Source organism: Lactuca virosa, chromosome 6 (assembly GCF_052849685.1).
Source record: "Lactuca virosa cultivar CGN04683 chromosome 6, Lactuca_virosa_CGN04683_v6, whole genome shotgun sequence".
NCBI lineage: Eukaryota > Viridiplantae > Streptophyta > Magnoliopsida > Asterales > Asteraceae > Lactuca > Lactuca virosa.
Genome location: NC_136431.1, coordinates 141,653,561 through 141,725,649, shown reverse-complemented (window position 1 = coordinate 141,725,649; position 72,089 = coordinate 141,653,561). Strand labels below are relative to the sequence as shown.

Below are 72,089 nucleotides of genomic sequence, written 5' to 3'. Positions count from 1 at the left end.
GAAGACTTTAAACTAATTAATAAAAAAAATAACTTTTTTTTATTGTAACTTATGGAACTAATTTAGGTTACACTTTTTTTTTTTAAATTTAATGAAGAGACTCTTGAACCTCCATAACTTGAGGACAAGTTATGGAGTCATAAAACCATTTAATTAGAACTAGACTCTTCATTTTGTAACCTTTGCCAACTTTTATGAGTTTTATGATTCTTAAATGTGACTTTTCATATAACTTGAGGACAAGTTACAAAAACACACTTTGGAATCAACTCTTAGATTAAAATGGATTGAAAACAACTATTTCACACAACTTTTCTATTAATCTAAGAACCTCATAAGAACAAGATAATTCAAATTATCAATCTTCAAGAAATTAGCATGAACATACAAACTAATACAAATCTTGAAATTATGACAATTATCTTAGAAATTGGATTAACATGAATATTACCACATCAAAAACAAGTTTATAAGTCCAAAAACATCTTAGGGTAATGTTCCTAGTCCAATTCCAGCGAAAACAATCGAATATATGCATCCAACTCGATTTTTCAGCTACTTTTGCAAGTATAACAAGAAAACAAGCCTAGGCTCTGATACCACTGTTGGGTTATGAGCATTCTAACACTCCTAAGTGTACATGCAACCCTAAATACCTTGGATCTATGTTTTCTCTATTATACATACAATTATGAACATCCAAGGTATTATCCTAATCTAGCATACAAAATAATAAATATAACAAGATAGAATACATACCTCTTTGATGTAGAATGTCTTCATGAAGCTTGAGTGCCTAGTGCCCCAAGTGTGACACCTCAAATGGTTCACACAACACCAAATACACTTGGAATAACTTGAGAGAAACTTGAACACACTCCTTGAAATCGTCTAGCCCTCACACTCACACATTAGTGCACGATTTCTTGAGCCATGGGATTCTTTTATATGGTGGCTATTAGGGTTACACCATGTAACTCATAACTTTACCCATTCCTTATGCTCCATGGATTTTAACCTCCATGGAGTATCCATGGGTCACCCCATGGACTTAGTCCAACATAAGGAATCTTGGATCACAAGCCCACATATATAAGAATGAATGATTTACACAATCAACCCATATATTTAATTAGTCTCCTTTTGATCACTTAATTAATTCCAAATTAATTCTTGATCAATACTAATTAAATAACATTATTAATATATTAGAACTTATAATATATTAACCAACCTTAAGTGTTATTTCTCTCATTATAGTCTATCCAAATGCATGATGCCATGCAACCCAAATGGACCATGCCGGGTCGGGTCAAGTCTTACCAATTATAGTTAGGACTTAGACATTAATCCAACAGTTCCTGCACAATCAAAGCATTTGTAGAAACGTTAGTTGCTTTCTTCTTCTTTATCTCTTCCAACTTTCTCATGTAGTACGCTTCGTCATCTTCACCATCCCTTTTCTCAGCCATCTTCGTCAGCATGCAATCCTTGGCAAAGTGATTCTTGCCATGACAATAGTTGCAATCGTACCCAGAGTCCCCCACAAGCTTGCTTTCCTTCTTTTCATCATCCTTTTGAGTGGTGTTCTTCGGTTCTTCATTCACCTTTTCAGAACTATAGCTTCCCTGCCAGTTTCGGTTCTTGTTGACCGGAAACTTTCTGCGAGCAAACTTCTTTGGGTTTGTGACCATCATAGAATACTCTTCGTTGGATAGATCACACTCTGACATATCAGATTCCTCATCTTCGTCTGCTACATTCTTGCTTTTAGAAACAAGGGCCAATGAACCCACACCCGAAACTACCTTCGCTTCTTTTGTCACCTCTCTTTCGTGAGATTTGAGTATGCCCATTAGTTTCGCCAGTGAATATGATTTAAATTGTTCATGAACCTTCACGGTCGAGACCACTGCCATCAATTCGGGCCTTAATCCATTCATGAATGTCACTTTTTGTTTGATAACTTTCCTTTCAATACCATACTTCATCATCTTGCTGAGCAAATGGTTGAACCGATCGAAAGTCTGAATCAATTTCTCTTTTGGTTTTTGTACGAAAGCACCGAACTCAGAGAGCAGTAGGGTTTGGATCGAGTGCTCTAGCTCCTCATAAGTTGAGTATAGTTCTTTCAACCTATCCCATATTTCTTTAGCTGTTGTACACGAACTCACCAGACGAAAAGTATCGGATTGTAAAGCGAATCTGATCATCCTCATCGCTTTGACGTTGCATTACACCTTGTCTTTTTCATCTTGAGGGATCTTTTCTACGTCAGCCAAGAGTTGATTGTACTCTTTTTGTGTCTTGACCGTTCTGTTCGTTCTAGAGTGAACAAACGGACCCAATGTGATTGCTTCCCAGATGAGATAGCCATTGTCTTCATATCCAACGACGTAGTCTTCAAAGTGATGAGCCCATACTTCATAGTCTTATGTATAGAGAATAGACACCCTCGTAGTGGATCCTATACTGTTGGAGATGTTAATCGGATTGATTTGAAAGTCATCGTGAGACATGATGAACATTTTCTTTGAATCCGCTAGAATCAGACTTGTAATGTTGAGACTAGGGTTTTATCGAACAACAGATACACCGTCGACAAGAAGAAGACAACTTCTATATATTCGACAAAAGCGGAAACCCTAATTGATTCTTCAAACAAAAGAGATGCTTATGTATTACACAGTCTCCTGCTCTGATACCAATTGAGGAGAATATTATTCTATAGATCGACAGATTCTAAGTAGAAAAACAATATCAATCAAGAGAAGAACACAAGAATGGATCAAACAGTGCCGAATGATTAATATCTCACACCTCAGAAGAGCTCGATGAAGAACATCGACTGTAGAGGTGTGATAGGGTTACAAAAACAATTAATGAGAGCGACACCTTTAACGCTATACATGCATGCAATATATATACACGCTAACCCTAATAATAAACCTCGGTTGGACAGGCCCAAACCGGGTAAACAAAATGGACTAATTAACAGAGCCCAAAGATGCAACACTTAGACCCAACATAAATCTAGAAACATCATCAACAATTACAAGTATATATTTATTACCGCAAATGCTTTCAATTACTAAAGGACCACAAAGGTCTATATGCAAAAGTTCAAGTGGTTCTATGAATTTCATATTCACAACTGTTGGATGACTCTTCCTGCTCTGCTTCCCCATTTCGCTGGCTGCACAAAGATTTTCTTTATCAAACTTCAAGAGTGGAAGTCCTCGCACATGATCAATAATGATGAGTTTATTGATGTCCTTGAAATTGAGGTGCGAGAGTCTACGGTGCCATAACCAACTATCATCTGAAGAAGCATTCGCAAGTAGGGAGTTGGCAGGTTTCCCTTTGACTGGGTTCAGATTTAGAGGATACATTTCGGCTTTTCTCTTTGACTTTAGAAGGACTGATTTAGTCTTCTTTTCAATAATCTCCGATCCCTCGTCATCAAACGAAACTTTCAATCCAGTACCTACAACCAACTGTGAAACACTTATGAGGTTGTGTTGTAGGCCTTCCACGTACGCTACCTTGCGAATGAAAAATTCTCCATTCGTGATTATTCCATAACCCTTGATTTCTCCAAGTGAATTGTTGTCGTACTTCACTCCTCCTCCATCCTTTAGTGCTCTAAACTCTCTCAGCTCTTCCTTCCTTCCTGTCATGTGACGCGAGCAACCACTGTCAATGTACCATTCGGAGTCAAACTGCTCGTCACAAATCACCTACAAAAATCAAAGAGATTTAGGAACCCAAAGTTTTTTGGGTCCACGTGAGGTTTTCACAGGAAAAGTAATTGCAACATCAACTAAATAAGATCTTTTGATTAAGGTGGAGTTATCTTTCTTTGTGATCTTAAAAACAGTGATCCTATTATCCTTTGAGTTTTTATCCTTGGTGGATATTTTCTACTCAACTCTCTTTAGGTTAGTTTTGGACCTCTTGAAAGGAATTTTGGGCTCCGAACTATCTTTCCTTTGCCCTTAACATCTTTCAATGTCTTAGCAGAATGTGAAGCATTATTGTTAGGAGAGAAATGAGATTTTGACTTCTCTGAAGGTTTCGCTTGATTTGGAAAATAGGGTTTTTGAAAAACTTTTTGTTTTGAAACCTTTGGAAACTGAGATTGAGTTCGTGAAAAACTCCTAGGGTTCGCATGTGAAGAGACTTTCGCATTTGGATTGAATGATTTTTGTTGATAAACGAAGTTCGGATTTTTGGATCTCCAGAAATGCTTTCTTTCCTTCAGATTTTTGTTATATCTCGCATATCTTTGACGTTTTTGAGCTGCGAACTGCTCATAGGATTTACGAACATTAGCCCTAGATTTTGGCTTTCTGATGGGAGTTTCGGTCTATACGGATGATGTATCACTTGAAATGTTCTTGGTTCCACTTAGACTTCCTTTTTTCGTAGCTTGAGTTGACATTGTTCAGCGGTTCTGCTACATATATGCCCTTCGTCTTCCAAGAGGTCATTTCAGAGAGACCTCTGGTTTCATCAGCATTGTCGATAGGAGCTGACCAAAAAATTCATCACGGCCATCTTTATTGTCTTCTTCGACCAGGGACGTTAGTTCTACAGTCTGATTTTTATTCAGTCCCATGGTTGCCAAAACTCGATTAGGAACAGTTTGAACCTTTGGGAAAACAGTTGCTTTATCTTTAAAAACTTTTGTTTTATTTTCATAAACATGTGCAAACTCAACTGAATTTTTAGAAATTAAGACTTTCGCAGGTTCAGGTTCGCTTTTAAAAAATTCTTAGCAATCAACCTCATCCTCCATATAGATTTCACTCATATTACTATCATCATCGACTTTAGATGTATTTTCAACATTAAGTTTATTTTCTAAACTCAACTTAGTGTTTAATGAGTCAAACTTCCGTACAGTATCAGATTTAATTTTCTCTTTGTCATTTTCATCCAAAAGTTGTTTCATCATATTTTTGTGATCTTTGGACTGTATGTAAGATTCAATTTTGTCCAGCCCAATTCTGTAAGTATCCGAGACTTCGTCAGATGAGACGATGGATTCGCACCTGTAACAATCTGCATCGATTTCGTCCTCTTTCAATTCAAGAAAGGGCAAAATCATCTTATGAATTTTCTTTCCAATTTCACAATCAAGATGTAACTAGGTAAAAATAAAATAAAGTCTTTTAGCAATTAAACAAAAAAATGTTTCGCTGTTTTAAAAGCACCAAATTATCTCTTTGCAAATAAATCAACTCATCCCTAGAGCTAGCCAAATCAGACTCTAACTTCTCAATCCATATGTGCCGCTCTTCACTTTTGTTTGAAAACCTGTTGAGTTGATCGGTTAAGTTAAAATTATTCAAACGGTTTCTTTTTAAACTTTCGTTGAAACTAGAGACAGTATATCTTAAATAATCTAATTCAGTTTCATACCGAGACAGAGGAATATTTAGAAATTCAAGAATAGTGTGTACCTTATTAATCACCTTCTCACACTCACTGATCTGCTTAGGGACTGGTTTCGCAGCGAAACAGATGTAGGAGACACGACCGCCATCTGTAGCATATCCTCTTAGCTCGAAAGCTTCATTGCTCACCATTAAGCATCTTCCACTGAACTGCGAACCATCATCTTTCGCTACGAAGCTTCTCTCGTGAGTTGGTCTACGAACTTCTTCATCCTCAGAGTCAGTCGACCATACTTCAACTCTGCCAAACTTATCTTCATCTTCCTGCACAATTAATGCAGGCATAGCATTATCAGTATTTTTCTTCTTCTTGATCTCCTCCATCTTTCTGAGAAAGTAGGTCTCATCATCCTCCTCCTCTTTCTTCTCAGTCATTCTCCTTAGCATGCCCTCATTAGCCAAATGATTTTTACTATGAGAATAATTGCAGTCATATCCGGAGTCGCCCATTAGCTTCTTTTCCTTCTTCACTTCTTCCTTTTGAGAGTTGTTAGAACTCTCATCTGTCACCTTCTTAGAACTGTAGCTTCCCTTCCAGTTTCGGTTCTTATTGCGTCCAAAATTCTTCTTTGCGAAACTTTTAGGATTGGACACCATCATAGCATACTCTTCCTTTGAGAGTTCACAGTCGGAGAGATCAGACTCCGAAGTTTCTTCTTCTGCAACCTTCTTGCCCTTCGCAACTAGGGCCAATGATCCCATCCCAGACATGACATTTCCTTCCTTTGTCACTTCATCCTTGTGTGACCTAAGAATACCAACAAGCTTTTCCAGAGAGTAGTTTTTGAACTGCTCATGTGCTTTAACCGTCGACACTACAACTTTCCATTCAGATCTCAACCCATTCATGAACATCACTTTCTGTTCTATCAATTCACGTCCAATTGTGTTTTTCATCATCTTACTTGAAAGATGATTGTAGCGGTTGAACGTTTGATCGAGACTCTCCTCTGGCTTCTGAACAAAGGCTCCAAGCTCTGAAAGTAAGAGTGTTTCAGTAGAGTGCTCAAGATCTGCATCACTTGAGTTGAGTTCTTTGAGCCTATCCAAAATTGCTTTTGTTGTATCAAGGGAACTCACCAGAAGAAACGTGTCTGGAGGTAGAGCAAACCTAATAATCCTCATCGCCTTGACATTACTGATTAGCTTGTCTTTCTCATCCTGTGGAACGTCTTTAACCTGGAGACGAAGATTATTATAATCAACTTGAGTTTTTATTTACTTTCTTGTTTCATTATGAGAGAACGCCTGCACAGTCATGGCATCCCATATCAAAGAGCCATTGTCTTTACGACAAAGGACATAATCTTCAAAGTGTAGTTCCCACACTTCATAATCATTTGGAAAGAGTATAGGGATCCTTGTTGTAGATCCAATGCTGCACGAGAGATTGATGGAGTTAACGTGAGAGTCATCAGGCTGCATGTTTGTCGATTCTATAAAACCTATAAGAACCAGATGTGTAAACCTAATATCGAGTTTAGGGTAAAACAAAGATCAAGATTCAGCATCTGTAAATGATTAAAACGATGAAGACGACAAACCCAGATGCTATTAAAGTGGAAACCCTAATAGCTCTTTAACAGAATAGATGCATATGGATTACACAGTCTCCTACTCTGATACCAATTGTTAGAAATAAACCTTATATAATCGATTATGTTTGGATTAAAACCCTAACTGAGATTTGATGAACAAGATGCGGAAAATAAGAACAAACACAAATATGAAGATATGTCGAATGATCACTCGATTTATTCAATTATAAGGAACAGATTACACTTTAAGAGTAAGAATCTAACTCTACAAGAAACCTCACAACGTGGCGGCTACATTTTGCCTCACTCTTAACCCTAATAATGAATAATACATGACTATTTATAGGGAAAAGACAAGTATTGGGCTTTTAACCTACACTTCATCAAGGGGGCCCATTGCCATCATCCATGGAGTACTTTGAAACCCTACAATCTCCCCCTCAAAGTATGGAATGGATGACAATGCTTCAACTTCCAAAACAAGCATCTAGCAAATAAGAAATGATCTTGCAATGAGGAATATTTAAAGCAATCCACGAATCTTGATTCTTCAATAGTCTTCAACCACGGTTTCTAGGATATATAAACCAAGCACTGAAGTAATATCTTTAAACTTCATTTTCGAATGTAATCCCAAAAATCTTCAAGAAAGCCAAACCCGCCATAAAAACCCATTTCAGAACAAAGAAACCGAATCACTTATTGTCTTTGAAGAGCTCCCCCTCCAAGTCACAATGATCTTCAAATAAGCTAATGATATAAGCCACCAAAAATTATCATGTAACAACCCAAAATTTAAGATTCGTAACGCCACTTGATCGAGAAAATACTAGAAGTCGGAGATATAACAAGTCCTTAGAAGAGCTCGATGAAGAACTGCTACTATAAAGGATACTTCTCTGCAAAAGCTTTAGAAGAGCTCGATGAAGAACTGCTACTGTAAAAGCTACCTTCATAATTCTACCACAAGCTTTATCAAAAATATTCAAATTTGAAAAGTCACAAATCCAATTTCGAATGACCATACCAAATTCTCCCCCGGTCTATAATCAAAAACGTGATTATAAAGCCTTCAAATGGTCAAGAGGATGATCTTGAATGGATAAATAATTACTGTGCTCCCCATTGAAAAAATGATATACACAATGAAGTATAAAATCCGAAAAAGTCGTGAAAATTTGACGTTATCATGAAAAACGACTTTCCGAACCGCCAAGACTTGATGGAATGCATAATTTTCTGTTCACGAAAAAATATGTGTGTTAAAAAATCCAAAACTGTTCACCGGCCCTCAAATTTGTAAACTTTTCTGAATATTGGCCAGAAACTGTCACTTGCTGAAAGACAGGGGCTGGAATGGAAATTCTGCATCAATACACCCCTTTTTTGTAACAAAAACTTGAAATGGTCCAAAAATACCAAACTGTGAAAACAACAGGGACCAAAAGTGCCAATTCGCTGGAGTTGCAGGGACCAAAAATATAGCATTAGTCATCTTCCCCATTTAGATGAGATTGAACGAACACGACTGCAATAGGTTCGCTCCGAGTCCAATATCAGCCACCGTTCGTTCCAAGTACACCCAAAGCGAATCTCCCTCCTTTCGTTCCAAGTGCTTTCGATCCAAATACTAACAAACGAACCCAAGTTCGTTTCATGTTCGTTTTGAGCACAAGCAATCGAATCCAAGTTCGTTCCAAGTTCATTGATACAAAAACGAAACCATATTCATTCCGAGCATCACGATGTGAATCCGATTTCATGAACCTTCGCTTCAAATCAATAGATCATAGAACAAAAGTGAAACCTTAGCCAAGCCAAATCCAATCACAGGTTCGCTTTCTGTCCTTCCGTCTTTCGTTCCAAGCATAATCACGCGAACCCAAGTTTGTTCCAGGTTCGTTCCAAGGCCGTCGATTATACCCCAAACCCAAGCACAGGTTCGCTTGTGAATCACAGTTAACGAATGTTCGTGGGTGAAGAACGAGCCTAGTTTCGTTCGTTCGCAGTTTGGCATTCGCAAATCATCAATTTTGACTTTTCGATTTTAACCAATGTTCATCCAGATGAGATCGATTCGTTCTTCATTCGTTCACAAGTAAGAACTTTTCATAGCAATTTTGTTCTTGAAGTTTGACCACACTTCCGATTTAAGCCCCAACAAACCAAACACATGCTCGTTTCCGAGACCTCATTCAATAAATTCTGATTGTTCTAAGCACTGATTGCAAGACCCACTTGGCGATGCGAATAGAACTTCAAAGAAATTTTGAATGCACTGAACTTCCGATCTTAACATCCGATCTTAACATAAATTCTGACTATGGTTCAAGTGTCGAACACATCCACATCAATTCCATCAACCCGATTCCAAGACCCATTACAGTTCCAATTGCGAGACCACTCAATTATTTGTCTGATTCCCTTCGCAATCGTGACCAACGTTTTTATGCAGGAAGATGCTTCTAGTTCCAAACGAGTTCCAAACAACCCAATCACTATTGAATCGATTTCATCTTTCATTTATAACTTTCGTTTCCACACACATGCCTGGAATTGATTTTCGAAATTGAATTTTGATTTCTGTTCCGATTGAAGCACATCGACATTAGAGAAACCAACTAGAATTTTGATTTTTGATTCAAATCGAAAATCGATCATGATAATTTCAACAATTATGAGAATAACTTGAATCGGAAAATAAACTCGATGTCAAACCACATGAAGATGTGAATCACAATTGACGAAAGAACAGAAAAAGGCAGAAAACGACATTGATTTGAATTTGGGCTTAAAATTGGATATGAACAGTAATAGATTACTCGTTTTGGGTCAAAACAGATTGAATCAAAATGAATATGGACTTGATGACTGGGCTCAAATCATATTAGATCCAACGAAAAATAATTAAATGAAAGAGAATTGGATCAAATTACCACAACGAACAGTAGAAAACTTCATAAATCTTCATGAACAGAACTTTGAACAAGAACCTTGATTATAATCCGCCAAAACACCAACGATCTTCAATAACTTGTGCAGAAAATCATCAAATCAAGAACCGATACTTTAAAAATCAATAGATCTTCAAAGACCCGCTCTAATACCACTTGTTAGGATTAAAACCCTAATTGAGATTTGATGAACAAGATGCGGAAAATAAGAACAAACACAAATATGAACATATGTCGAATGATCACTCGATTTATTCAATTATGAGGAACAGATTACACTTTAAGAATAAGAATCTAACTCTACAAGAAACCTCACAACGTGGCGGCTACATTTTGCCTCACTCTTAACCCTAATAATGAATAATACATGACTATTTATAGGGAAAAGACAAGTCTTGGGCTTTTAACCTACACTTCATCAAGGGGGCCCATTGCCATCATCCATGGAGTACTTTGAAACCCTACAGATTAGACTCAAACAAGTAAGAAAATCAAAACATGGAATGAAGATCAAAGTTGTGTCGAATGATTAACAAGCACAGCCTTAGAAGAGCTCGATGAAGAACTGCTATTGTAAAGGCTGTGTAGGGTTTACAAGATAGATGATTACTAGATATGGTGTATGCATGCACTTTAAATAGTAAAACCCTAATAATAAATAACCGGGTGGACGGGCCTAACCCTCTAAACAAAATGACTAAGTAATAAATAGACAATGACACAACACATATGACCCAACAAAAATCTAAAACCCAAACTGATTAATTCATTAAGACATCATAATTCTTGCATGGAAGGAATAGAAGGAGCAAGATCACATTTTTATAGTTCCTAATAGCTACATAATGGATAAAGTTTCCAACTTTATCCATTAGGATGGTCCAAACAACCAAGATCTAGTCTTTAAGTCTCAAAGGGACCAGAAGTGCATCTCTCTCAACTTAATCCATTAAGTACAAGTCCCCAACCTTCAGATCTGAATCAATATGTTATACAAGAAAGTGACCCTCGGCAGCTAAGAAGGACCCGAAGACCAAAAGCTTTTGTGACCGGAGAGGGGAATGCCGAAGACTGTTAACCATCTGTGGAACCCGAAGACGAGAAGAAATGACCAGCAGATATATGTTTGAACATGAAGACTGAAACAAGTTACTTTACCTGACTCTGCGTGTAAACTTTATATTATCTGGTGTACCTTTTAGAGTCACCGAAATCAGTAGCTTTGTAATTTTTTTATATCTTTGTACCATTTGGACCTCTATAAATAGAGTGTTCCTGTTTATGTTTATGTACCAATTCAGATCTTATCAATAAAAAATATCTTCATCTCAATACTATCTAAAGTTATCTGATTAATACTTTATCCGAGTCCTTTTTCAATTAAGTTGTTCATCATTTACTAACTTGTGTTTGAATGCAAACTATGTTATGATTCAACTAAGTGTCTACTTGTTTATACTTATTTCTATAACTTGTTGCTATTAACATTCCTTACTTTTTAGCAATCTAACTTTTATTGTTGAGCTAACTAAGATCCATTGATATTAAATTATATTTTCACAATATATTATCTCGTTATTAAGTTATTCTCTCAACAACTGGTATCAGAGCTCGAGTGGTTTCCTTTTAACTCCTTTCAGAAAATTGAAGCTTTTCCTTAAAGAAAAAAAATCCGATTACCACTAAAGCTCATTAAAACAAGCAAAAATGTAACAAGATTATTCTTTATAAATTTCAAACAGTGTTGGAGGTTCTAATAGAGCTCCAATACTTTTTGTAAGTGAGTATCATCATTAGTCCCAAAGAATGGAAAGATATTTAAAGAGACTAGGAAGAGATGTTTAGAGATCTGTAGAGGAAGGACCTCATGTTCCCATTCTCACTCCCATTGCTGCTGATGCTGCTCAGGCAAGACTCGGAGGTGGTCTGGAGGCCATGAACAGACCCACCAACGATGATCTCGAGAAGATGGGGAAAGATGCAATTGCCTTCTATGAATTTTCATGTGGTGTTGCTCCAGACAACTTTGATATCATCATCAACTTTACATATGCCAAAGAAATTTGGGAGGTACTAAAAAATCTCTACCAAGGTTCTGAACAAGCACAAGACAAGAAGCTCACCGCTTCTCTCAACGAGTTCACCAACTTCAAAGCACTACCTAAAGAAAGTCTTGATGACTCCTTTAAGAGATTTAACCTCATAATCACTAAACTCTCAAATGTTGTTATCGTTAGAAGCAACCATGATACCAGTATGCAGTTTCTGAATGGGTTTGGAAGACATTGGATGACTGCAAAAATGATACTTCAAAGAGATAGGTTGATCCAGGTTCTTTCTTTGTTCAAACTCAATGGTGAACTTCATGATCACGAATCCACAGTCTTGAAAGAATCTGTAGATATGGGTGGATCACTTGCTTTAATAGCTTAAGGTCCTCAACATGCCATTAAAGCATCGCAGTATCCCTGTCTCGGAGAGTCATCATATCAACATCCATATTACAATTTACTGCAGTCATATGAGGCAGATGTAGAACTAGATGATGAGGAACAATTCCAAAATGCCGTAGTCCTCATCAGTTAACAGTTCAATCGCCTCCCACCACCCACTTTTCACAAAAATCAAAAGTTCACTAAACCACCTTTCAATAAAAATTACAACCCGTAGAACAATCATCAACGATATCAAAAAAATCCTCATCACCAACCTTATCCTCAAAACACACCTCATATGATTTCTAATTACAAAGAAATTTTGCAGACAACTAAAACACCAGACTTCGATACTAATACCGAAGACAACAAAGATGGAGTCCTGGTCTGCCACAAATGTCACAAGGAAAATCACTTTGGAACAGACTGCAAAGAAATTGTGGTGAAAAACAAAGCATTCTATCTTATAATGGCTCAGGAGATGGAAGATAAGGAGAAAGAAAAAGCGAAAGCATGTGTGATAACCCGAAATTTTCATTCGTACAAACCCTACAGTCAAGCACTTCAAATAAAAGTCAGATACATTTCTGCTAAATTTTAGCTGGTTTAAAATCCGTTTGAGTGTTTTAAAGCTTAGTACTTCAGGAGATAACTGGAAAGAGGATACCCTAGGGTTTATTGTGCATCGATAAAGTCTCAAAACTCCAAGAGTTTGGAGTTTACGGCCCAAACATAGTGTTTACGGCCGTAAACTCTAAGGAGTATAAATATGACACTTAGTCATTTTTATCACTTTTTCACATTTTCAAGACTAGAATTGGAAATCCTCTCAAGTATCATCCGATTTTCCTTCTTGATCTTCAACTTTGTAAGTGTTTCTTGCCTTAATTAGTTGATATCCTTCATCATCTAGTGATCTTACATGATTTCATCCATGAAATCATTCCATTTGTGTAGATCTTCAAGTGTTCTTCATTTCACCAAGAACACCAAGAACACACACTAGTGTTCTTGGACTTTAAACACTCTTACAAGCTTCCTATAAGTAAGTACACTCCTCCTAACTAGTTATGTGCTTAGATTACTTGTTAAACCATGGAGAAACACCAAGAATCCCCAAGAACACATCGGTCTACGGTTAAGGCATCTCCTTGAACCGTAAACACCAACAAGTGGTGCATAAGTGCCACCATTACCTTCTAGGGCTTGGATATTAGACTAGAACCTTGCATGCATGAGCTAAAGACCTTAAACCACGAAATTGTAGGAGTTACCATGGGTTTACGGCTGTAAACTCATGGGTTTACGACCGTAAACTCCATGGGAGTTGGTCCCAAAACCGTAAACTCCAAAATGTTATCCATGTATTAGGGTGTCTTTACTTGATAAATTGGTTGTTAAATGACTAATTGGATACATATATGTATCATTACATGTTAAATAGGATCTGTGTGTGTGTTCAAGTCCTCACTTGACACTTAGCATCCTATCCGGCACTTCCATCCAAATCACTCACTGCAGGTAAGTTCATACCCCTTAATTAACCTTTTAAATGTTTTTAAATGCTTTTATGGGGGGGGGGATACAAGTTGAATCATGATAGTTATTATATCAATCACATGTGATTAATAACTATCAAACTATGGATTTACTACACTTTTAGCTGTTTTACCAAGCAAACTACTTCAAAATGATTTCTCGAACGCTTTTACATGTTAAACTCTTTATCAAAATTGTTTCCTAAACTAGATCTTTCCTTTCAAATTTTGTTATAACTATGTTTCAAAGAAAGGTTTTCATGTACTTCAAACTATGTTCCAAATAAGGGATTTCTTATACTTTAAACTGTTTATATCAAACAAACTGCTTTTAAATCGTTTTATAAATTGACATCAAGTCATCAAGTCCTATTATTAAACTTTTCAAATGTTTTACAAAACTTCTTTTAAAGTTTTATATTGTCAATTGCATGCCTATATATATGTATAATTATATAAGTAATGTTTAAAGGACTTAGGACTGCTAATCCTCTTTAATTCCTTTTCCTTGTTTGGATGTGGCCTTAGGGTATCGGTTATTTGTCCGAATGTCGTCTAATTATTAGTTATATACTATGTATACATATATAGACATAAAAGTTCTATCAGTCAGTTCAGTACCTTTGGGCAGCAAAGGCATACTTTCATTTATTCATATACATACATTACTAGTAACTATAATGGGTATAGTTTAGGAGATACTATTTACTATTCCTAGTGCAAGGAATCACACAAGCGTCAGTTCATTCATGAGTCTATACAAATATACTACACACTACATGAAGAGACACTATTACATACTATATGAAGAGACACTATTACATACTATATGAAGAGACACTATTGTATACTATATGAAGATGCACTAGTACATACACTACTCCCCACGGGACTGACCTTCCTACACCTGGAGTCTGCATTTCATTCATTTAGACTCTCCGAGGCGTATTGTTCATTTAATACCACTTGGAGTCTGCATTTCATTCATTTAGACTCTCTGAGGCATATTGTTCATTTAATACCACCTGGAGTCTGCATTTCATTCATTTAGACTCTCTGAGGCGTATTGTTCAGTTAATACCACATGGAGTCTGTGTTTTAATCACTTTATAGCCAGCAGTGTCACTGCTGAGGTAAAATATTATTTTCCCTATTACAGTTACTTTGTGATTTTATCACATTCACATTTATGTATAACTATATTTAGATAATAATAGTTATACAGGGGAAAAACCTTCATTTTTGCAGAGGTGCAAACCTTCAAAACAGTCGGGTCTTGACAGAAGACTGCTTTTTATACTAGTAGGAGATATGGGATTTTCTAGGGTTTTCATACTTATACAAATTTTTCATGAAACATTTACAAGTCTTTTCTTTACAGTTTTACAAATCAATGACACTAAAATACTTATGAATTCACCAGCTTAAATGTTGATCTACACTTTCAAAATAACTTGTATTCTCAGGTCACCAGTAGACAGGTACGATGACCAGGTTTTGAGAAGACGGAGCAGTCAAGACTCGTCTTTTATTCTGATTTCTTATTATCATGTCTTATACTATGAAAGAACACACACATGTATTAAAATTTTACTATTAATGTAATGGATGATGTTGTTGCTTGTTTACTACTTTACACTGTTGTGATACTTTACATGACGTCCTCCGCCCCAGAACGTTTCTGCCGTTCTTGGTTTTAGGGTGTGACAGATTGGTATCAGAGCATTGTTTATAGTGAATCGAGTATATCAACCCATAAAAGATATACAGACTATAAATACAATGGGATTAAAATACTCTGACCAAGAGTTTATACTTTTAAAATAATAAAATATTTAACTAAGTATATATGCCTGCATTCATACTAAAATCAGTGTCACAATGACAAAAACAAAAGTATTACGATTGTTGAATATCACAAGTAAGCTCGGGGATGTATGGTCAGTCCTGGGAGTGGCATAGCCTGATCAACTATGCTGGTCCGAGGAGTGATTAGCATATGCCCAAGAATGATTGTGATATGGCAACAAATCTAAAAACTTACCAACACTACCACAATGAAATCATTAGGAGTATTTTGTGTTATTATAATTACTTAGTTGAGAACTAAAGATCTTCATTAATAGGTCAATAGTTGCTAAGTGTATACGCTAAGGTTATATGTAACTAGGATGACATAGACTTAGAATCTGTGAAATTTTGCCTTACCCCCTGTTCCTTGTGAATTTGGAGTTAAGGTCACTTATTCGAAGGCCTATCCTGTTTTGATTACATATAACTGCTATGCACTTTACAAATATTGGAGTAACTGATGAAGATTATCATATAATTATCTAGTACGCCTAATAATTATTTCGTTACCCCAATTCTCGCGTGGATAACATGGTTGGACCCTGTCCCCACGACGACCCGTACTTCCCAAATGAACGCAATGAGGGATGGTTTGAAGAAGAGTCAGAAGATGATCATCAAATCCCTTTGGATGATCACCATGCTGAAGGCTCTTCGGATGGTGCTAACTCCGAACCCGAGGTTGAGAACCTACCCCCTGTGGCTCCCAATCCAATTCCTAACCCTCGTCCGTCTTTTCAAGGCCCGACGCCTCCTTGGGTAGAATGTTTGGAGACATGGAGCGAAGAGCAAGATCAACCTATGCCGTTTAACGGAGACCGAAGCTTCTATAACCTGAGCGAGGGAAGCTCAGCAGACAGGGTTCTGCAAATCCTGGTCCGCATGGTTGCCCGGAACGACATTCAGGGCAGGACAGCACTCCATCAAATCATGGAAGTTGACGCCAATGCGAGAATTCATACCCTCCGCACCATTCGTCTGGAAGATGCTCGCGAGAGATCTAGGGGAGACCATGAGGCCCTACTGCAAGCACTAACTGAAACTCGAGCCGAAGTCATAGAGCTCCGAGTACGCCAGAGGGTGTACGAAAGACACCTGCTAGATATGGAACGTCAACTGGCTGAACTAAGGGTTCACCAGAGGGATGACCGTCATCAGTAAAAGATGCTTTATTTTTCCTTCCTTGTTATAAGGAATCGTTTTCCTGTCTATGCCCTATGTAGCACTTTACTGTGTAACTACCCTAGTACCGTGAGTACTTTTAGTTAGACCTTTATGCTGTCAAAACTTTTCTACCCCAGATATGATGTAAGACCTACTACAAGGTCAATTTTCCCAAACTTATTACATCATAAATATCAACAATATGGACAGTCGGCTAATTTCTGTGTCAATCTTTGTTCAAATACTTTCATCTTACTATCGCTAGAATTCTATCTGAAACTCACTCTAGTCAAGTTATTGAGCTATGGTAATTTAGCTCAGGGATCACTTCCAATTCTTGTCGAAGGTTGGATAGCTATCATCTTATAACCATTCTATGAACTTACTTCTACTCTTTACTAGGACTGCATCATAGGGATGTAGGTCAAACCCTCGAGAACTTACTCCTACTCTTTACATGAATGGTCGAAATACATCTAGGTTCAACCATAATCACTCACGAACTCATTTTCTTTTGTATAACAGAATCATGTCGTCCTCCGGAAATAACCAGCCGAGCAACGAAACCCCTATCCTTCATATCGATGCTGCTACATTCCAAGTCGCGGTAAAAGCTGCAGTGGCAGCTGTCCTTGCAAACCTCAGCGCTAACAATGCAAGCAAGGCTGGCAAGGGGGTTGACAATTCCGATCGTTGTATCGATCCGGGAAGCCAACAAATGATAACAATCACAGACTTGCAAAGCCGAAAAACCGAGAATAGGAAACGAAAGCATCAAGCCCAAAAGGAGCGCAAGCGATCCCAAAGACTTGTCATGGAACAACAACAAGTGGCAACCCTGCCATCCCAGTACCGATCAGACCATACGAGGGAAAACTTCCGAAGTGTGACAAGTCTGGCTTTCATCATAATGGCGCTTGCCATGAAATGCAATGCTGCAATTGCCACAAAATAGGGCACCATGCTCGTAGCTGTGGAGCACCGGCACGACCCATCACTCAAGTCCCTGACATCGGAGTCAACCAGGCTTGCTATGATTGCGGTGAAATCGGACACTTTAAGAGGAATTGTTCGAAAAGGAGGAACAACGAAAGCAACCGTGTCCACATAACTCCGACCCGACACATCACTTCCACCACCGATGCTGGTGCTAGCCAGATATGTCACCTATACGGTGAGATAGGACACCTCGAGAAGGATTGTCCAATAACGAAGAACTCTGGCGCAGACGGGAAGATACTAAGGATCACAGCCGCAGGAGAGACTACTCCGGATCCACGTTGAAATACTAGGGCGTTTCGTTATAATAGACCTGTAAACTGTTAAACACTAGTGCAACTCGAGTCTTGTCTTTTACGAGATCCCGCCAGTTTAGGGGCTCTCCTGCTGCGTATACTTGCTTTTGTAGTATACCTTATTCGCAGCAGTAGTCTTGTAGTAAACTAAAGTACTGAAACTCTGTTAAAAGTTGCACCGTTGTGTTTAGTTTGTAACACCTTTATGAACTAAGTCTAGTGCCTCTTATTCCGAGTAGTTCGACATTTTCATATAACTTGAGCAAATCCGACCCTCACAATACCAGTCTCATGCGTAAATTCTTTTCTCCGAAATCGCCTTTCTAGCGAAGCCGTCATTCCAGAACTTTGAGGTACTCATGCGGAGAGTATCTTATGTTTCGTAGCCTTCCCGAAGACACCTCAGCAAACCTCCCCGGAGTACCACTCGTACAGTACCTCAAGTTCAACCCGAAGACCCATACGGTTGATCTATCGCTGGAAAAGGTATACGCAAGGGTGGTATATAATCAAGGTTCTACAGGCTTAGAATTAATGATTCCGCTTTAACTTCTTTTTCTTGTTTGGATGTGAGCTTAAAGAAGAATCATTTATTCGACTGCCTTTTTAGTCTTAATTATATACGACTCGTATACACGAAGCTGTGAATGATGAACCAAATATGACTTCTGATATGAACTTTAGGACGGAGACTGCCCAAGAGTACGAGTGATCGTACTGCCATGCGGATAAACTTAGAATCCAATCAAATGCCTTCTCACCGATCGAGAGAATAGATTCAGATAGAACAGAAGACTCCCAGGATTACCTCCGCAATGTCAAGTCGAATTTAGGATCGACTTAGTTCCAGGGGCTACCCCAGTAGCCAAACCGCCCTATCGTCTAACACCTGCATTGATACAAGAACTGTCCGATCAACTTAACGAACTGCTCATCAAGGGCTTTATAAGACCAAGCTTCTCACCCTGGGGAACTCTGGTCTGGTTCGTCAAGAAGAAAGACTGATCACTTCGTATGTGCATCGACTACAGGGAGCTCAACAAGCTAACCATCAAAAAAAAAATTTAGTACCCCTTTGCCTAGCATAGACGATTTAGTTGATCAACTGCAAAGTCGAACTTCCTTTCAAAAGTCGATCCAAGATCTGGGTATCACCGACTATGAGTATGAAGGGAGGATGTTCCGAAGACAACCTTCCTAACTTGTTATGGGCACTACTAATTTGTAGTGATGCCGTTCGGATTAACAAACGCAACCGCAATATTCATAGATTTAATGGATAAGGTGTGTCGTCCTTACTAGGATCAGTTCATCATCGTCTTCATCGATGATATACTTATCTACTCTCTTAGTAAGGAGGAGCATAGTCAACAGCTTCAGCAGGTCTTGGAAACATTTCGATCAGAGAATCCCTACGCGAAATTCTCTTAAATGCGAGTTTGGATTCGAAGGGTCAAATTCCTGTGTCACATTGTTAGTGAAGAGGGAATTCAAGTAGACACTTCCGAAATCCAGGCCGTTGAGAATGGTTAGATCCGAAGACACCTACAGAAATTCGTAAATTTCTAGGTCTCGCAGACTACTAAAGTAGGTTCTTTCAGAACTTCTCACGATTCGCGAAGCCCCTTACAACTTTGACCCAGAAGGGTGTAGCCTTTGGCTGGGAAGAAAAGCAGGAGAGAGCATTCCAAACGCTAAAACAAGCCTTGTGCACCACGCCAACACTATCCTATCCAAAAAGGAATAAAAGACTTTGTAGTCTATGGCGATGCGTCCAAATCCAGGGCTCAGTTGCATTTTGATGTAACGAGGTAAGGTCATTACCTAAGCCTCCCATCAGTAAGAAACCCTCAAAGCTAGCTATGAAATACACGATCTGGAGTTGGGAGGAATATATAGAGAGGATCGTTCAAATTCGTGAACAATTGAAATCCTCTAGAGACCGACAGAAAAGCTACGCAGATAAACGAAGGAAACCGTTTGAATTCCAGGTGGGCGGGGGGGGGGGGGGACCATGTTCTATTGAAGGTCTCACCCTGGAAAGGCTTGATATGCTTCGGAAAGCGTGGAAAGCTAAATCCAAGATACATAGGGCCTTTCGAGATTCTCGCAAGAATCGGCCCTGTAGCTTACAAACTTAACTTACCACATGAACTCAGTAATGTACATTCTACTTCCCACGTCTCGAACTTGCAAAAGTGTCTGTCCGACGAGACTCTTGTAATACCACTCAACGAAATCGAGATCAACGAGAGCCTCAACGTCGTGGAAGAACCTGTAGAGATCATGGACAGAGAGGTCAAGCAAACAAAACAAAGCCGTATCCCGATAGTGAAGGTTCGCTAGAACGCCAAGCGAGGACCTGAATTCACTTGGGAGCGAGAGCATCAGATGAAATTGAAATATCCCCATCTATTCGTTTAGTTAATTGTGACTACTTTATTTGCTTAAACTCTAATTTCGGGATGAAATTCCCTTTAACGGGGGGATGATGTGATAACCCGAAATTTTCATTCGTACAAACCCTACAGTCAAGCACTTCAAATAAAAGTCAAATACTTTTCTGCTAAATTTTAGCCGATTTAAAATCCGTTTGAGTGTTTTAAAGCTTAGTACTTCAGTAGATAACTGGAGAGAGGATACCCTAGGGTTTATTGTGCATCGATAAAGTCTCAAAACTCAAATAGTTTGGAGTTTACGGCCCAAACATAGTGTTTACGGCCGTAAACTCTAAGGAGTATAAATATGACACTTAGTCATTTTTATCACCTTTTCACATTTTCAAGACTAAAACTGGAAATCCTCTCAAGTATCATCCGATTTTCCTTCTTGATCTTCAACTTTGTAAGTGTTTCTTGCCTTAGTTAGTTGATATCCTTCATCATCTAGTGATCTTACATGATTTCATCCATGAAATCATTCCATTTGTGTAGATCTTCAAGTGTTCTTCATTTCACCAAGAACACCAAGAACACACACTAGTGTTCTTGGACTTTAAACACTCTTACAAGCTTCCTATAAGTATGTACACTCCTCCTAACTGGTTATGTGCTTAGATTACTTGTTAAATGATGGAGAAACACCAAGAATCCCCAAGAACACATGGGTTTATGGTCAAGGCATCTCCTTGAACCGTAAACACCATCAAGTGGTGCATAAGTGCCACCATTACCTTCTAGGGCTTGGATATTGGACTAGAACCTTGCATGCATGAGCTAAAGACCTTAAACCACGAAATGGTAGGAGTTACCATGGGTTTACGGCCATAAACTCATGGGTTTACGACCGTAAACTCCATGGGACTTGGTCCCAAAACCGTAAACTCCAACGAAGGGCCATTTTGAGCCCTAGTCCCTTCCTAGGCCTTGGATACAAGTATAGATCACTTCCTTGTGTGGTATAAGACCTTAAAACTCAAGATGGTACTAATTACCATGAGTTTACGGCCGTAAACTCATGGGGGAAATGACCATGGACCGTAAACTCATGTGTTGTTACCATATGGGAAGTAAACTCCAATGTGAGGCCATACTCTCTTTAGACACAACCCTTTAGTACCCCTAGCACTTGAATCAAAATGTTATCCATGTATTAGGGTGTCTTTACTTGATAAATTGGTTGTTAAATGACTAATTGGATACATATATGTATCATTACATGTTAAATAGGATCTGTGTGTGTGTTCAAGTCCTCACTTGACACTTAGCATCCTATCCGGCACTTCCATCCAAATCACTCACTGCAGGTAAGTTCATACCCCTTAATTAACCTTTTAAATGTTTTTAAATGCTTTTATGGGGGGGGGGGGATACAAGTTGAATCATGATAGTTATTATATCAATCACATGTGATTAATAACTATCAAACTATGGATTTACTACACTTTTAGCTGTTTTACCAAGCAAACTACTTCAAAATGATTTCTCGAACGCTTTTACATGTTAAACTCTTTATCAAAATTGTTTCCTAAACTAGATCTTTCCTTTCAAATTTTGTTATAACTATGTTTCAAAGAAAGGTTTTCATGTACTTCAAACTATGTTCCAAATAAGGGATTTCTTATACTTTAAACTGTTTATATCAAACAAACTGCTTTTAAATCGTTTTATAAATTGACATCAAGTCATCAAGTCCTATTATTAAACTTTTCAAATGTTTTACAAAACTTCTTTTAAAGTTTTATATTGTCAATTGCATGCCTATATATATGTATAATTATATAAGTAATGTTTAAAGGACTTAGGACTGCTAATCCTCTTTAATTCCTTTTCCTTGTTTGGATGTGGCCTTAGGGTATCGGTTATTTGTCCGAATGTCGTCTAATTATTAGTTATATACTATGTATACATATATAGACATAAAAGTTCTATCAGTCAGTTCAGTACCTTTGGGCAGCAAAGGCATACTTTCATTTATTCATATACATACATTACTAGTAACTATAATGGGTATAGTTTAGGAGATACTATTTACTATTCCTAGTGCAAGGAATCACACAAGCGTCAGTTCATTCATGAGTCTATACAAATATACTACACACTACATGAAGAGACACTATTACATACTATATGAAGAGACACTATTACATACTATATGAAGAGACACTATTGTATACTATATGAAGATGCACTAGTACATACACTACTCCCCACGGGACTGACCTTCCTACACCTGGAGTCTGCATTTCATTCATTTAGACTCTCCGAGGCGTATTGTTCATTTAATACCACTTGGAGTCTGCATTTCATTCATTTAGACTCTCTGAGGCATATTGTTCATTTAATACCACCTGGAGTCTGCATTTCATTCATTTAGACTCTCTGAGGCGTATTGTTCAGTTAATACCACATGGAGTCTGTGTTTTAATCACTTTATAGCCAGCAGTGTCACTGCTGAGGTAAAATATTATTTTCCCTATTACAGTTACTTTGTGATTTTATCACATTCACATTTATGTATAACTATATTTAGATAATAATAGTTATACAGGGGAAAAACCTTCATTTTTGCAGAGGTGCAAACCTTCAAAACAGTCGGGTCTTGAGAGAAGACTGCTTTTTATACTAGTAGGAGATATGGGATTTTCTAGGGTTTTCATACTTATACAAATTTTTCATGAAACATTTACAAGTCTTTTCTTTACAGTTTTACAAATCAATGACACTAAAATACTTATGAATTCACCAGCTTAAATGTTGATCTACACTTTCAAAATAACTTGTATTCTCAGGTCACCAGTAGACAGGTACGATGACCAAGTTTTGAGAAGACGGAGCAGTCAAGACTCATCTTTTATTCTGATTTTTATTATCATGTCTTATACTATGAAAGAACACACACATGTATTAAAATTTTACTATTAATGCAATGGATGATGTTGTTGCTTGTTTACTACTTTACACTGTTTTGATACTTTACATGACGTCCTCCGCCCCAGAACGTTTCCGCCGTTCTTGGTTTTGGGGTGTGACAACATATGTAGCTCAAGTTCGTAGGGATCATCAAGTTTGGTCTTCGGGAGATGTACATGAGGCGCCTGACAACAAAAGAAAGAGAGGAAAGATGTGCATGGTTGTAGCAAGTGAAGAAGATGGCTCAACCAACCTGAAGAAAAACTACTGCTACATAGGAAGGCAAGGGACCCTCAACATCGTTGAACTGGTAAAACTTATGATTCAATCTATGTATCGGGCCCGGTCAGAACCAAATTGATGTGTTCAGTTTAGTTCTATGTTAAACAAATCGGAAATCGAGAAACAAACTGCTGGACAATAAGTACAACTTTGTTCCATGTATTTGTCTGGCTGATATCTAGAACAGAGGATTATATGATCACTTATCTAAAACGGCGCTTCATAGTTCAACAGAGTTTTAAGAGCTACGATTGCTGGTCGGTTCCTGAAGCCATACTATAGTTATCAGACTTATCCAAGTGGGAGACTGTTGGATAAGGTTACTAAATCTGTAACTATATTTGGTATGTACTTGACCCGACCCGGCATGCTCCATTTGGGTTGCACTTCTCCGAAACAATTTATATGGATAATCTTTTGAGAATAGTATAAGTTGTGATTTATTAATATATTATAAGTTATAATATATTAATATGAAATCATATTATTTAATTAGTATTGATCTAGATTTAATTTGGAATTAATTTAGTGATCAAAAGGTAACTAACTGAATATGGACTCCTATATTTATATAGAGTGGGCCAATGCATATTTAGAATGGGCTAGGCTTGCATGGAAAGTCCATGGATAGTCCATGGAGCTTTAACCCATGGATCTTATGGAAATGAACGGTCATGGGTATTAGGGTTTACATGGATGTAACCCTAATCCACCACACTATATAAAGGGGTCATTGGCACATGAAACGGCACTAGTGTGTGAGTACAAAAGAGTGGGCCGATTTCTACTTGGTGCAAACTATTCTCTCAAGTATTCCAAGGTGTTTTGGTGATTTTTGATTCCAGTTGAGGCATCCACACTATTGGTGCTAGGCTCTCAAACTCCAAGTAATCAATCACAAGCAGAAGGCGTGTTATTCTACTAAAGTTTTATATTACAAGTACCCCATAACATGCTAGTTAGGTTGAGAACCTTGGAAAATTCTTATTTGAATGTATTTTAGAGAAAACATAGATCCAAGGTTTCTAGGGTTGCATGTACACCATAGGAGTGTTAGAATTCTAAAAACCCTTCAGTGGTATCAGATCGTAGGTTTGTTTTCATTATACTGATGCAAATTGCTTGAAAATGTCGAAAATCTACTCATTGTTCAGTGGACTCGTCGAGTCCATGGGGGGACTCGACGAGTCCAAGTGTAAACTCATCCTACTCATCGAGTAGGTTCTTGCACTCGGCGAGTAGGAGGCCCAGAGTGCTGATTTTCGAGTTTTGTTGCTGGAAATGGTCTAGAATCATTACCCTAAACTGTTTTGGACTTGTAATACCTGTTTTTGATGTGGTAATGATTATGCTAATCCATTTTCAAAGGTTATTATCAAAATTTCAAGTTTTATATTATGTTTATATGATTCTTGAAATTGTTGATATTAATGTTCATGCTTATGAGTTTTAGTAGATCATAGGAATTATTTGCAAATTGTTTGTTAGTGTAATTCTTGATCTAAATGCCAATTAATGGACTCCATAACTTGTCCTCAAGTTATGGAATTCCAAAAGTCTTTTCTTTAAAACCATTAAAACTCATAAGTTAAAGAAATGAAGAGTTTTTGAATAGTTTCAAAACTTGCCCGCAAGTCTTGGAATTTGTAAAGTCCCACACACACTTTAATTCCAAACCCTAGAGTTTTAAAAGTTAAAATTCAACCCTTATACTTTATAGTATTATAAGTTAATAATATATATATATATATATATATATATATATATATATATATATATATATATATATATGTATAAGATTAAGTCAGTCTTACCGTTAGTAGGCCTCATTCACGAAGCCGGTCTATAAGGGGGGTATAAGGTTGTTGCCTATAAAATGGCAGCTTAATGGGTGTCCACTCTCACCCACCGCTTCCTTGACTGGTGGAGGGTCGTTAGCCGAACGGGTAGGACAAGGAGTATAATTCTCATTAAATTTATAATGATAATGATAAATTAACTAAACCTTTTATAAATTCCCAATCTTAGTTACTTTAGGAAAATGTGAAATTGGTGCTAACCCATGAAATTACACTTTGTACCTTACCAAGTCGTTGGTGGAGCGTGTGTGGTTAACCGGCACACTAACATGGACTTGTAGGAGTGGCAAAGGGTAACTTAATGTTTATCATAGATCGGTGGAGCGCGTGTGGTTCACCGGCACATCGATTAGGTGATAAAAATTAAGGGTACCAAGTTAATTTGCATGGTTATTCACACCTTGTTTGTGATCCTCGGCATCCTAGTCACAAACTTGAGAGGGCATAATCGAGATTTAAACATGCCATTGAAAATTTAAATGAATCTCAAAAGATCTAGGAGTTTCAATCCAATTAAAACCTAATACCTATTTCGTTTTTCATGGTGGAAATTAGTGAATCGTCATTCGCCTACCATCAAATATTTTATAGCTTGGATTACGACATCCCTCTTCCAAGTTATAAAGTATTGTGTTGGGTCCTAGCCTTAATATTACATTTGGGTGTCTTATTAAGGATTCTATATCTAATATAAACTTGTCTTTCTTCTTTTCAGATGTCTTCTAACAATGTTGCTTCTGGCTCAAACCCTACCGGCTCCTTCTCTCTCATGAACCTTTGTGGAGAGTCTTCTTTGATGGTTCCAACTTTATGGATTGGATCAGGAACATCAGGATGGTCACGCGTTACGAGGACAAGGAATATATCCTTGACAAGGAGCTGAAATAAATTGATGAGTCTACTGCTACTCCACAAGAGATCGCTGACTTCAGGACTCATGAGAGAGATGCCACCAAGGTGGCATGTATCATGTTGGCCACAATGACAGCTGAGCTCGAGAAGTCCTATGAGGACTTTTACCCTTTTGAGATGCACATGGACCTGATGGACAGATACCATCACAGTGCTCGTCAAGAGAGGTATGAAATCATGTCTTGCATGATAACAACCCGAATGAAGGATGGTGATTCCATCACGGGCAAGATGCAGAAAATGCAAAGGTTTGTGGACCGTTTGCTGAAGTTGAATGTGAACTTCCCTGAGGAGTTGGCTATTGAAATCATACTGCACTCCTTACCTACTTGTTATGACCAGTTCCGAATAACCTATCACATGAACAAGGAGGAGGTCACACCCAACAAGCTTCAAGGACTTTTGAAGACCGCTGAAAGTGGTCTCAAAGGTAAATCGGTTGTTACTACTCCTACTCCTAACACCGCCCCTGTTCTGGCAATCGGGAAAATCAGAGGGAAAAAGAGGAAGACCCCTTCGAAGGGTACCAAGGGAAAGTCTCTTGATGGCTCCTCTTCGAGTGGAACCAAAGGTGGTTCTGTCACTCCTTCTAGAGATACACACAAAATCCGGATCCTCGAAATGAAACCGATCCGATCCGAAATCCAGTTTCGGTCAAAACCGGTTTTGACCAAACCGGATCGGATTAAACCGGTGACCGGATTCAAACCGGTTTGGCTTTTCGGACTCGAAATTGGATTGACCCCCGGATCATAAACCGGATTCTACAATAACCGGTTCTTAAACCGTCGGAAAATCTGGTGAAAGCTAACAAAATTCGGATCAAACCGGTTTCAAATCGGATTCGGATTGTTGACCAGATTCGGATCGGATTTTGACCGGATTCGGATCAGATTGGACCAGATCGGATTGTTGACCGGATCGGATTGTTGACCGGACCGGATCGGATCGGATCTTGGGTTTGTGCATCTCTAACTCCTTCTTCCAACCCAAAGGAGGCTGAATGCTTCTATTGTCATGATAAGGGGCACTGGAAATGAAACTGCCCCAAGTACCTGCAAGATGTTAAGGATGGGAAGGTCAAACCTACCCATGCACGTATTTACACTATATTGTCTAATAACTCACCGCATACTAATTCTTGGGTCCTTGATACAGGTTGTGGTATTCATATATGTTCTGATTTGTAGGGCCTAAGAAGAAGTGAGGATATAGAGCACAGAAATATAAACTTGATCATGGGGAATAGGAAAGCTTCACCTGTCACGAAGATTGGAGTTTATTCTTTGTTGCTAATTAGTGGGTTAATGTTAGATTTGAATAAGTGTTGTTACTCGTCTGAAATGGAAAGAAATATTATTTCCTTTCATGGTCTGTACAAACAAGGATTTACTTTTTCATTTGATAATGAATGTGGTGGTATTAATGCTTTTTATAATAATGTTCTTTATTTTAAAGCATTACCTTATGATGGTGTATATGAAACTGTGTCGGTTGTAGAAAACTTAGGAAATAATGTGTTGCATATCGATTCTTCCACTATTTTGGATAAGGCATCCTTGTGGCATTGTCATCTTGGACATGTCAACAAGAAGCGCATAGGCCAACTCCAAAAGTCTGCAGTCTTGGAGTCATTTGACTTAAGGTCAGATGATAGTTGTGAATCTTGTTTACTTGTAAAAATGACTAAGTCACCCTTCACTGGTACTTGTGCTAGGGGTGAAGGTTTGTTGGACCTCGTACACACAGATGTGTGTGGACCCTTCAGAACCGCCCAAGGGATGCTAACCGCTTCTATGTGACTTTTACTGATGATTACAGTAGATATGGTTATGTCTACTTAATCAAGCATAAGTCAAAGACCTTTGAAAAGTTCAAAGAGTTTAAACAGGAAATGGAGAATCAGTTGGGCAGGAACATTAAGATGCTTCGATCCGATCGAGTATAAGAGTATCTTAGTACAGAGTTCCTTGACTATCTTAAGAAATGTGGAACTGTTTCACAACTGACACCTCCTAAGTGTGACAACCCGGAAATTTTTTGGTTTTAAGACCCATTCATTCAACTCAACTGAGTGTCAAACTCATTAGAACCGAGTTCTAGCCCGGTGAAAGGTCATTCTAAGGAGTTTTGAGCCTAATACACCTAAGGAATAAGTATTAGAAAGCACCTGCTAGAGACTCTGTACAACACTAAAGCCCTAAACTCCAACATGTGGAGTTTACGGCCGTAAACATGGAGTTTACGGCCGTAAACCCAAAGTAGGCCGTGAACTCCACCTTATAACCTCATTTCCTTCACTTTTCTTCATTCTTTCACTTTCACCTCAAGAACACATGAGTTTTCTCTCAAGTATCATCCCGATCTTCATACTTGATCTTCAAAAATCATAAGTGTTCTTTCTCCAGTTAGTTGTTAATCATTCTTAACTAGCTTCATCCTCATGATTCATCCATGGAAATCATGTTTTCTTAGATCTTCAAGTTTCACCAAGAACACCAAGAACACACACTAGTGTTCTTGGCCAATATCAATCATTTCAAGCTTCTAGATCGTAAGTACTTTTCCCTATACTTCATATCTAGTTAGGAATCATGATTAGAGACTTGAAACATGCATTTCCCCAAGACATCTTGAGTTTACGGTCCAAGATCTTCCATTACCGTAAACTCAATGTTGAAGCATGCATGGGCCATAAACCCTATAAGATGCAAAGCTAGTGACCCAGAACCCTTCCTTGATGTTTGAAGGACCTTAAAATTCACTCAAATACATAATGACCATGAGTTTACGGCCGTAAACCCCTTTGGGCCGTAAACTCATCAAAAGCCTCATTTGAGGTGGTCTTCCTCATACAAGTGTAGAACAAAAGTCCCTAAAGTTTCCCTAGCTTTAAAACCAACACTTAGCCATCTTTGACCATGAGTTTACGGCCGTAAACTCCCTTGGGCCGTAAACCCATGGCCGTAAACACATGTTAGTGCCATTTCACTTTCCTTTGTTGAATCACATGTGATTCCAACACTTGGTCAAGGTGTTTCCTAGTCCTGGAAGGTGTTTCCTTTCATATAGTTGTTTATAAACACTATATTCATGCCAATATGTGTCATTATATGTCATTTAGGACCTATTGTGTCTCGGGACTTCATTCGTGGAACTTCTCATCCTTACACGCATACCCGTTTGAATCACCCACATCAGGTGAGTTCATACCCCGTAATGAATCTTTTAACTGTTTTAAATGTTTTAAGGGGGGATACAAGTTGAACACAATGATAATTGTGTAAATGTTTGTTATTAAACATCTTTCAAAATGTTACTTATGTCATTGATAAGTTGTCAAAACATTTCAAAAACTCTTTTGAAGTTATGTTACTTTATAGTTATACAAAACTCCGTTTTTAAAGTACAAACATAACTTAGTAAATAAATGAGTCTTTTCAATAACAGTCCAAGTAGAACATTAGTAAACTATAATAGGTATAGTTTAGGAGAATGCTATTCATTACTTCTAGTACAGTGAAGAGAAACAAACAATACCATACAGAACATATAGTGAAGAGAAACAAACAATACCATATAGAGAGAACACACAATTATGAGAAACAAATAGAACGTACAATATACAGTACCAAACAAACAAGTTAGGTTGCTATAGCATGAGAACACACACAGGATCTAATTATACCAATGAATCACTAACTCATTGTTCTAAACAAAAGGTGATAGTTATATTGGGTATACATGATCATATAACAAATGTGAATTACACGGCTTGCAAGAATTTGCAGAGGTCGCGTTTGGTTCCCTTAATCTCTTGACAAAGAGAGCGTTTAGTAGGGGTTCTAGCCTTCACATTATAACCGTAATAAAACAAATATGTTTTTAGTTTATTAGTACATCTGCATGTCATTATAAAAGACAACTGTGTACTCACATTTCCCATTACTTTCATAAAGTGACGGTACCACTTGAAAGTCAAACTCAAACTATTTTCGAGTCAAGATAGTTATAAACTAGGGAAAATATACATTTTTACAATCGACAAACGGAACAGTCGAGTCTAGCACGTAACAGAAGATGCCTTGGTAGAAGGCTACGTTTGAAAGAAAGGACCATAATGCTAGTCTTATGATTCCTTAATGTATACAGCACAGGATATATATATACCAATAGAGTCCGACAGGTAATAGGATGTGTGCTCTCCGCTTCATTTCCTGTTCCTTGTTTGGTTGTGGGCTTGGAACGAATTCACCCAATCTATTTTCTACCCGATTCTATATATATGTATGCTTAGTATACATTAAGTCATCATAAGGGTACCAGGTATAGGTCAGGTCATAGGACACAGAGTCAAAGCACAATATTTCTAGTACAAAACATACTTTCCAAAATTAGTACTTTTGGTATACAAAACTAGAAACTTCCCAGTAAAGGGTTTAATCCATTTTATTAAACCAGTACAATTTAAAGGACCTTAGGTAAGTAACTCTATAATACCTTAGTTTATACATTATGTTTATATATAAAACTAATACCCAATAGGTAGTTGGATGTGTGCTTTCCGCCTTACTTCCTGTTCCTTGTTTGGTTGTGGGCTTAGGACAGATTCGCTCAATTAACTTTCTATCCGATATTAGATTATATATAGCAGTATAAACTAAGCTATTATAAAAGTAGTCACTGTGGTCACCATTTTACTATAAGAAAAATAGGTTTTCTTAAAGAACTTTTCATATATATAAAGGAACCATAACAATTAACTCCATGAGTAACAAGTGAATACACCAGGGTTATATATGACAATGATCTAACAACCAATGGGATATGTGCTATCCGCCTTAATTTCTGTTCCTCGTTTGGTTGTGAGCTTGGGGCAGATGCGCACAATCGATTGTTTGTTTACTCTGAGTCTTATATAACTTGTACCCACTTAGTACCCATAGAAAGGGTTGTAGTGTCATTTTTACTTAAACTTCCATCAAAGTAGGAAATATAGGATTTTCTAGAGGAAGAGGCGAACTTTTCAAAACAGAACTTACCACTTACAACATTTTACAACTACATTTTCAACAACACTTTACAACTTACTCACATCACTAAAATCTTATGAACTCACCAGCTTAATTGCTGATCAACTCTTTCAAATAACTTGTATTCTCAGGAGACTATTAGACAGGTGCTCGTGCTGGGGATTCAGAAGATGGAGCATTATAGCTTCAAGTCTTGTTTTGTTATTTGTGTATGAATTCTATGTTTTGTGAACACACACATTGTAAACACTTTCTTTCGAAATGAAATGGTTGTTCATTACTTGCTTACCATATACATATCTCGTGATACTAAACATGACGTCCTCCACCCCTGAACGATTCCGTCGTTCCGGTTTTGGGGTGTGACACTAAGACACCACAGCTTAATGGTGTGGCTGAGAGGCGCAATCGAACCTTGTTGGACATGGTTCGTTCCATGATGAGTCGAGCTTCGTTACCAATCTTATTCTGGGGGTATGCCTTGGAGACTGTCGCCCATATCCTTAATCTAGTCCCTACCAAAAAGGTTGCCAAAACACCTCACGAGATGTGGACTGGGAAAGTTCCCAATCTAGACTACATCAAGATTTGGGGTTGCGAGGCTTTCGTGAGGCGTGAGACTCACGATAAGCTCGAACCTCGAAGTGAGCGGTGTATTTTCATCGGCTACCCACAGAAATCCTTTGGTTACCTCTTCTACAGACCTAGTGAGAATGTCGTCTTTATGGAAAGGAAAGGGGTCTTTCGCGAGAGAGAATTTATAAGCCAAAGAAACAGTGGGCGGCAAATTGACCTTGAAGAGCTTCAAGAGTCAAGTGGTGAAGGAACCTCAACCCTAGAAATCAACCTGAGGAGGAAACTCCTATTGAACCAACAGACGAGTCTGTACCTCTGAGGCGTTCCACTAGAGTTAGGAATGCACCTCAGCATTACTATGGTTTCCATATTACTGCGGCAGGTGATACATTTATCAATGATAGTACACTGGTAAATTTGGATGAACTTAACAGCTATAGGGAAGCCATGGCAGTCCCCGAGTCTACGAAATGGAAAGAGGCTATGGACAGCGAGATTCAATCCATGTATGGCAATAAAGTTTGGAACTTGGTTGACAATGTACCGGGTCGTAAGACGGTCGGGTGCAAATGGATCTTCAAGAAGAAGACCGACATGGATGGGAAAGTGCACACGTATAAGGCGCGACTGGTTGCGAAGGGTTTCACACAAACTCATGGAGTTGATTATTATGAAACCTTCTCACCAGTAGCGAAAATTAAGTCTATTAGGGTTATGCTGGCCATTGCTGCATTTCATGATTATGAAATATGGCAAATGGATGTCAAAACTGCTTTCCTTAATGGAAAGTTGGCTGAGGATGTTTACATGAGTCAGCCAGAGGGTTTTGTCAGTGCAGAGTACCCTGATAGAGTGTGCAAGCTTGAGAAATCCATTTATGGATTGAAACAAGCATCTCGCAGCTGGAATCTTTGTTTTGATGAGAAAGTCAAAGAGTTTGGTTTTTCGAGAAGCGAAGATGAGTCCTGTGTGTATGTTGGAGCTAGTGGGAGTATAGTTAACTTTTTGGTACTGTATGTGGATGACATACTACTCATGGGAAATAACATTCCAACTTTGCAGGAGGTTAACTCCTGGCTTGGGAAGTGTTTCGCTATGAAGGACCTCGGAGAAGCTGCCTATATCCTAGGGATAATGATATTGAGAGAAAGGAGTAAAAGACTAATTGGACTTAGTCAAAGCACCTATGTGGATAAAGTGTTGAAAAGGTTCAACATGCAGAATTCCAAGAAATGTGACTTACCGATCCAGCATAATGCCAAACTGAGCAAGGCTCAGAGCCCGAGTACAAAGGCTGAGATGAGTCGATTACCATATGCTTCCGCTGTTGGCTCGTTCATGTATGTTATGACTTGTACTCGCCCTGATGTGGCCTTTGCTTTGAGCATGGTCAGCAGATATCAGGGGAACCCTAGCAAGGCTCACTGGACTACGGTGAAGAACATTCTCAAGTACCTGTGGAGGACTAAGGACTGGGTCCTTAACCTTGGTGGGAGTGATGACTTGAGAGTAGTGGGGTATAGTGACGCTAGCTTTCAGATTGATAGGGATAATTTCCGCTCTCAGTCGGGCTGGGTCTTTACCATGAATGGAGGAGCAATTACGTGGAAAAGTTCCAAGTAGGAGACAATGGATGATTCGACTTGTGAATCAGAGTACATAGCAGTGAGTGAAGCGGCAAAGGAGGCGATATGGCTGAGGAACTTCATCGGAGACCTTGGAGTTGTACCAGGTATAAAGGAACCTATGGAGATTTTCTGTGACAGCAATAGTGTGGTTGCCTTAGCCAAGGAACCGAGAGATCATGGCAGAACCATACACAATGACAGAAAATATCACTTCATAAGACACAAGATAGAAGAAGGACTCCTCGTGGCAAAGAGGGTATCATTAGAAGAGAACCCAGCAGATCCCCTCACGAAGGGACTGACTAGGGTTAGGCATTTGCAGCATGCGAGGCGCATAGGGCTGAAGGACGATATTAGTTTCACAGATTAGATAGCTATTTCTGAAACTTGTAAAATGTAATTGACATTTGATGATTAAATAAAAGTTGTTGTTTATTTATAAGTAAGATGTTGCTATCTTGTGTCAATTGTTTGCTATTGTTTCAATTTTGCATGTTTTGACTTCCAGAATAATTACTTTATTCGAATTCTCCACAGTCGGTCATATGTTGGAAGTAGGTATGAATCAAGTCTGTCATGAAGTTGGCTTGTAGATGTCTAAGGTGTTGGACATAGCAAGAGTTGCTACAACATTCATGAGTGCTCATAAGTTCTGAGTATTGGATTAAACCCACGCTCACTTGTATCACTTCATGGAATTTATCTCGAGTGATCGCGAGACGGTAATATCATATAAGTCTTCAAACCTAGAAATATGAGTTGTTGCCTATTAGTTAGTTATGCATTGATTGTACGAAAATGCATTAGTAACTTGATGTCATAAAACATGCCTTTGTGTATGATTCAACAAGTAGTAGAACAAGCATATGAGTCAAAGTTTATCTGTTTCTTTTAGTCCTTGGAGGATTAAAAGCGATATCTGGGCCCCTCGATGATTTTGTTTTGACCTATGTATCGGGCCCGGTCAGAACCAAATTGATGTGTTCAGTTTAGTTCTATGTCAAACAAATCGGAAATCGGGAAACAAACTGCTGGACAATAAGTACGACTTTTTTCCATGTATTTGTTTGGCTGATATCTAGAACAGAGCATTATATGATCACTTATCTAAAATGGCGCTTCATTGTTCAACAGAGTTTTAAGAGCTACGATTGTTGGTCGGTTCCTGAAGCCATACTATAGTTATCAGCCTTATCCAAGTGGGAGATTGTTGGATAAGGTGTCTAAGTCCGTAACTATATTTAGTATGTACTTGACCCGACCCGGCATGGTCCATTTGGGTTGCACTTCACCGAAACAATTTATATGGATAATCTTTTGAGAATGTATAAGTTATGATTTATTAATATATTATAAGTTATAATATAATAATATGAAATCATATTATTTAATTAGTATTGATCTAGAATTAATTTGGAATTAATTTAGTGATCAAAAGGTAACTAATTGAATATGGAATCTTATATTTATATAGAGTGGGCCAATGCATATTTAGAATAGGCTAGGCTTGCATGGAAAGTCCATGGAGCTTTAACCTATGGATCTTATGGAAATAAACGGTCATGGGTATTAGGGTTTACATGGATGTAACCCTAATCCACCACACTATATAAATGGGTCATTGGCACATGAAATGGCACTAGTGTGTGAGTACAAAAGAGTGGGCCGATTTCTACTTGGTGCAAACTATTCTCTCAAGTATTCCAAGGTGTTTTGGTGATTTTTGAATCCAGTTGAGGCATCCACACTATTGGTGCTAGGCTCTCAAACTCCAAGTAATCAACCACAAGCAGAAGGCGTGTTATTCTACTAAAGTTTTATATTACAAGTACCCCATAACATGCTAGTTAGGTTGAGAACCTTGGAAAATTCTTATTTGAATGTATTTTAGAGAAAACATAGATCCAAGGTTTCTAGGGTTGCATGTACACCATAGGAGTGTTAGAATTCTAAAAACCCTTCAGTGGTATCAGATCGTAGGTTTATTTTCATTATACTGATGCAAATTGCTTGAAAATGTCGAAAATCTACTCACTATTCAGTGGACTCGCCGAGTCCATGGGGGGACTCGACGAGTCCAAGTGTAAACTCATCCTACTCGATGATTTAGCGATGACACATGTGAGTGCTTGGCCAAGCCAGGACTGATTTGATTTGTTCAATCAGTCAGTCATCATAAATCGAAAATCGGGAAACAACAAATGGACAGAGAGAATGATTATAATCCATGTCTCAGTCCATATGATATCTAGAATGGAGGAATATATGATCCCTTATCTAATGGACAAGTCATTGAAAAGGTCAGAGTTCGACAGCGGCTTTAAGAGCTACGATTGCCAGTTAGGTTTTGAAGTCATACTCAATAATAGTTTTAGACTTATCCAAGTGGGAGACTGTTGGATTAATGTCTAAGTCCATAACTATATTTGGTATGTACTTGACCCGACCCGACATGGTCCATTTGGGTTGCACTTCACCGGCACAATTTATATGGATAGTCTTTTGAAAATAGTATATTTATGATTTAAATTAATATATTATAAGTTCTAATATATTAATATGGAATCATATTATTTAATTAGTATTGTTCAAGAATTAATTTAGAATTAATTAAGTGATCAAAAAGAACTAATTAAATATGGACTCTTATATATATGGAATGGGCCAAGTTCATTTAGGTTGGGCTAAGCTTTCATGGATGGTCCATGGAGCTTTTAACCCATGGATCCTATGTAAATGAAAGGTCATGGGTATTAGGGTTTACATGGATGTAACCCTAATCCTCCATAATATATAAAGGGGTCCTTGGCTCACAAAATTGGCACAAGTGTGTGAAAATAAGAGTGGGCCGATTTTAGTGTGCATACATATTCTCTCAAGTTCTTCCAAGGTGTTTTGGTGATTTGTGATTCCACTTGAGGCATCCACACTATTGGTGCTAGACTTCCAAACTCCAAGCAATCAACCACAAGCAAAAGGTATGTTATTCTACTAACGTTTTATATTACAAGTACCCCATAACATGCTAGTTAGGTTGAGAACCTTGGAAAATTCTTATTTGCATGTATTTTAGAGAAAACATAGATCCAAGGTTTCTAGGGTTGCATGTACACCATAGGAGTGTTAGAATGGTCAAAACCCATCAGAAATAATTTTAGAAGGACCATCTAAGTTCTCTAAGATAAATCACAACAAGGACTTACCTTTGACCTACTCTGCGGTACATCAATTCTCATTACCAACAAATGACATCCCGCAGTCCCCAGTCAAGTCCACATCGACTCTTCGACAGTGCTCCCTAAATCATGAACTCTGTAGTTCCGATGATTCAACACCTAGGTCAATGTCTAGATCGAAGAACCTTAAAAGGCCCCAAGTAATTGCTTTCGACGTTGTCACACCAAAACTTGAGGCAAAAATGGCTCTGAAAAACGAAGTCAGATCCCGACTTGAAAGGCGGGAAGCTGAGTCAAAAATTGAATCTTTCAAAACTCAGACCAAATTTCAAACAAAAGGAATTTGGACAAATCCACCACTTCAAATCTTTTCAAAATAACACAACAGTCGATGGATCTTGTCAAAAAGCATGTACAGTGGCTAAATCTTTCGAAACCAACAACACTATACCCACGCAAAAGAAGGTCAAGTCTTTGTCACAAACTTCCTTAAAAGAATAAAAAATGAAGGGTATTTTGCACACTTCACACTTTTCAAAATCCCATCAACCCATCAGGAAGTTAACACCTACATTCAGGTCCCTTAGCAATTCTTCTTCAAATATGACGGACTCTTCAGTAAGGCACAAGCGAAGGACCAGGCAGAAGGACCAAACATCACTCTCCAGACCTATGACCAAGTACATTATGTGGGTCAATGAAAATAAACTCACTTTTGGCTTCTACCCACTGACAAAAGGACATGTTACATCTCAACTTAAAATGTCCCAAAGAATGTGAAACATCATGGACAATGTTGGAGCATGGAAATGCTCTACAAATAATGAGTGATAGTTAGGTTTATTATTTCCTTTTATTGTATTGTTGGTGTTTTCTCTCTCCTATATAAAGAGAGAGTTGGTCATTTTATTATTGTAAGAGTGCACTCCATGTAGTTCTAGAGAGAGATAAAGTGGTGGAATCTCTCCCACCTAGGGAGAGTTTTCTCTCCCAGCAATGTTCTTGTATTGTAATATTTTATCTCTCTTTTCTAATCTATGGAATTTCTCATCATATGTTATTCATTTTATATTCATTAAGTCTCGAGATATTATTCTTCTGCATCCACCTATCATTCAAAATAGGTCTAACAATTGGTATCAGAGTGTACCTTGAAGGTTCAAGCGACTAGTTCAAGGGAACGACTCCCGTTCGGTGATTATCTTGAAGATTTTTTGGATTTTGCAAAAATTTGCGGGTTCAACCCGGAAATTGTTATGATGAGTTCTTCTATATTTTTGGTGTTGATTCGTGCTTAGAAGAATAAATATTAGTTGCTGATGTTCGTTCAAAGTTTCTGCTGAAAATCATGTTCATATTGTTCTTATTTTGCTGTTGAAGAAATGAAGAAAAATGGGAGAAGAAAAGAAAAATTTTGTGGTCTCTAAAAATGTTGAAGAACTTGTTCCAGGAGGTGTTTGTTCTTGGAAATGAGAGACAAAAATTTATGGCCTTTTTATTGAAGAAAATGGAGAAAAGAATTTCTTTATTGAAGATTTTCCCAGCTACTTTTGAATGGTATGATATTCTCTCATTCTCTCTAAAATAGTTGTTGTAGATCTTCATGTGAAGTGTTTGGACGTGTTTAATTGTTTGCATAAAGCACAATGTCCTTATTACTCTTTTGGGTAAAGAGTACTCCATTATTTATTCCCTCAAAAAGACAAAAACCATGTGACTTGACAAATCTCATCACCTTTTGTCCCTTAAACCCCCCCCCCCTCTGCACACTCCTCTTTTTGCCTTCACAAGACCTCTTTTTGACCCAAAATGCTTTAAAAAAGATTCCCCTCATTAAAATATGAATAAATTGCCTTTTTGGTATCATTTTTTCATGAAAAATAACATTTTTCGTCATCAAAATACCCCTTCTCGGCTCCCTGAACCGCAACCAAAAACTTCCTACCGGATCCTCCTAAGAAGCCTCCCCGCAACCCCTCTCAGGCCATGTACCGCAACCTTCTTAGTCCAAACCGAGAATAATCATCCTTCTTTTTGCCTTCAAACCAAAGTCCACTCTTCTGACCGCAGCTTCGGACTTCCTTCTGATTGTAGTCCTCTCCCGGACACTAGACCGCAATGCCTGCGGACCGCAGCTCGCATACAGCAGCTCGGACCGCAGTCGGTTCCGATCCTTCGCACCGCAACCAATCTTTCTTCAGCGGCTACCGTAGTCACCCAACTTCGCTGCTACCGCAGCCTTCCCTTCTCCTCCTCGGTAGCTATCACCCCACAGCCAACCCCTCTCTCGAGCTAGCTATCTCGTCTGCACCTTCCTTCTCCACCCGCAACCTTCTCAGACTCGCAACTCCCTTCTCAACTCCGCTTCTCCTTCAGCCCTTCCCCTTCCCTCTTCAGCCTCCCTCCTTCCTCCTCCTCCCCCTCCCCTTTCCTCCTCATTATTCCTTCCCCCTTCTCATCAGCCATTCCCTTTTTTTTAGCCTTCTTTTATTTTTTTTAACTCCATTTTTTTTACACCAAATTTTTTTTTAAGCCTTTTTTTTGTTTAGATAATTAATTTTTTTTAAACACAAATTTTTTTATGTAGCCAATTATTTTTTATGCCAATTTTTTTATTTAGCCATTTTTTTTATGAAAACCAATTATTTTTTTTTAAAACAATTATTTTTTTTAACACCAATTTTTGCCACAACCCAACCTTGGATGGTCACATTGGTTTACATCATGTCGATTATATTAGAAGAATTTTATTCTCTCCATGAAGATTACTCCATACCGCAGTCAGACTTCATATTATTCTTTGTGACGTCTGCACCGCGACGGCGACTGATCAACAAAGTTGTTTCGCGTTCTTCGCTTTATGGGATTTTTATGACTTGTTGCTATTGATCTTCGGTTGACGAATCATGTATCTTGAGAATGTGGACTTTATTTTCTTTTGAAGACCACTTCGAGAGTTCCGGCACCGCAGTTTGGATATATCGGTATTCTTTCAGCACAACAAAGATTATTTTTTCATGCAGAGTTATTCTCGTTTCTTTGGTATTTATTCAAGCAGTTTTCAGTGATTGAATCACCCAGCTACAGATGACCGCAGAGTATTTCTTTTACTCTCTTTCTCGTGTCTTATCAATACCCTTCATACATTTAGGGAGAGCCTTCTTAGTTCTTGGTATCCGACACTCTCCATCCCGATGATATATTTATTTTTGATATCCGGTCTTTGGCTATTAAAAATAGGATAGAATATTATGATATCATCCAGGTATGGTTTTTATGATTGTTTGATTTTGGATTTTTGAAGACTTCTGAAGACGATGATTTATTTAGTGATGCGATGTGGCACTGATTTTTGGTCTTCACGGATCAAATGTTTGGCATTACTCGATGTTTACCGGTTCCAGATTATTTATTATTCAGACTCCACCACAGGATGATTCTTTTGTGTTTGCATCCGGTTCAGATCTTATGACTTCTCGAGTTTGGATTTGTGATATTTTGAAGACGAAGATTATTTTGGCGATGCGGCATGACACTTATTTTTGTTCTTTTGGATCAAATTTTTGGCATTGCTAGACCATGTCTTTGGATTCACATTATTTATTATCCGGACTTTATTTTTTAGACGCTTCACATTTTTAGCAGGTTATTCTTTGAAGAATTTTGGGAGTATTCTGATTCGAGAACTAGAGATGTTTTTAGACTTCTTGAAGTCGAAGTGGTCTTTTTATTGGATCTTCTACTTGCTCATGGTGCTTATGACTAGTTTGAAGATTTGGATCTTATTTTTCTGCTTCATTGGTGGTGCTTTGAAGCCGAAGACCTTCACTGTTTAGAGATTCATGGCCAGTTTCACACTTCACAGACACTTCAGAGTTTCAGAGACATTTCAGCATTTGGTTCTCATTATGTTTCATTTTATTACCACACTTGCTAGTCAGATTACTATATTTTAGCCTTTTATCACTTATTGTATTCCTCATCATTTTCGAGCATTTAGGGAGAGAATGTTGGAGCATGGAAATGCTCTACAAATAATGAGTGATAGTTAGGTTTATTATTTCCCTTTATTGTATTGTTGGTGCTTTCTCTTTCCTATATAAAGAGAGAGTTGGTCATTTTATTATTGTAAGAGTGCACTCCATGTAGTTCTAGAGAGAGAGAAAGTGGTGGGATCTCTCCCGCCTAGGGAGAGTTTTCTCTCCCACCAATGTTTTTGTATTGTAATATTTTATCGCTCTTTTCTAATCTATGGAATTTCTCATCATATGTTCTTCATTTTATATTCGTTAAATCTCGAGATCTTATTCTTCCGCATCCACCTATCGTTCAAAATGGGTCTAATAGACACAATCAAATATGGAGAGAAAAATATATTCATCATTCCCACAAAAAAGCATCCCAAGTCACCACCCGCAAGCATACAATTGACAGGAATGTTTCCCATGTTACTACGGTTGGGTGCCAAAAATTAATCAACTGATTATGCAGGCTATGTGCGAGGAGGACCATGAAGAAGAATGGTTGATTGATAGTGCCTACTCCTTGCACATGACAGGAAGGTTAGACTACCTTCGTGACTTCAGGCCAGTCATTGGTGGCAGACACGTCACCTTCAAGAATAATGCAAATGGGATTATAAGGGTATATGGTGTGTTAACTATGGGAAGTTTCTCCATTCAACGAGTAGCTTACGTAGAGGGTTTAAAGCACAATTTGATTAGTGTTGGTCAATTGTGTAGAGTAGGTCATTGGGTAGAGTTTGACAACAAGTACTGTTACATCATGAAAAATGATAGAGAGAAGTGTTTGATCAAGTCTAAAGCTGACAGAACAATTTATCCACCAGATGTTCCTCTAATCTTCGACAAACCGCAACTATGCTTCTTGTCAAAAGCATTTCCTGAGGTCAGTTTGTTATGGCATCAGAAGCTTGCACATCTCAACTTCAGATACATCAACAATTTAGTTCCTGGAGAGCTGGCCTAAGGACTACCAATTCTAAAATTCAACAATGATACTCTATGTCCAGCGCGTGAGTGTGGTAAAAAAACCAAAGGAAGTCATCCTCTTATAATGGATTCTTCAATTGCTAAACCTCTGGAGATCCTTCACATAAACCTTCGCGATCCTTTAACTATAGCCAGTCTTCAACATAAAAAATCCATTCTGGTTATAGTTGATTACTAAACTCGTTTTACTTAGGTCTTCTTTCTACGACTGAAGTCAGACGCACACAGACTCTAATCAATTTCATCAAAAAGATAGAGCTACAAATCAAACTTCCAGTCAGAAGAATAAGAAGTGACAATGACACCGAGTTCACTAATTAGCTTCTGAATAGCTTTTTAGTATCCAAAGGAATCAGCCACAGCTTCTCATCACCATACACACCACAACATAATGGAGTAGTGGAGAGGAAGAATCAAACGTTGGTTAAAGCTGCTAGATCAGTGCTCAACTTTGCTAACTTACCTCTCTAATTTTGGGCCGAAGCAGTGGCAACAACATGTTTTTTTTTCAGAATCAGGGTATCATTAGCAAACGTCTCAACAAAACTCCATATGAAGGTCTAAACAACAGACAACCCAATGTACGTTTCTTTCATATTTTTGGTTGCAGGTGTTTCGTGGTCAATAACAAGGATCATCTCAACAAATTTGCACCAAAATCTGATGAAGGCATCTTTTTCGTTTACTCAACAAACAAGGTTGAATATCGTGTTCTTATCAGGAGAACAAGACTAATAGTTGAAAGCTTCGATGTCAAATTCAATGACTATTATGTCTGCAACACTACTACCAGTAAAGAAACGAATTTCATCATGGAGAATAACATTCCACCTTCGTCAGAACCTTTATAGTTGAAGTTAACTATGACGATCTTTTTGATCTCCAAAAACTGCACATCTTTCAGAGATACTAGTGTCTCTGGTAGCACAACAAAATCACTCAGAGGTATCTAAACCAACCATTTCTGAAGGAACTTCATTCAATACTTCCACCTTGCCGATTGAGGGGGAAAGCTCAAATCCTTTGGAAATGGCAACCATCAAGGTTCCAGGACTTGAAGATGTTGCTCCGGTACATATCTACCAAGTGACCAATCAATCAACTGTCTCTGAAGATTCCGAGGATAAAGAAGTGGAAAATATTGATACCGAAGGGATCCAAGAATAGTAAATCACTCATCGGTTCAGGGGGAACCATCATCGGTTCCGTGGGAATCATCATCAGTCCATGGGGAACCTTCATCTTCAGTTGTTGAACTAATACCAACAGTTCAAGACTCATTTGCGAGATGTTCACAAATCGAGGGGGAACAACCTTCAACAAATAAATCTAAACACTCCTCTGAAATAGAGGATATTCCCTCTAATGCAGCTGCTGAACATCACCAATCTTGCCTACATATTTGGACGAAAGATCACCCACATGGCCAAATCATCGGAAATCCATCTACAGGTATACAAACTCATTCTTCTTCAGATTTAGCTAATCATTGTCATAATGCAGCTTTTATGCCATCAACCGAGCCAAAACCACGGAAGAGGCACTTCCTGGAGCTTGATTGGATTTTTGCAATGCAAGAGGAACTGGTAGAGTTTGAAAGAAACAACGTCTCGAAACTTGTACTGTAGCCTAAAAGACATACTGTAGTTGGAACCCGATGGGTCTACAAGAACAAACTGGATGAATCGAGTGCTCGGATCCGCAACAAAGCCCGTTTGGTTTCCAAAGGGTATAGTCAACTAGAAGGAGTTGACTATGATGAAACATATGTTCCGGTAGAAAGGATGGAAGCCATACACATATTCATCGCATATGCGGCACATAAAGACATCAAAGTTCATCAAATGGATGTAACAAGTGTTTTCCTCAATGGCGAATTAAAAGAAGAATTGTATTTACAACAACCTACAGGCTTCGAAAATTTAGATTTTCCCAACCATTATTATAAGATGGAGAAAGTTGTCTACGGTTTAAAATAGGCACCAAGAGCTTGGCATGAAACTCTTTCAGAGTTTCTTGTCAACTCTGGGTACAAACGAGGTGTGATAGACCCTACTTTTTCATACGAGTAAATGACGAGCACTTAATGCTCGTGCAAATCTACATGGATGATATTATATTCGGTTCAACTGATCAAGGAATGGTGGATGACTTTGCTAAGCTCATGACCAACAAATTCCAAATGAGCATGAATAGAGAGATTAATTTCTTTCTAGGTCTTCAGGTCAAGCAAGTCCCTCAAGAAATTTTCATCCATCATGAAAAGTATATTACTGAACTGTTGAAGAAATTATGAATGTGTAGCTGCTCCTCGACAAAGGTCCCCATGGCCTTCGGTTACAAGATCTCAGCTCACCCTACCAGAGAGTTAGTTGATCAAAAGATATACCGAGGAATGATTGGTTTATTGATGTACCTCACTACAAGTAGACCAGATATAGTCTTCGCCATAGATTTATGTGCTAGATACCAGGTTGATCCCAAAGTATCACACTTGAATGCAGTCAAGCAGATATTCAGATATCTCAAAGGGAGTAAGGCCTTCGGTCTCTGGTATTCAACGGGAAATGACTTCAGTCTGCAAGTTTTCACTGATGCAAACCATGCAGGGTGCATACTCGAATGAAAAAGCACCTCAATAGGATGTCAATTTCTAGGTGGAAGATTGGTGAGTTGGCCCTCAAGGAAACAAAATTGTGTCTCACATTCCACCGCAGAGGCTGAATATGTTGTCACAGCCAATTGCTGCTATCAGGTCCTCTGGATGAAAACACATCTCATGGATTATAGGTATAGAATGCTACGGGTACCCATCTATTCTGACTTAGAGAGTGCAATAGACATTTCACACAATCCTATTCATCACTCAAAGAAGAAACACATCGAACTGCGGTATCACTTCATCAGGGATCATATCCTCAAAGGTAATATTGAACTAATCTTTGTTCCAACCCACAAGGTAATAGATAATGTCTTCACAAAAGCACTTGACTCCATAAAACTTAATGGATTTTTAGAAATATTAGGAATGATGAATCCAGACCCTCAGTTCTTCTTGCAAGCATAACGACCGAAGATCTCATGATCTTTGGGTATAATTAAATCAACTTCTTTTCTTTTAAATAAAAAAAAAACTCTTGAAGCATTTTACTTACCTTATCTATTTCTAGAATAACTGATGTAGTACGTACTTCATAAGTTTCTCCTCGGTATGCTCTATATACCGAAGATCATTTATGATCTATGTACTCATCGGATCTCCTTATTATTTGTATTTCTAACATTGTGATCAAGTTGCTCTTCAATACTCTCTTCCCGCAGACGCACTCAACAACACGAAGTCATCTCTCATCAGACCTATCAAATTTCATCATGTGCTATTTAATGAATCTGAAACATCAAATCTTTTAAGAAAAACAAAATGGTTTATTCTTCTTCCTTTAATTCTTCTTCCTTTAATTCTTCTTCCGGCTCTCTAAAACCAACTAGTTCAGGTTCAACCATCAGGAACATCAGTCCTTCCATTGTTGCATGGAATTACAGGGGAATCTTCGATGATCATGACAGTTACAATGACTCCATTAAGCTCATGATCAAATATCTTCCAACTGATCCACTGTTCGGTGCCTTCGACTCATTCACGGAAGCATTAACCCATGAGATTTTGTTCAAATGTGCCTTTTCTGGATTCAGACATTTGGACAAACTGCATGAAGTTCATCTCAGATTGATCAATGATTCTTTGGTTTTTCTAACCAAAGAGAAGTTCTTGGAGTCTTTTAACCTTCAAATTCCACCATCCATAGAGTTCTATACTCATATCAACAACGACATCTTTTGCTGCTCTATACCAGATGGGGTACCAATCCAAGCTGAAGGGGATCACTGAGTTCAATAATGGCAAGTTACCAGTTGTTTGGCAATATGTTTGCCTCTATGTTATTCAGTATGTCAATAAGGGAACCCTGAAGGAAGGAATGATGGAGCTCACCTCGACAAGATACTGGTCCTGTGCTTGATTTATTTAAACAAGGATGCACAGCTCAGCCTCAGCAATGACACCAACCTCGTCTCCTGCAGAGAGCTAAAAAGGTACAATCTTTCTAAATACCAATCACTCTTCGGTCACATTAGACGTCTTCCAATGCACATTCTAGAGTCTATTGGACTTAGTGACCTTCAGGTAGCCGATCATATCGTGGATACAAGTGGTATTGCCCAATACCGCTCTACCCCGCCAAGACCCCCACATCTAACTGAGGTCCAACCCCCGCAGCCCAAGCCAAAAAGGGTTAAATCCCTGGCTATCATGCAAAACCCACAAATGTAGTAACAAAGGGTGAAGGTGCTTCCATGAAAAGGATAGCCTCCACTGCAGAGTAAATTCTGCATATACAACCATCTCCCACCAAGGCACTTGATCAACCCATAAATGTTGTTGATGATAGTTTGATTGAGCCTACGGAATCAGGAGATATTTTCAAGAGAAAGAAGTTGAAACTCACCCCTACCCCTGGCCAAAAGCATAACCAGGCAAATGTTGGAGTCTCTCAAAATACTCTGATAGACATTGGAGTCCACGCTGACTCACCCGCAACAACCCCATCTGTCCCCTCTGATACAGTAAGTGTATCAGTTCCATCTGAATATGGAGACATAACCCAATCCGGATTCCAAGTGAATCTGGATGTCGATAATCACCCTAAGGGATCCAGGGCCTTGCGTCAGCACTTTGTAACCCCGAGGATCTTAACTCCATTTTATTTAGTGTCACACATACACTGCAAACACATGTTGCACCGTAGGGTCTTTTTCAGAGACCCATGCCAGAACATGGTTGAGGCCATACTTGGTTTCAGACGAAGGAGACCGAGGAAGCTTTGGAAATTCTTTGTCATCGACATTATGACCAAGCAGCATAGGCATGGGGAGCACCATTGTGCCAGGATACATGGACCCGAGGGACACCTCTGTGCGAAAAGGAATCAACGGATATGCTTCAGATGATTGTTGGTATCGGTATCGACGAACCACATAATCAGGGTTACGGAAATTTGAAGCCTTTAAAAGGGAAATCTAGGCCCGCAAATCAAGGCAAGTTCAACAACAACAACAAAATGAGGATTCTCTTCTCTGTGTTGCGAAGTATTGGGCCACCACAATCAACAACGCAAAAATTGTGCATGTCATCCTAAAAGCTCAGGATTGGATGTCCAATTTGGAACATACAGTTCATCAGGTTCAATCCATGAAATTCGATGCAAGTGGATCAAAGCCTCCTCTCACAGGAGTTAAAGTGCATAATTCTAATGAAGGAGGAGCTGAGATTGAGATAAGTTCAGAACCACTTTTTGGATTGGATGATGAAAATCATGATCAAACTCTTTTCAATCCCGACATGCCAACCAACAAAGATTTAAGTTCTCAGATGGCGACTCATTTCTATTCCACCTTCAAGAATCTTGATGATTTAAAAGCATAGTTTGAGGAGCAGATGGAGCCTGCTTCCTCAAAAAGGGGAAGTGATCCAAATCAGGGGATAAGGATTGAAACTATTTCATCCTCAGGATCATCAAATTCAAAAACTCCTTATGTAAGCAATCCAAAACTCCTCCTCAACATCAATCTCCATCAGAACACATTAAAGAACCAACTCCTCCCCATAATTCAACTTCTCCTCGGCATACAACACCACCAATTTCTCTTCGGCCTCAAACTCCTCCTAACTTGAAAAATTTAGAGGAAGATATATCATCGATTCACTCCAATGACTCCCCCGCCACAGTTGAAAGAACGCAAGACTGGAGAGTTGCAAAATTTGCAAATGAGATATGGAGAGCCAAGGTTTCGATACTACCTTTGATAAAACCCTGATCAACTCTTGGGTGAATCCTACCCGTAGACTTCTGGATTCGGACTATATCCCATGCCTCACCTTTGTGGAACTTCCTCATGATGGGTACTGAGATATTCCTATCTCACCTAACTCCAATTACTTCCCGGTCTTCCAATCATTTGATCTTACCATCCCTAATGAACAGAGACTTCCCATGGAATTCGAAAGTCTGAATCTATTTCATGCCAGACATGGTGACAAATTTGAAAACATCTGGTCGAATGACAAACAAGAGGGAGTGAAGACCTACAAAGCCAAGAAGTTTATGAAGAGTGAATTCTTCTGATACACCTTATATCGCTGAGGGTGCGACTACATAAGAACACGGGCAGATTTTATGTTCATGAATCCGGAAGAAATCTTTTTAATTGACCGAGTATTCTAACTAAAGGCTGAGAAGTACCCGAAGATGAGGATTGCATTTGAAAGGGCATATGAGTTTCTTAAAGCCTTAGTTTCCAACTTTAGGAAAATAGATACTGAAATCCATACAGTACTTGCTCGGAAATTTGAATTTCATCCATTAGAACAAGTTCCATCAATCACTGAGGGATATCAATATATGAAGCTCGGGGCAACAAATTTTCTAAAGCTTGGGATTGTTTACAAGAAGTCCCAATTGAGTCTAAAGTTCTTAATCCAGTGACTGCATCATCGTCTAACTAAGAAAGAACTAGAAATCACCATGACTGTGGTTTAGAGATCCAAACACACCACTGAAGAGGTGCAATTTGAAATAACCAGAAGGATCAAATGGCTCTCTGAAGTTGGGAAATTTTGGTGGATCCTCATCAAATTTCTAAAATTTAACCAATGAAGAATTTAGCTGCGAGGTCACTTTGAGGGAAATTAATGATACAAGAAAGTGACCCTCGGCAGCTAAGAATGACCCGAAGACCAAAAGCTTTTGTGAACCAGAAAGGAGAATGTCGAAGACTGTTAACCATCTATGAAACCCGCAGACGAGAAGAAATGACCTGTAGATATCTGTCTGAACATGAAGACTGAAACAGGTTACTTGAATTGACTATGTGTGTAAACCTTGTACATTCGGTGTACCTTTTAGAGTCACCAAAGTCAGTAGCTTTGTGATCGTTTATTATTTCTTTGTAACTTTTGGACCTCTATAAATAGAGTGCTCCTCTTCATGTTAATGTACCAATTCAGATCTTATCAATACAAGATATCTTCATCTCAATGTTATCTAAAGTTATCTTATTGATACTTTATCCGAGTCCCTTTTTCACTTAAGTTGTTCATCATCACTTAAGTTGTTCATCATTTACTAACTTGTGTTTGAATGAAAACCATGTTAAAATTTAGCTAAGTGTCTACTTGTTTATGCTTATTGATATAACTTGTTGCTATTTACATTCCTTACTTTTCCGCAATCTAACTTTTATTGTTGATCTAACAAAGATCCATTGAGATTAACTTACATTTCCACAATATAGTATCTCGTTATTAAGTACTTCTCTCAATACAATATGATGTTTAGATGGATAAAGTTTCCAACTTTATTCATAACAAGGTCACAAACTTTCAAGATCTAAACTTTATGCACTAAAGTGACCAAAAACTCATAACACCCAAAACTAATTAGATCTAACAAATACATCATCAAGATTCAATCTTTATACCTCCAGAAGAAAGATCAAGGTAAACAAGGTATGGATCTACAAGCACAAATGCAACCAATGCTTCTCCAATGACCTCTTTTTTCTCCAAGATGCACCAAGAACACTCCAAATCACTTAAAAACACATTCTTTTGCTCACAAGGCTCAAACTATGGTTAGTGTTTCAAGGGAGGACGTTGGAGAGGTGGAGGCTGAGAATGGACAGGGTTTGGGGAAGTTAAGGAGCTTAAATAAGGCACAAACCCCCAAAATTAGGGTCTGAGTCCTGATCGCGTATGCCCAACGTACTCCTAGTACGCCCAACATACCAGGTTGAATCTCCGAGATCATTATTGCCTAGTACGCCAGCGTACACCTTGTACGCCCAACTTACTAGGCTAAACCCAAAACCCTCCTAACTTCTAACAGTCATAACTTCTTCGTTCCAACTCCGTTCTCGACGAGCTATATATCCACTAAAAGGTATTGAAGATCCCCATTATATTATCAAAATATATTGGACTAAAAATGTCTCGAAAAAAATCCATATTTCATGCAAGAACCCGGTCGATGACTTTTCCCTTTCTACTATTCGGTCCATAACACAATTTAACGGTTAAATCTTTTAACCATCATTACCTCCTTCTACATGGATTAAACTTTGCCTCCTTAAGGGCTAAAGCCTTTACACAATCGACTTTAAGCCCATGGCCCTGAAATAAGAAACGACGGGAAACAAGATGTTACAATTATCCCTCAATTAAATTAGGTTTTGTCCTCGAAATCAGCTCTTGCTTCCACTTCATGATGCAACCCCTCACATCAACCAAACTAACCTGAAATCTGCAGATTTGATCGACTCAAGACCTTCTCGGCCGAACGCCGTCATGCTAATCTTGCATATAAGTGCACCATCGCAACAATAACTGACTGGTCACATACTAACCTGGGTCACGCTCCTACTTGGCTCCAACAACTCTACTTAGCTATCTACTGTCAACACTCGGGCTCACCCTGGGTCCACTAACTGACAATAGTACTCGGGCTTACCGCAGATCTACCAACCAAAAACACCATTCGTTTTTACACCCGATACACTAACTAACAACAGCACTCAGTCTTACCCCTAATCCACTTACCAACAATAACACCCGCAGCCTAACAAAAGCACATCGATCCCAATCAGACTCAACTGATCCTACCAGGTCTTCGGGTCGTGAATCAGTCCTCCGAGCCCCAATCAAACAAGAATAGACAAGGAATCCCTCATCACATCCCTCAACCTGGGCTCCTAACACCCTAGAGTTTAAATCACAAGCACACTCTACAGATGCTATCACAACTAAAATGAATACGACTCGAAGGGAAATCTAACTGCTGATGATCATCTTGACGCGAACCTAGAAGATTCAATAGTTGTGCGGAAGTCTTGGACTTGGAGAAATCCGACTGAGAACCTGACCTTGGAACAAGGTCATCCTGATGCGAGGTTCTAGTCTCCGCTACTTGAAATATGCTAGAATCTGGCAAATTCACAATCCTGCCATATCTAGACTAACTTGAACTCTACCACTTGATACCAACCACTGATATCAAGATACACCGGAAAATCTAAACCTTCGTAACATTCGCAAATTCCAATACACATACAACCAAGGACAAAGATAATTAATCCATTCATCACAAGAATTCAAATTTAACAAAGCTAAATAAGATAATTTCATCCAACTGATCATCCAAGATTACAACTGAACTTCGAACATAAATAGAAAATACATATGAATACCAACACTGCAGAAATCGACCAAATATAGGAACTGATAACTCAAACCTTGGTATCCAGGAATCCGGCCGCCCCTCGACGACCGTCGAGTAACAGCCAAGATAGGGGTGTAAGGTCCAACACCTCACCAAAAAAAAAGGGACAAAGATCTCTGATGTTGCCCTCTTGTCCACAATGGAAGCAAGTCTGCGAACTCCGCCTGCAATCCATACCAAAATGACTTTCCTTGCCACACATGCGACATACAAAGGATCTGCACCTTCCATCATGAAACTTCCCGCAACTTCCATACTCGGAACTCCTTTCCTCAGCTGATCCTGAACCCTGGTCTGTAGACTTGACCCACTCGGTTGCCAGATGACACTGTCCTGAAGTTGTTCCCTCCTTCTTTTGTTGAATATCCAACTCAATTTCCCTCCTCCTAGCACTTGATTACATCTCGGTCATGGTCTGGTACTGTTGAGTAGATACAAATTCTTGAATATCCGTCTTGATCATACTCAAGTATTGTGATATATGTGCCTGCTCTGAAGCGACATACTCAGGGAAGAAAAGAGCCCTCTACATGAACATCCTGTTGATCTCCGTCACTCACGCTCCACAAGTGGAACATAATCTGATCGGAACATATCAAGAAACTGCTCCCAAGTTATTGCAGTTCGCTTTTCATGCAAAAATCCCTGGATCACAAACTCCCACCAATCCTTCGCACCCCAACAAAGACGATTTGGCGCAAATTTCACCTTTTGTCCCTTGGGGGCATGAAAACGTGAAGAAACATCCCTCCACATCATAAATCCATCTCGAAACGATGATTGGGTCCCTATCGCCTCTGAACTCCAGAGGCTTCATATAACTAAACTCTCGGAACGGCGTCACCTCGCCTCCCTAAGATCCTGTAATGGCGACGACTGTTGTGGCTACGGTAGTAGGTACCTGTGTGATGGCGGCATAGCGCCAATCAAATTGCTTGATCAACGCGGTCTTAACTATCCCAAAAAACTTCGGATTCGCCTCCCTGATTGCTTTGGCCACTCCGGAAACAGTGATCTCAATGGATCTCCTCCTCACTCAGACCTCCTCCTAGTGCCACCAGCTCCTGATACTGAACCTTCAAAAGTCGCCTTAATGAAAATATACCAAGGAAACATCATACATCAAAACAAATTGCTCAATACACCAGGTTCCTTAGTAGCCTCGAGGTTCCTCTTGAATCTCATATGGATCCTGTGATTTCAGTAGTACGGGACCATACTACCTTCCATAAGTATCCGTTGTCGATTCAGAATTCATCCCAAGGTCCTAAATCACTATACTAGACCACTCTAAGGCACGCTAACACCTGCTTCTCCTACGAGCTACAACTAACTTCCTTGGCACTTGTTCTAGGATTATCCTTGCTACCGCACTGCTGGTTCCTGTTGGGTTTTGAGCATTCTAACACTCCTATGGTGTACATGCAACCCTATAAACCTTGGATCTATGTTTTCTCTATTATACATGCAAATATTAACTATTCCAAGGTTTCATCCTAACTAGCATATTATGAAGCACCTATACTACAAAGTTCTAGTTAGATGACATACCTTTTGATGTAGCTTGATGTCTTCAAGCTTTAAGAGCTTAGCCCCAATAGTGTGGAAGCCTCAAATGGAATCACAAATCACCAAAACACCTTGGAAGAACTTGAGAGAATATGTATGCACACTAAAATCGGCCCACTCTTATTTTCACACACTTGTGCCAATTTTGTGAGCCAAGGACCCCTTTATATATTATGGAGGATTAGGGTTACATCCATGTAAACCCTAATACCCATGACCTTTCATTTACATAGGATCCATGGGTTAAAAGCTCCATGGACCATCCATGAAAGCTTAGCCCAACCTAAATGAACTTGGCCCATTCCATATATATAAGAGTCCATATTTAATTAGTTCTTTTTGATCACTTAATTAATTCTAAATTAATTCTTGATCAATACTAATTAAATAATATGATTCCATATTAATATATTAGAACTTATAATATATTAATATAAATCATAAATATACTATTCTCAAAAGACTATCCATATAAATTGTGCCGGTGAAGTGCAACCCAAATGGACCATGTCGGGTCGGGTCAAGTACATACCAAATATAGTTATGGACTTAGACATTAATCCAACAGACTCCCACTTGGATAAGTCTAAAACTATTATTGAGTATGACTTCAAAACCTAACTGGCAATCGTAGCTCTTAAAGCCGCTGTCGAACTCTGACCTTTTCAATGACTTGTCCATTAGATAAGGGATCATATATTCCTCCATTCTAGATATCATATGGACTGAGACATGGATTATAATCATTCTCTTTGTCCATTTGTTGTTTCCTGATTTTCGATTTATGATGACTGACTGATTGAACAAATCAAATCAGTCCTGGCTTGGCCAAGCACTCACATGTGTCATCGCTAAATCATCGAGGGGCCCACGGATATCACTTTTATCCCGAAGGTAAAAGGAATGGATAAACTTCGACTCATATGGCTTGTTCTACCACTTGTTGAATCATACACAAAGGCACGTTTTATAACATCGAGTTACCAAATGCATTTTCGTGCAATCAATGTATAACCAACTCATAGTAACAACTCATATCTCTAGGTTTTAAGAATATAAGATATTATCGTCTCATGATCACTCGTGATAAAATCCATGAAGTGATTCAAATGAGCGTGGGTTGAATCCAATACTCAGAACTTATGAGCACTCATGAGTGTTGTAGCACCACTTTGTCCACCAACTTGGACCTCTACAAACCAACCCATGACAGTCTTGATTCATATCTACTTCCAACATATGACCGACTGTGGATGGTTTGAATAACTTAATCATTCAGGAAGAGAGACTTAGTTATTCTGGAAGTCAAAACATGCAAAGTGAAACACAAGAATAAATGAATCAAATATGGTATCAAACCCTATGAATATAAATAAACACTTTTATTTATCACCATACTGATTACTCATTATTCAATGTTTCGGTTTTATCAACTTTATAGTTGAATTAAAAACACTAGTTGTCCCATGCTCCAAGCATGTACACTATGTTTTTCTTAAACAATAGCTTTGCCATACACCAAGTGTGCACTCTATGTTTGTCTATGATCCTTACTTTGTGAAATAAACCAATTGAACATAATTTTAATGATTCTAATTTCACACTCCCAAATCCTTATCGAAAAATGTGAGAATTTCAAATTCCTATCATTTATCGAAATATGTTTAGATTTTAAACTTATATGCACTGACCCTCGTGTAATGAATATGTACAAAGTCACAAAGACTTATCAACAGTCATTATAAGGTATTCCAGTGGAGATCAACTCCATGGAAACTAAGTCTCATATTCAAAGTACATTGCTTTGGACATGCTTCTTGCATTAGGTTTTCTAATCTTACACAAATAATTTCCACCTATGGAGACAACTCCATATTCTCATTTTGACTATCACTTCTGAACAAGAGATTCCTCTTTTCAGAATATGTCAATATGGTCCTTCCAAAATTAGCACTATACTTCCAACTGTCCCTGAGCAACCAATCTTTGGTAAACCTTAGATTGTCCTCGACAATTGCTTAATCATTTTAGTCATATCCAATTCTAGACCTTTTCCCTTCTTAATGCCTCTGGGTATTTGGAAAAATTTAGAAATGACAAATATTATAGCACATGCAATCGATCCTGTACCCAAAGCAAATGGTACACGATTCATGATGTCTCACATAAAGACATGATTCTAGACCAGTCTTTTGCTACAATATTTTTATTTGCCATGTTTTCAAAATTTGACTATGAAGAGGGATGCTGTAATCATAATCGAATTTTGAGAACGCAATATATAGAATTTACAATTAGTTGAACCAATCCAACATGAAATTCATATATATATTCTTGACTAAAGATGATTAAGGTCTCAATCTAAGCCTTTAGAACTGAAATGAAGTATATCCTCTCCCTTAATTATAGCAAAACAACTTTTTCAATCCCTGCAGCCTCACGAATTGAAACTTTTGTTTTCTGTAATTAACATTGCTAACTTGCAACACTAACAATAATTATCATGCTCCCACTAACATGATGATTATTAGCATAACACTTATGCTCCCACTAGCTTTGACATGTACTCAGAAATCAGCTGGACTTCTAGAAATCAATACTTTATTGACTTTCTTACCAAAGTTCAGATTTCTGATACGAGATGCTTTGATAAAACTTTATCAAAATGATACACCTTTCCTTAGATAGAATGCATGTGTGTCTAAACAATTTCAGAACTATGAAAAGGGATGTCGTAATCATAGTCTCAATTGTTTAGAACTTTTGCCATCTGCTTCAAATCTACTTGGTGGAAGTGTTTCGTCACCATCATTTTCATGAATCGGAGAGAAACCTTAGGACCCTTAGATTTTATTGTGTATGTGTTCTTATCCATGTGAATCGTCAAAACCATAGTCACAAGACAAGGATAATGACAAATCCAAACTCATATGGACTGAACTTATGCAATCTTAACTTCTTGCCACCTGGCAGTACAGGGCCTGCCATTGCTTCCAAGTTGTTATGCAACCAATTGAGAACTTTCAGAACTCCTATGTAAAGCCAACTTTAACTGGAATGGGCACAGAATATGTCAACACGATAGGTTATAAACCTCAAGTCGTGTGCTAGTGAAGAACCTCAGGTTTTATTCTTGATTAGTTCTTGAAATTCTTTTTAGGATCTTTAAGACTCCCACTATCCTCTTGACATATAAGACTATCTTGCCAAATATTCAAGAGATAGTACGGATTCTTTATCAAGACAAACACTTCACACAATTGGCCTTAGTTGGTCTTTGTTTTATCCAAAACATCACAACTTACCAATTTCAAATGTACAAGAGTAAGACACTTTTACTCTTAGTTTTGACAAGTGTTTTAAACCTTTCTTTAAGATATGTCACTCAAGTTACAATCTTGGAGTATGACTCTAAGAATTGTTTTGGAACGAAGTATGACTCATCTTCCTGATTTAACCATTTCAACAATTCATGACTCCTCTTCTTAGTCATAAGAATGCACTAAGATGACCTTTAGAGGACTAATTGTGATATGATTTCTAAATCATTAAGATGATCACAAACATGATACTAAAGTACTCTCCCATCTTTTCAGATTTGAGAAACTTTTATCTTTCTGCCTAATTTGATTCTTCCCATTCGTTCTGCCATACATTGAGACTTTTCCAATGTTTCAGAATTATACTTAAACTTGTAAGTATAACCATATTTACTAAACTTTAGTAAATCAAATAGTCTTAACGAGCTTTGTGGTGGACATGACCAGTGCACAAGAATGTGTACTCGATCCCTTTAGTCCTTCACTTGACTCACACATCCATGTGAACAAGTAATTAGTCTTGATTTTCCAATGCTTGAAAGTTCTCATTCATCATACTATTCAACTTGCATGATTCCAAGTTTCGGTCCAATTGAAACTTGGGCGATGAGGAACTTTCCTGATTTGGTAAATTTAGACACTACCACAAATGAAAGAATCAAATCCATTTTCCAATATTGCTGTCAGTTGAATCATATAAGCAACAATTTTCCACAAATGTCATTGTAAGGGTACTTCAAATAAATAAAATTAAACAATTTTCTTTTATTTTAAAACTTTGCGGAAAAACTTATCCTTACAATCCACATGGAAAATTGTTGTTATCTATTCCTTAGCAATATATCATAACTTCTTAAGCAACTGCTCAAAATTCTGATGCGATCGAAATCCACCTTCGCGATCAGAATCAGCATATACTTCCTTTAAGATTTCTCTCTATTCTTTGATTCTTAAAACATCAACATGTGACCCAGTCACATCATGTAATGAGGATCTCAGAATAGAACTTAACAGAGTTAGAGAATGGGCTCTACCTGATGTAGAGTCAAACTTATTGACTTTAACATCCTTAGGTAAATTTGGCAGCTTTACAATCAATGCCCCTTCCTTTGGCAAAATACACATATGGACCCTTTGGTAATGGGACTATCTCGGACTTAGCCTTTCTCTTTACCATTTGGTCAACCGGGTTGACTATGGCCAATCCCTTTCCATTGGAAAGAGAATGCTTTTTCTGGATTTCCAGTGTCACCATTTTCACTGTCCATAAAGTTTTTGGGAAGTTGATCTTCTAATCAAATTTGCTTTACTATCGTTCCAAATCATTGCTGATTCAGCAGCACCAAGCAAATAGATATGATCATTAAGGTTCATGTCATAGTCTGTTTCATAGTAGTCCCAAAGGAACTCACTATGTGACTTAGAAAGTGATTGAACATCCAACTTTCTCAAGACTTTGACACCCAACTCTCCCGGCTTGTCAATATGTGACTTCATCTCTAAGATGTGATCACACATAGACCTTGCTTGCCATTAGGGCTTGAGTGACCTTGAACTTGTGGGTTAGGGAGAATAATTGGAGGAGGTGGAGGAAGAGAAGTATGACTTCCATGAGCCAAACTCGGGAAGTCATATTCATTAGGAAAGCTTGGTTTGGGAAGATCATTGTTGTCTAAACCAGACATCAACAATGGGAGAAATTCACGTAAAGTTGATTTAAGTCCTTAATATAACACTCAATATGATATATTAAGGCTAGGACCCAACAAACTATTTTATAACTTGGAAGAGGGATGTCGTAATCCAAGCTATAAAATATTTGAAGGTAGGTGAATGACGATTCACCAATTTCCACCAAGATAAACGAAATGTATTATTAGGTTTTAATTGGTTTTGAAACTCCTAGATTCTTTTGAGATTCATTGAACTTTTCAATGGCATGTTTCAATCTCGATGTGCCCTTCAAGTTTTGTGACTGGGATGCCGAGGATCACAAAACAAGGTGTGAAGTAACCATGCAAATATACTTGGTACCCTTAATATTTACCCCTCAATCGATGTGTCGGTTAACCACACATGCTCCAACGATACTATGATAAACATTAAGTTACCCTTTTCTTACCTTGTTAAGTCCAGGTTAGTGTGCCGGTTAACCACACACGCTCCACTAACAGCTTAAACAAAGTGCAAAGTGTAATTTCATGGATTAGCACCTTATTCACATTTTCCTAAGTAACTAAGATTGGGAATTTATAAGTGTTTAGTTACTTAGTATTTATCATTATACTTATAATGAAGGGAGAATTATAGTCCTTGTCCTACCTGTTCGGCTAACGACCCTCCACCAGTCAAGGAAGCGGTGGGTGAGAGTGGACACCCATTAAACTGCCATTTTATAGGCAGTAACCTTATACCCCCCTTATAGCCCGGCTTCGTGAATGAGGCCTACTAATGGTAAGACGACTTGCTCTTATACATATAATATATTAAACTTTTAATATTATAATAGTATAAGGGTGTATTTTAGACATTTAAAATACTTGGTGGTTTAATCTATTAATTAAACTATACTCTTAATTTAATTAAATTTAAACCATGTCATTATGGAATTATTAATTCTCTTTTAATTAAACACTTTAATTATCTATTATTAAAGTCCTAAGAGTTAATTGAATTATTCAATAAAAACATCATAATTCCAATTATTAAATTCAAAATTAAAACCATTTAATTAATTGTTTAAGTTATGAACCCAAGAGTTTTAGAATTCAATTCTTTTTTTATCATAAAAAACTTTTTCCAAATTCCAAAACTTGAGGGCAAGTTTTGTAACTCTTGAAAACTTTTGGATTCCATAACTTATGGAGTTAAATACTTGTTTTATGATGAAACTTTTCATGTTCCATAACTTAAGAACAAGTTATGGAATTCTTTAAAACATTAAGACCAAGTTTTGTAACTCCATAAAAAACTTTGAATCAATTTTTTTAAAAACCTTTTCATATCCATAACTTATGGATGTTTCAAAAAACTCTTTAGATCAAACTTTTAAAACTAATAAAATAATCATATCATTTTATCTTTTACTAAATTTGACCTAATTCAACTCATATAGCAAATGATTCAAATTTTACAAATAATTAGTTTTTCACAAAAATAAGTAATTATCTTAAAATTTGACAAACGTCATGTTTTTTTTTCCTTTTTTTTTCCAACTTGAAAATAAAACATTTGCATCAATATAACAGAAAACAACCCATGGCTCTGATACCACTGTTGGGTTTTGAGCATTCTAACACTCCTATGGTGTACATGCAACCCTATAAACCTTGGATCTATGTTTTCTCTATTATACATGCAAATATTAACTATTCCAAGGTTTCATCCTAACTAGCATATTATGAAGCACCTATACTACAAAGTTCTAGTTAGATGACATACATTTTGATGTAGCTTGATGTCTTCAAGCTTTAAGAGCTTAGCCCCAATAGTGTGGAAGCCTCAAATGGAATCACAAATCACCAAAACACCTTGGAAGAACTTGAGAGAATATGTATGCACACTAAAATCGTCCCACTCTTATTTTCACACACTTGTGCCAATTTTGTGAGCCAAGGACCCCTTTATATATTATGGAGGATTAGGGTTACATCCATGTAAACCCTAATACCCATGACCTTTCATTTACATAGGATCCATGGGTTAAAAGCTCCATGGACCATCCATGAAAGCTTAGCCCAACCTAAATGAACTTGGCCCATTCCATATATATAAGAGTCCATATTTAATTAGTTCTTTTTGATCACTTAATTAATTCTAAATTAATTCTTGATCAATACTAATTAAATAATATGATTCCATATTAATATATTAGAACTTATAATATATTAATATAAATCATAAATATACTATTCTCAAAAGACTATCCATATAAATTGTGTCGGTGAAGTGCAACCCAAATGGACCATGCCGGGTCGGGTCAAGTACATACCAAATATAGTTATAGACTTAGACATTAATCCAACAGTTGCTTCTATGCATGCTTGTTGTACACAATATGAGGTCAGATAGACTCTCGAGTAATCGACTCTTCCCTAAATCCAAAACCAAACAAGGAACATGAAGTAAGCCTAAGTTGATTATTCAAAGTCTATTCAGTTTCGACCATATACAACTAATCAACATACATGTAGCAATCACACAATCAAGTAACATATAGCAAGCAATTCCCTATATCATAATACATCACCAAAATCAAGCACTTCTACCTAATGGTCCTTATAAGAACCCTAGATTATCTACTAGCATGCTTTCTAACATTTCACATATCAATAAAATCGAAAACTCAGCAGATATAACAAGTATGGGTATTTTGGGAACCACTCTCCTGTTCGGGCTCTGGCTGACTGTACATAAAACATCTTCCTGTAAAAGCAAAGTTAAGTAAAGGCCTAGATTCTCGATCACAAGCCAACAATCAAACAAAAACATGACAAGAGATCGGGCATATGTCCTAAAACCAACCCTTTTATTATTGTGAGTACAAGATTCAGTGCGCGGACAATGTTTGAAAACTCAATCCTTGAATTAACTTTTAAAATCAATGTATGATGCTAATATATTGGTCCATTCAAGTCTGGTAAACCAGTCAAGACTTGAAGATGATATTCAACAAAGTATTCAAGTAATTAAATAGTTTAAGAACAAAGTAAAGACAATATAAGATTAAGAAGAATGGAATTGAAATAGATTTGACTTACAAGAGAATTCGTAATTGATGTGAAGAGAATAATACTATTTCTTGCTTACAATCCATGAAACATTATCTCCTTAAATAGTAAAGGAGAGACACAGAACAAACTGAGAACATTCTATAGACTTGATAAAAGTAAGTGTTTGACAAATTTGACACATAAAAGATTTACTGATTTGGTCCTAAGAACTGTTCACTCAATAAAAAGACAAAAAGCATTTAATGCTTGTATAGACTCTATCACATCAAAAGATTAACTTCGGAAATGTCTTCATCTCGGAAGAAGATACACTTTGGAACTCTTCATATCTTGGACTGAGGTTCACTTCAAATATTATTTCACTTGGATTGCTAGAGGTTCACTTTTATGCATTAACAATCTCCCCCTAAGTAGACTTAGCAATCAATCAACTCAGTGGAATTCATTAGACAAAAAGAGATAAGCACTTTGTAGCTAGCTTCAGACTTCCAAGTACCATTTCAAGTATTCAATGAACTTCTTCTTCACATGCTCAGGAGCTTCACTTTTTTGCAACGTTGGAGATGAACTTTTGAAGGATATTTGAAGGAACTAGGTGTTTGTCAAGAACTCTAAAGAATTATTTTTGGTTGGTCATCTTTTTGAGATAGACGTATCCGAGTTCCGGTTCTTCAATGGGTCCTTCCGCCAAGATTTGATCTCCAGGCAGTTCAAAAGTGATTTTCGCCAAGACGTTTTGTGACAACCGTCAAAATTCGAGTCGGTTCTAGATTTGAATAAACTTGGTTGCACGTATAGGGACGACACATACTAGACTTAGTAACTAGAAGTTAAGATATAACCTATTAGAAACTTGGAAACAATTAGAAACAATGGATAATGTGCTTGGATTTCACATTGGTATGTGAATTCTACAACTACTTAACTGGAGTGACTATCCACATTCGGGTTATTCCTTGACTTGAACACCATTTTCATGAATCATATACACACATCATGCACTTGACTTAAAAGTAGAAATTAGGTCAAAGTCTTATAGAAACTTAAGTCAAAGTTGAAGACTAGGACTAGTATACTCGATTCCTCAATTTCGCTTGAATCTCGAAACCACTACATAGAATGCCAATAAATCGATAAAAATAAATTACAAACATTATTTTTAACTAGAAAAGAGTTATGAAACTCTAACATAAATTGAAATCTCAAATAATTCAATTCATTTTGATATCCAAATTTTCATTAAATCTCAAGACCCTAAAAACCCTAAAAACTCAAATTTATAAACTCTAACACCTAAAAATCCATAAAATTTGGTATGGACTTTATAATATCAATTTAAAATAACTCAAATTAGTAAAATATAACCAAGGAGAAATAAAATTTAAGTCATTAGTATTTAACTTTATTTTCTAAGCCAAAAATCAAGGTTTTGTGAATGAAAATTAGGATAAGGTGCATATTTTATAAAAAACTTGATATTTTTATAAAATAAAGTTATATTTTATAAAATTTAAATAAGGGAGACCCTCTTTCCATTGAAAAGTCGGATTCCTCTCTCTCTCTCTCTCTCCTCTCTCTCTCCTCCTCCCAACACACTTAATCAATTCCTCTCCATTTATCCATACTTCACTTTCTCTCTCACACTCCTTCACTTCATCTTCTCTCTATTCTTCCTCTCTCTCAAACTCACGAATTTTATTCCAGAAAATGAGTCCAAGAACACACCTTAAACTCAAAATCTTCATCATCATGTGGTGTTCTTGAAGGTAAAATCAATTTCTACTTCACCATTCCTTCAAGTTTTACTTGTTTTTCATGGATTTTCTCCATCTTCTACTCCATTCTATTGTAAAATCATGAACACTTGCACCTACTCACGGTTTTGATGATGATGGTGGTAGGATTTTATCCAAAAACAACATGCATGTTGTAGATGGTGAAGTCCCATGACCTAAACCTAAGTCAAAATCAAGGAAATGCACTTTTCTACATGTTTTGGTGGAAAAACACCAAATGCATCCAAAGTTTTCTTTCAAAAACGAATTTTGAACATTTCAAACTCATGAATGGTCTTCAAACAAACATGCATGTGATTATCTTCAAGCTTAGAAGCTAGATCATCAAAGTATGTTGTTAAAAGCTTTCAAATATGTTCATGAAGGATTTATTTCCAGATAAATATCTAAAACTCCTTTTCTGACCAAATCCGATTTTTCCCAGATTCCCACCAACAAAATGAGATGTTCTACATATTTCAGAAAATAATTCGTTTTTCTCGAATTATTATAATTATTGCAATAATATAGGGTAATAAATCATATAAAATACTTTATGAGGTCTATAAATCCTAGGTAAATTATTGGATAAGCCTTATGCTAAATAATGACTTCTCATTAGGGTTCATCGATTTTTGTTACTGTTTAGCGTGGTTTTGAATTTTCTTTTGGTTTAGCCCCAATAAATCATAAATCCACTTTAGACAATTTGAAAAGGCTATCTATTACTTTTCGCAGTTCACACCCTATGTGTATGACTTAGAAAAATATTTTCAGAATTTTTCATAATGTATTCCTATTTTTCCCCGATTTTTGTATTTATAATGGACTAATAATGGGAAAAATATTTTTACTCATCCAAAATTCATGAACATTTACCAGAACACCTTATAATATATTAGGATGCTACATAAAATTTTTGATGATTTTTCTCTTCTGTATGTTATTTTTCTTCTATTTTCCCAAGATTAAATACACTTAAATCCATTTTTTATTAGAATAAATGCACAAAAATCATAAAATTGGGTTAAACAGTTTATAAATCCATTTTTATATTTTTCCCAACTTAAGAATGTTTAATAACAGTAATACAAAACGTTTGGGTAGTTTTGGAAACTGTTTTCTATTTATCTCCATTTTTATTAAAATAAATGCACAAAAATCATAAAATTGGGTTAAACAGTTTATAAATCCATTTTTATATTTTTTCCAGCTTAAGTATGTGTAATGGCAGTAATATAAAAGTTTTGGGGAATTTTCGTAACTGATTGCTATTTTTCATGAATTTTTATCTATTTAGAGAATTAAATATAAGAAAAATGGTTATACATATCTATAAACCATGAAATTTTATTTGGAAGTCTTTTAATGTAGTTAGAACCAAAATATGAAGTTTGGTAATTTTTATTAACTGTTTACTATTTTTCCATGATTTTATGATTATTCAAGGAATTAAATGGTGAAAAATAGTTAGACAAATCAAAAATTCAAGAAAATTTATCTTAAGGTCTTTGACTTTAATTAAAACTGAAATGCAAAGTTTGGGAAAGTTTAGAACTAAATTGATTTTGTTTTTGAATATTTAATCATTGGAACACCTCTTAAAACGTTAAATATTAACATTTCAATAATGAGAATTTTCCACTTAAATTGTTATATAACAATTGATTCATTGAAATTTAATTTTCACAGAAATATGTTTGTAATTTATCAATTTTAATTTTGACACAATATTGGCATAATTCTATTGTAGTAGTAAGTATACTAGTGTTAGATTTCGATTAGAGACTCACTAGCGTATATCATTATTGTAGGATTCGGTAGTGGTACAAGTGGAACTTAGATCAAGGCATCATTTGCATCATCTCAATGCATTGTGAGTATTCACCACTCCCCTATTTTCAGTTTTTAAATGTTTTGGGGTGGAAAAGCATGTCCTAAACTTTTTATGTTCGTTGTATTTATTTGACTCGTATAAACTTGGTTGCTATATTTTGCATATTGTGAGTATTCACCACTCCCCTATTTTCGACTTTTAAATGTTTTGGGGTGGAAAAGCATGTCCTAAACATTTTATGTTCGTTGTATTTATTTTGACTCGTATGAAACTTGGTTGCTATATTTCGTATGTATATGTATGTTTCTTTAATTCATGAGGACTGTATCGCGGTTAAGTCCCTGGAATCTCTAGACACAACTCATTAACTCTTTTGAGCCTATGGTTATTATGGATAGCGCTATCAGGAGGTAGACAACTCCTCACTCGCACGATTCGCTTGAGTGCATTTTACCATTTTATACACTATGTTTGCGATACACATAGTAGTCAATAGGGCACGATTCGGTCATTAGGCTTGGGTTGTGAACTCATGAATGGAAACTTGATGCACATACGAATCTTTATGCACACATAAAACTTGTATTCTCATGTTAGCAACGACACTTGTATACTTATTTTAGCAATGAAACTTGTATACTTATTTTAGCAACAAAACTTTTATGCTTATTATAGCAACGAACTTTGTTTCTCATTATAGCAACGAACTTTTATTACTGAAAACTTATATACTTGTTTTAGCAATGAAATTGTTTTCTCCTTGTAACAACGAATATTATTTCGATTCTTGAAAACTCATTTTAGCAATATACTTTTATTTATGGAAACTTTTATCAAAACTTGATTTCGATTCATGAAACCAATATTATTATTTTAATATGTGAGTACTCACCAACTATTTTTATAGTTGACGCTCGTTTTACATCCTTTTTCAGGAATCACCAAGTAAGTGGCACTTAGGGACACATCACTTTTAGGAGCATTCGCATGTGTTGTATTTCAATTTACATTGTAATTCTTTTAAAAGTTGTTCAATCCTATTGTAAATTTATATTGATTTTTAATACTATGGTTGGTGTTGTCTTTTAACTTTTGCTATGAAACCATTTGTACTGCCACGCCCCGTGTTTCCGCTTTAGCGGGGTGTGACACGTTTTCTTTTCTAAACAGGTGAGCAAACTCAATGTCGGACCTGTAGAATTCTGCAACGTAGTTCATCAAGAAATTGATTGCGGCACTGTAAGCTCCGATGCTTGAGTTATTAGTTTGGCAATCTCGGAGGTGAGCAGCAATGCTGAGAATGTCATTGGGTTGACTGAGGGAAAGTCGGCATCCTTGAGAGTGAGGGTTGCTTCTTTGTTCTGAGAGACATAGTATGTGTACAACATACAATTGAGACCAAATTTTCTTTGAACCTTGTTGTCGAATCCAACGATCTATGTAATCCACTCCGAGACCACATGTCACACCCCGCTAAAGCGGAAACACGAGGTGTGGCAGTATAAAGGGTTTCATAGCAAAAGTTAAAAGACAACACCAACCATAGTTTAAAAATCAATACAAATTTACAATGGGTTTGAACAAATTTTTAAAATAAATTACAATGTAAACTGAAATACAACACATGCCAATGCTCCTAAAAGTGATGTGTCCCTAAGTGCCTCTTACTCGATGATTCCTGAAAAAGCATGTAAAACGAGCGTCAACTATAAAAATAGTTGGTGAGTACTCACAGGTTAAAAATAATATTGGTTTCATGAATCGTAATCAAAGTTTTAATAGAAGTTTCCATAAATAAAGTATATTGTTAAAATGAGTAAATAAGTTTGTATAAACAAAGTTCATTGTCATCATAAGAGATAAAATATGTTGCCCAAATGAGATGCAACGTTCATATTCTCATGGGAAATAAAGTTTCCATAAATAGAAATCTATTGCAAATGAGTAAATAAGTTTGCATAAACAAAGTTCGTTGTTGTAATGAGAAACAAAGTTCATTGCTATAATGAGAACAAAGTTCTTTGCTATAATTAATAAACAAGTTTATTGCCATAATAAATAACAAGTTTGTATGTGTATGAGCAAACAATGAGTTCCCAACCAAGCCTATGACTGATGCCCTATCAAGATCTATGCTTATCGTTCCATAGATTATATGGTATCATGCACTCCAGCAATCGGGCGAGTGAGGAGTTGTCAATTCCTAATAGCGCTATCCATAATGATCATTGGCTCAAAGGGTTAATGGTTGGAGTAAAGTATAAGGGAAGAGACTTAAGACGATAAGGCCTCATGTTTCAAGATGCATAAACATACATAGCATAATATAGCACAATTTAGCAATCAAGTTTGATACAATTCACTTTTAAATACAATGAATAATAAATAGCTTTTCGGACATGTTTTTCCACCCCAAAGCATAAAAACCGAAAATAGGGGAGTGCGTGAATACTCACTATGCATTGAGATGATGCAAATGGTTCCTTGAGCTACGCTCCACTCATACCACTATCGTTTTCCTACAACGATGTTACACGCTAATGAGTCTCTAACTGAAATCTAATACTAGTATATTTACTACTACAATAGAATTATGTCAATAATGTGTCAAAATTTAATATTGTTAAGTTACAAACATTTTTCTAAAATGGTGAAATTTTATAACTCATGTGATTAAGATAATTTTTGATATTATTTTCCATAATTTTGTAATATTACTTGAGGGTTTTTCAATACATTTAAAGGTGTTTTAAACTCATAAAAATCCAAAAATATGATCAAACAGTTTCCAAAATTCATCAAATTTTACATTTTTGTTCCAAATGTAGTAGGGGTCTTCCAGTAATTTTCCCTTGAATTTTTGATGTGATTAACTATTTTTCTCAATTTTTAAGCCTTCATAACAATATAAATTCGTGAAAAAATAGTATCCAGATGATAAAAATTCCCAAACTTTTTATAATACTTCCATTGAACATACGTAATTTGGGAAAAATATAAAAATGGATTTCTAAACTGTTTAATCCAACTTTATGATTTTTGTGCATTTATTCTAATAAAAATTGAAATAAATAGAAAACAACTTCCAAATTTGCCCAAACTTATTGTATTACTGTTATTAAACATTATTAAGCTGTGAAAAATATTAAAATGGATTTTTTCTAAACTGTTTAACCGAATTTTATTATTTTTGTTCATTTATTTTAATAAAAATTAAAATAAATAGAAAACAGTTTCTAAAATTGCCCAAACTTATTGTATTACTGTTATTATATATATAGAAGCTGTGAAAAATATAAAAGATATTTTTCAATTAGTCTTTCTATTTTTCTTTGTTTTATCCTCTTAAATAATCAATAATTGGAGAATAACTAATAAACAGTTAAAGTAAATTACCAAAATTTTTGTAAACTTCATTTACAATGTACATACTCTGGGAAAAATACCAATGGTGATTTTTATATAGTGTAATCCGATTTTGTGGATTCAAGTGTATTTAATCTTAGAAAATACGAGCAAAATAGTATACTGAATAGAAAAATCATCAAAATTTTTATTTAGAGTTCTAATATATTTTAAGGTCTTCTGGTAAATTTTCATGAATTTTGGATGAGTACAAATATCTTTCCCATTATTAGTCCATTATAAATACAAAAATCGGGGAAAAATAGGAATGCACTATGAAAAATTCTGAAAATATTTTTCTGAGTCTTAAACATATATTAGGAGATGCAAAAATTATTAGGTAGCCATTTTAAATTCTCTAAAGTGGTTTTATGATTTATTGGTGCTAAACAAAAATAAAATTCAAAACCATACTAAACAGTAACAAAGATCGATGAAACTTGATGAGTCGTCATTATTTACCCTAGGTGTCATTCAACAATTTTGCTAGGATTTATAGACCTCAGAAAGTATTTTATATGATTTATGGCCCTATTTTATTGCAATAATCATAATAATTCGAGAAAAATGAATTATTTTCTGAAAATTTGTAGAACATCTCATTTTGTTGGTGGGAATCTGGGAAAAATTGGATTTGGTCAGAAAAGGAGTTTTAGATATTTATTTGGAAATAAATCCTTCATGAACATATTTGAAAGCTTTTAACAACATACTTTGATGATCTAACTTCTAAGCTTGAAGATCATCACATGCATGTTGGTTTGAAGATCAATCATGAGTTTGAAATGTTCAAAAATCGTTTTTGATAGAAAAATAGGGTGCATGTGGTGTTTTTCACCCAAAACTTGTAGAAAAGTGCATTATGTTGATTTTGACTTAGGTTTTGGTCCTTGGATTTCACCATTTACAACATGCATGTTGTTTTTGGGTGAAATCCTACCACCATCATCATCAAAACCGTGAGTATGAGTAAATGTTCATGATATTACCATAGAATGGAGTAGAAGAAGGAGAAAGTGTAAGAAAAATAACAAAACTTGAAGGAAAAGTGAAGTAGAAATCGATTTTACCTTCAAGAACACTACAATATGATGAAGATTTCGAGTTTAAGGTGTGTTCTTAGACCTATTTTCTGGAACAATTCGTGGTTTTGAGAGAGGAATAATAGAGAGAAGTTGAAGTGAGGGAGTGTGAGAGAGAAAGTAAAGTATGGAGAAATGGAGTGTGGAGAGGAATTGATTGAGTGTCTTGGGAAGAGGAGAGAGAGGAAAGAGATAGAAATCCGACTTTTGAATGGAGAGAGGGTCTCCCTCTCTTAAATTTTATAATATTATAACTTTAATTTATAAAAATATCAAGTTTTTATAAAATATGCACCTTATCTTAATTTTCATTCACAAAACCTTGATTTTTTGCTTAGAAAATAAGGTTAAATACTAATGACTTAAATTTTATTTCTCCTTGGTTATATTTTACTGATTTGAGTTACTTTAAATTGATATTATAAAGTCCATACCAAATTTTATGGATTTTTAGGTGTTAAAGTTTATAAATTTGAGATTTTAGGGTTTTTAGGGTTTTTAGGGTCTTGAGATTTAATAAATATTTGGATATCAAAATAAATTAATTTATTTGAGATTTCAATTTATGTTAGAGTTTCATAACTCTTTTCTAGTTAAAAATAATGTTTGTAATTTATTTTTATCGATTTATTGGCATTCTATGTAGTGGTTTCGAGATTCAAGCGAAATTGAGGAATCGAGTATACTAGTCCTAGTTTTCAACTTTGACTTAAGTTTCTATGAGACTTTGACCTAATTTCTACTTCTAGGTCATGATGTGTGTATATGACTCATGAAAGGGTGTTCAAGTCAAAGAATGACCCGAATATGGATAGTCATTACAGTTAAATAGTTGTAAAATTCACATACCAATGTGAAATCTAAGCACATTATCCATTGTTTCTAATTGTTTCCAAGTTTCTAGTGGGTTATAACTTAGATTGTAGTTACTAAGTCTAGTATGTGTCGTGCCTATACATGCAACTAAGTTTAGTCAAATCTAGAACCGACTCAAATTTTGACAGTTGTCACAGTCTCCCCCGGTTGAAAGAATTTTGTCCCGAAATTCAATTCGTGACACATTCTATTAGAACTCAGCCGAATAAAATTGTATAATTGGAGAGATGGTGACTTGAAGAGCTCTTTGATTATTTTGGGTTAATTCCTCAAGGGAAGAGCCCAACTCTTTAGCTATAATCAAATTAATGTTTCCCTAATTCGAGTTCTACAGTCTAGATTACGAGAAATTAGGATCATGGAAATTATGATCCAACCATGGCGACCTAGTTGAAAAAGATTATATAGTTAGATATCATCTAACTTAAAAGAACGTTATAAGTTTTGCTGAAGCACCAACTGCATTGAGCGTTAAATCCACATTGATCCTCAAGTCGCATTCTAAATTAGCACTAAGTGTAAATTCGCTGCCTAATAAAGAAGAGATTAGGAACAATTTGTTCACTTCCGGGTTGGCTACTATATCTGGAAAATATATATTCCGACATAAGAAGGGGTATCACGAATGAAAGGGAAGCGATCGAGGGTAAGTTTCTAAAAAAACGTACTAAGGGTAGGCAGCGAAGTTTTGGTACATCTCCAATGTAAAGGCTATTTAAGTGTTGTCTACAAAATAAATTATGAAATGATTGAGGATCTCCGAGGCTATAATTACTACTACGGTTACTCTTACAATAATAGAACTATATTCGAAGAATATATATATTTAGAGAGTCAATGTTGCAAATGGAGGCGATTAAATCACATTGTGTATATAGCATTTTAAGTGTTTAGAAGTGATAAAAATCTCATTGTTATCAAAATGTGTGCTTAGAAATGATAATTAATCTCACCATTATCAAAATATGTATTAATTCCAAGATAATGAAAATATATGTGTGGCGATCAAACGAAGTAGTAAAATAATATAAAGATTAATTAAGGTTACAGGTTTAAGTCATCAATAAGGGAATTTATACAAAAATATTTTGATTACTCTTTTGAAAAATTGTCTAATTGTCTAAGTCAGGACAAATTCAAGCTTACGAGTTAGAATATTTATGAAAACAAAGTTGAGAGTTTAGGAACTCACTGAAAATTATAAAGTAGAATACTATTTTAAGAAATGTGTAAAAATATCGATCATTGAAAATAGTGGATTCTTAATTTAGTGTTTCTATAAAAGCAATCATTTAGATAATATATAATAGTAAAATTCAAGACTTTTGATGTATTTAAAGAAAAGAATAAGCATAAGAAAATGTATTCTTTCACATATATTTTATGGATTTAGAAAAATGATAAGAACAATGGTATTCATCTTGTGTATCAATTATAAGAAAAATACAATGAAAATTGCATTTTAAATTAAGTTTCTGAATTTAGAATGAAAGAGCAAATGTAAATAAGGATCACTTGTTTATAGTAGATTTCAAAATAAAAACAAGATGTATATGATAAAAGGCGTAATTGAATATATCAAATTTGACTAAATCAAAATTATGTCTCACGACTATACACGTATTAGTTGCTCAAAACAAAAGGGTAGACTTCTAGTCTACATGTGTAAGAACATGGTACCAAGAGAAGCAAAATATACAAAAAACAAAGTTAGACAATATATTATGTTATTATCATGGGCGTGCGAGATCTAAAATCAGAAGGAGAGCGAGGAATCAAGTTCGGGGGAAAGAAAAAGGAAGATAGCGGCGGCAATGATTGCAATTGTTAAAATTATAAGGACAATACCTATAGGTAAATTTAAAACCAGGTTGAGATATATTTCAAACTTCAATATTTGATGTATATTGATGATTAAATAGACATGTGGGAGTTTTAATGTGTTTGCTAAGGATTGCTAAAAATTCACGAGTTATCTATTAAGTTAAACTCCATTTGTGAAAAAGAAGAAACACTAAAACTTGTAATTGAAAATCTGACAGTTTTGACCTTTTTGACTGGGGTCCAACAATGGTTAAAACGGATAAGGTAAAG

General features: G+C 36.8%; 1 protein-coding gene across 1 annotated transcript; it reads left to right on the top strand.

Moving 5' to 3' along the window:
- Positions 1 to 38,483: 38,483 nt before the first annotated feature.
- Positions 38,484 to 44,045, top strand: LOC145121960 (uncharacterized). The gene is made up of 5 exons (XM_079057640.1): positions 38,484 to 38,611; positions 42,677 to 42,858; positions 42,971 to 43,137; positions 43,254 to 43,652; positions 43,695 to 44,045. The coding sequence occupies exons 1-5, from the start codon at positions 38,484 to 38,486 to the stop codon at positions 44,043 to 44,045; spliced, it is 1,227 nt and encodes a 408-aa protein (XP_078913766.1).
- The last annotated feature ends 28,044 nt before the right edge of the window (positions 44,046 to 72,089 follow it).

What these genes read in the sequence shown, in the direction of transcription:
- LOC145121960 (XM_079057640.1), top strand. Translation starts at nt 38,484, where the DNA reads ATGTTGAAGAACTTGTTCCAGGAGGTGTTTGTTCTTGGAAATGAGAGA. An exon ending in GACTTGAAGATGTTGCTCCG is followed by an intron (nt 43,138 to 43,253) that starts GTACATATCTAC and finishes TCATCGGTTCAG; the next exon opens with GGGGAACCATCATCGGTTCC. An exon ending in TTGCAATGCAAGAGGAACTG is followed by an intron (nt 43,653 to 43,694) that starts GTAGAGTTTGAA and finishes CTTGTACTGTAG; the next exon opens with CCTAAAAGACATACTGTAGT.